This window comes from Heteronotia binoei, chromosome 21 (assembly GCF_032191835.1).
Source record: "Heteronotia binoei isolate CCM8104 ecotype False Entrance Well chromosome 21, APGP_CSIRO_Hbin_v1, whole genome shotgun sequence".
Classification (NCBI taxonomy): Eukaryota; Metazoa; Chordata; class Lepidosauria; order Squamata; family Gekkonidae; genus Heteronotia; species Heteronotia binoei.
This window is the reverse complement of record NC_083243.1, coordinates 127,819,378-127,880,325: the sequence shown is the minus strand read 5'-3', so window position 1 is coordinate 127,880,325 and position 60,948 is coordinate 127,819,378. Positions and strand designations below refer to the sequence as shown.

Here is a 60,948-nt window from a genome sequence, read left to right as displayed (position 1 = left end):
TACTTTTCTATTTCCGCAGGGTGCTTTGTATGCTAAGGATCATTTCAAATGGCAAGCTTTGTGTATCACAAACCTCTCCATGCATTATTCCACCCAACTCATATCTTGCTCAAGTTGGATTGGCTCAGCATTGAGTACATCATTCACACAGCAGGGCATTGTGACAAAATATTACTGTGGGTGTGGTTGAGGGCTCAAGTTAAGGAGATGGTAGTTCATACTGAAGCTATGAGAACAAATTTTGAGATCATAATTAAATTTGGTTTCAAGCCACAAAAACTTCATATGTTCCTTTAAAAAAAGGTGTTTCTAAACCTTGGCAGTGACTCAAAAGGTAAAGAAGTACTGTATTTTATAAGATGTAAGCAGTGAGCCTTGGTGGTAGGGTGACTTTCCACCTTGACTGGTTCACCTGTGTTCACAATTTTGCTACAAGATCCAGCTTAGCTACCAACCAAAGAGGAAACAGAACCATCTACAGTAGTTTTCTTTACTGATCAACCCCAGCCCACCAGCAAGCTCCTTCTCAAGCCCCTACCACAGTGGTGTGTTTCACAATACACATTCAAGTTAGAGGCAGTGCACATGAATTATATTCTTAACCCCACAACAAAAATGTGCTTCCATATTCTCTACCAATTCTGCTTTAGGCATTATTTCTCGCTGCAATATTATCAAGCAGCTTTGTGCACCACGGACTGTTATAAAAATTACCTCTAATGGGAGGGGGCTGGCTTGGGGGAGGGAAGATATATATATAATTTGTGGAGGAGAGGTCACTGTTGTGGAGACACTGTTGAAGGCTCTTAGATGCCCAACTCTGAATTGTCCATGTAAATACTGTACTTCAGAAAGAGCTAGAGTTGCCAGGTCCTTCTCTTCTCCCCCCCTCCCCGCCCGCCAATGGCAAGACATGGGGGGGGGGGGGGTGTTAAAGTTGCAAGAGCCAGACTGGGTGTTATGAGTGAGCCTAGAATAGACACACACGCACCCTCCCATGAACATCTCTAGGGGAGAGAAATCTTTACAAGGTTTTTGGCTAACAGAGCATACAGTCTTTATTAAAGATGATCATCCTGATGCCTGCAGTAACAGATCATGCAACCACCCCAAACAAGATACTGAGTCTTTAAGTTATAAGATAAAGCAGGTAAGCGGGTCTAGCTTGTTGAAGAGAAAGCACCAATTCTATTCCCAATCATAATTATTTCTCTAACCTTTGTTCAGAATATATTTACATTCCAAAAAGAAAAATCATGAAACCGTTCCGAGAGATGATGTAGCATCAGCCCTTGACTAAAATGAATAGAGGTCAAAAAGAACAGATCCACAGTGAGGGGAGCAAAGCAGGAACGTAAAATTTCTAAAGTTTGGCAAACCAACATAGGCTCATAAGACACGTAATTTTTCTTAAATTGGGGAGCTCCTAGTGATTTGAGGATGGAGCTTGGAGAGTACAGGGACTGCAGTGGGGACGGGGGACGATGCCACAAGAGGCCACCCTCTAAAGCAGACATTTTCTCCACGGGAACTGATCTCTAGTCTGAAGATGAGCGGTAATTTCGGGAGATCCCCAAGTCCCACCTGAAAGCCACCATCCCTAGAAAGAACGCAGATGTCTCTAAACTTCTTGCCTAGCCTGCGGCTTCCCGGGGAGTAAAGTGCCTATTATGACGTCATTGGCGTCATTATTGAAGTAATTTGACCAAGGACAATAGGATGGGGAGGGGGGGAAAGCGAGAATGAGAAACAAAAGGTTTAGGAGACTGGCTGGAAAACATGAAAGGGAGAAGAAGGGAGCTTCTCAGAGGGAAGTGGAAGAACTCGCTCTCTAGGAGGCACAGCAGCGTGAGGCGCAAAGTGCCAAGGCGGGCTGCGGGTACTAGGCCAGAGGCGTCCTCGTTGCCATGGCGCTCACTCACTTGGTGATTGGTGGAGCCGCTTGGGCCGCAGGGAAGGCTGGGAACCGGCCAGCAGCTGCGGCTTTCAAAGCGGCGGCCTCAGGTACAGCAAACGGTTGTTTTCCCCTCTCTCTTTTCCTTGAGCCGTTGATGGGGGCAGGGCCGCTGTGAGTGGGCCGGGCAAGTGAGGCGAGCCGAGCGGGAGGGACATGCCCTTTGGTTCGGGGAAGGGGTGAGGGTCGAGTGGAGCAAGGCTTAATTTTTTTATTTTTTTTAAAGCGGGGCGCGGGGAGGTAGCCTTGAGAAACGGTTTCGGCTCATCTTCTGGTTCTTCTTCGCAGATCTTTGTCGCCACCATGCCCATTTCCGTGCCCCCGAAGAGCAGGCGGGAAGCAGCTTGTTCCATTCCACCCTCCCCTGCTAGCTCCGAAGATGAGGGGGCCGGGAAGTCTTCTACTTCCTCCCTGCTCTCCCCAAGTTTCCATCAAAGTTTCCCAAGATTACACCTCAAGGAGCAAGAGGAAGATACAACATCAGCTAGCAGGGGAATGAGCATCTCTCAAAGAAGTAAACATCATAGGTAATGTGGCTGCCCCGCCCTCTTAATCGCAGCTCTAACTTTCAGGCTACCCTAAACTAGCTGGAGGCTGTCGGGGAACAACTGAAATGAAGGGGCTCAGAGTTTATTAGATTTCTAGATGGAAAGTATTCTAGACCGTAGATATAGTACAACTGGAGTGGTGAGCCAGAAGTAGCACAGGTTATGAGAATGTTTGACCTGTCTTAGACAGGTAGCAGCAAGATCTGTGAATCTGGCCTTTTTTTCTTTTACCCATTGTATGCTGTATTGAGAGCAGCAGGTGTATTAGGTAGAATGACATTGCTTAAAGAGCAATATATGTAGATTTGTAGAACATAATTTCCCCAAATTTTGGCTCCACCAATCTACACTTGTGGACTTGCTTTGTAACCTAGGAGACTCCAATTAAATCTACTGATCAGGCCTGATTACCTCTTCATGTTCTGTACATAAGTATAAAAGCCTGAATACTTAAATACACATACCTCTTACAGTGTGCAAAACGGGTCCCCAACTTTTTTGAGCCGGTGGGTATTCTGGCAAGCATGGTGAGCTCTGGTACAAAATGGCTGCCATAGGAGACAGAGGCCACTACAGCTTACCTTCAGTCACACAGTAAAGATCCTTGCACTATGATGGCAGCTGCTGCCCAAACAACATTTTTTTAAAAAAACCTGTACAGCCAATAAAATCCTCAATGATCCATCAGAATCCTTGTTTTGCAGAAGCCCCACCTGGCCCTGCCACTTTCTAAAAACACTTGGTGTTCACCAGGAAGGGTGTCAGTGGGTGTTATGTCACCCACAGGCACCACATTGGGGCTCCCAAACACTGGCTGAATTTTACCAATGTATACACCATGTTTGTCAAGGCAATCTAAATGAATATCATACATTTAATTCTACGCCTGAACTCAGAATGTAGACCTAACAATGCTTAGACAGTGTCTTCATGTACAGATAGGGAAGATGTAGAAAGTTGGGGTGACCCTCAGGCTTGTTGAAAAAAATGAGATGGTAAAATGAAATGCTGAAATATTTTTTATGAAACTTCCTCACAAGATCTTAACGGTTATTTTTCATTGCCTAGGCCAGGGGTGGCCAATGGTAGCTCTCCAGATTTTTTTTTTGGCCTACAATTCCCATCAGCCCCAGCCAGCATGGCCAATGGCTGGGGCTGATGGGAGTTGTAGGCAAAAAAAACATCTGGAGACCTACCGTTGGCCGGCCTAGGCAACTGCAGACATCATTGATGTGGATTGTGATTGCCTAGGTAATCCAAAATGGTTGCCACAGTTTCATTTTAACACTAGACATGAGTGTGGGAAAGAAAGAATGAGTGGGCAAGAAAGGCAAGATAGAAGATCAGTATGGAAAATGAAAATAAGAGAAAGGAAATGCCACTTGAACTGCCAGGTGAAGGGAAAGAAGTACGGGAGGGAAAGTGGGGAAGCTGAGAAAGGTAGGTGGGAAGGAAAACAGGGCAAGGGGAGAATGTGTGGGGGCTGTAAGGGGGAGGAAATATGAGGACAGTCATGGGTCCCTGCTTATTTACCGCCGAGGCTTCTAACTTTACCCCAAAATCTGGGAAAACTTATTGACTCGAGTATAAGCCGAGGGTGGGAAGCGCAGCAGTTACTGGTAAATTACAAAATTAAAATACTGTGATTGGCGGTGCTTGTTGTCACCATCTCCCCACGGCTGTAGTGAAAAAGCTGGGCGGGCGGCTGGTTAAGCTTGAATCAGCCGCCTATATTACTGAATAGAGTGATCAGCTGCCCGCCCAGCGGCGTCACTAGGGTGGGGCCAAGGGGGCCATTGGCTCCCCCCCAGAGCTTCCGTGAGTCACTGCACAGTGCTTCAGAAGAAGTGAGCAATGACTCACAATAATTTGTAAAAGTAGATTCTTTACATGTTAGGCTGTCAATCTGCCAGTATTCTAAACTGATAATCAGTGACTTTATTCTGTGTGAGAATGTAGGTTTATAACTCAAAAATAACAGTAATACTTGTAAACTTAGTGATTGATATTATTAATAATATTTAATTTGTATCCCGCCCTCCCCGCCAAAGCAGGCTCAGAGTACCTCAATGTGGGTACCTACCTAATCTTAGATTCAGGTAGGTACCCATATTGCAATAGAACAAAGCAGTAGAGCAAAGTTTGAGTCCAGTGGCACCTCTAAGACCAACAAAGTTTAATTCTGAGTATAAGCTATTGTGTAATGCATGATCTGATGAAGTTTATTGGTGTTAAAAGGTGCCACTGGACTCAAACTTCGTTCTAGTATTTATCTTGAACATTATTCAGGTACTTTGGAAATAGTGGTCAATAAACTGCCAGTTAATATACAGGCTTGCATTTATTTAATTAATGCATAAGTTTACACTGTTTTCTTAAAATTTTTAAATTGTAGATTTAAAAAAAAAAAAATAAACCCCTACTGCTGAATGCAGTGGCTGTTCCAAAGAGAGCCTAATGACTTTCAGTTACTATTTGATGTTTAACTACTAGGCCATGGCACCCACCAACCATTTTTAGAAGTGGGCAAAGCCAATAGGGCTTTTGCTCAGCAGGTGTTCTGACTGGCCACAGGAAATTGCCTGGGCAGGTTTTTTAAAATGCTGGTTTGGCAGCAGCTGCTACCACAGAAGATGATCTTCACCAGGCCCAGCGTGTCCATTGAGCCATAGTAGGCAGCTTCCTGGAGCACCAAGCTGGGGAGAGGGTCTTCCCTCCCACCTGTACTTCTAAGCAGAGTGAAATAGTCCGCTTAGAAGCAACAGCGGTGTCAGTGTGCATGCTGCTGCTGCCCACTGTCACTGCCTCTCACGTCACAGATGCAAGAGGCAGAACAATGGTGGGCAGCAGCGACATGCACACTGACACGAATCCTGCTGCAGTTGCGCTTGTTGGTGCCAGCATTGGGGTGGCACTGGTGACTTGCCTGGGGCGCCAGCCTTGAGCTGGCAACCTAGTGCCACCGCTGATCTTCACTTTGTGACTGAAGGTAAGTGTCGGCAGCCATTTTGTGTCTGGCTGTGGCAGGCATTTTGTGACTGTGCCTGCCATGCTATATCAGAATTTTAAAGGTGTCTGCGTGTTCAAAAAAGTTGGAGGTACTTGTACTAGGACAATTCTAAGTGTTGTGTGCTGGAGAAGAATCTTGAGAGTCCCTTGGTCTGCAAGAAGATCAAATCAGTCAATCCTAAGGGAAATCAACCCTGGGTGTTCCCTGGAAGGTCAGATGCTGAAGCTCAAATACATTGGCCATGAAATGAGAAGGGAGCACTCACTGGAGAAGATCCCGAAGCTGGGAAAGACAAGGTAGAAGGAGAAGGGGATAGCAAAAGATGAGATGGCTGGACGGTGTTACTGATGTAACTAACACAAATTTGTGCAGACTTCAGAGGATGGTGGAAGACAGAAGGGCCTGGCGTGACTTTGTCCATGGGGTCGCAAAGAGTCGGACTCGACTGTGCGACCGAACAACAAGTGTTGTGTGCAGATAATTTTCTATAGGAAGCAAGTTATTTTATACTTATATACATGGATTTTGGAATTATATGCTCATTATAGTACATAGTATATTATTTTTAAAATTCTGGCCGCACATGTGCGTCATCTTGGTTGAAAATTCTATACCACTGTCTTCAAGCAGAGCACTGACAAATAGGAAAACTGGTACTTAGTTGTTGACAATCTTTTTTTAACCAAAAGCAGCATGAGTCAGTGGGATAGCACAAGGTGAGGAGTTGCTTAATCACTTGAGCTATTTTTCCACTCAGTCTTTGCTCCCTAGTTGCTTTTCAGCTTCTATAGAGAAAGGTATAAATGCTTGGGTATTTCTTTCTATTGAACAAAAGCATTTTGATATTTGGAGAGGGAGCATTTATGGGTGCACACATAGCTTGAAGGGAAAGGTTTAAACATGCCTCCACAGTTCTGCCAACCTCAGCTCCTGGCTCCTGCATCTGCTTTTCATTTAAAACAAAAGTTAAGAGGAAATGTCATGGAACTTGTCAGTCATTGTATAGTTTGGCCCTTAAATTCCAAGGGGGTAAGAAAATGGTTTGACAACTTGTAGGATCTACTGCCAGGTAGGCTGAGGAGAAAAATTATGTTCACACAAGGATTTGGAACAAGGCCAGATAGCAAAAACTCATCTTCATATTGTTGAATTATATCTTAATTCCTTTAGTTAAATGATAATAATTTCCTGGAAAGGGCTGGAAAATAGTTGAGATTCCTATACACTATCATCACTTTTGAATATTAGACCTGCATAGAGCTGAAAAAAAGTCATTGTCAATGTATCTGATTCTCAACATGGCCAAGGTTGTGGATAGCTAAATCTGGAAACTGGAGCAATGGGTGGACAAGAACAATCTTTCTGTGAACCTGGAAAAAGACCCCTCAGGTTTTCAGAAGAGTCTGAAAACTTTTTTTAAAAAAACATTGGGGGTTTAACTCCCCCAAATTAATAGAAACAACACTTGTAGCTTTAAGAAATAGATACCCTCGTTCAGGGCCGGCTCACCGACTAGGCAAACCTAGGGCACTGGGCGGGCAGAGGTGCAAAATTGAGTTCCCCCCTTCCCAGTACTCATGACAACCAGCTAAATTTGCCTCTCTCCCCCATTGCTAGCCCCCTTTCTTCCCTTTCACAGCGCTTCCCCCCGAAGCTCGCCGCCGCCCTCCCCCCCCCCCAGCGCCGTAGCTCATAGCTGCTACCTTTCCCCAAGTGCCAAAGCTCGTTGCCACCACCGCCCTCCTCCCCCAAGCACTGCTGCACTTCCCCCCCCCCCCCCCATGCTCACCACGATGAGGCTGGGCTCTACTAGCTTCAAGGCAGCTGGCCTCTCTGCGTTTTTTTGAATAGAAAGCTGGAGGAAGCTTTGTTCCCCCCTCACTTCCGGAAAGGAGGGGGGAGAAGCCTCTTCCAGTGTTCCATTAAAAAAAAACGTGGAGATGCTGGCTGCCTTGAAGCCAGTAGGGTCCTCTCTAGCATCGTCCTGGCTGAGCTGTTTGCGGGGGGAGGAAAGTGGAAAAAGGCTAATTTTCCTGCTTGTGTGTGTTTCGGGGGGGGGGGGTGGTATTCAGGTGGGGAGCCGGGTTGATCTGCAGCAGAAGGACAAAGTTTTATTCACAGTATAAGCTTTTGCAGGCTGCTTCAGTTCAATTAAAATGGAAGTTACCAGTCCATACGTATAAGGAAGAGGGTGAGCAGAAAATTAGCATACAACATAATGACGATGTTTAACAGGACTAATCAGGAATAACATGCTTAGTTCTTATGGTTACCATGTGACTGGAGTTCATTCTGGGGGGCAGGGATAGTGAAGGAAATATATCAAAATTGGAAGCTGATGGGCAGATGTGCCCTTCTTAATTGTGGGATGCTGAGAGTAATAAACTGAGATCCTGTTATCAAGCTCCTTCTGTCTCCTCTCAAGCTTAATGGAGAGTTTCAGTTAAAGACTCTCAGGGGCTTTAAATGCTTTCAAACTATGATTTTTTTTAAAAAAAATGTATACTTTTAATTTTGTTAGCTGTCTTGGTGGCCTTTGTGGAGGACAGATGGTTGAGATCTGAACTTTATAAAAATAAATTTTCAGCCACTGAGGTCTTAGGGAGGCCCACACCTGGTCAGGAGGTAAGGAATCATTCATGTCAGTTGGCTGCTTCACGTTCCAGTTATTCATAGAAGGCTCTGTGAAGCAGATACAGAACTGCCCCTCCCCAGTCCAGGCTGACCACAGAGGCACCTAGGAAGACCTGCAGCCATGAGGGAACTCCAGAGCAGCCATGCCAGTCCTTGTGGTTCATCTGGGGCAACAGCTTCTCCCCAGAGAGAAGCGAGAAGGGTCGGGAATGTGACCACCTCCATGAAGCTTTGCTAAACATGTGGAAGGGAAGGATGTTCTAAGTGGGAAGCACAGGGCAGACAGAAAGATACCACCCACACCACAAACGCAGCCCTTCGGCTGCTGTGAAAAACTGGCCAGAGACAAGAAACCAAATGAGCTGTTGAAGGTGGGGGAGATCATTAGGTGACCCTGTTCAGCTCAGGTCAGGGAGCAATTTCAAGTTTTGTGCTTTTCATTTTCCCCACAATTCATCTGTTTTTGTAAATTCGTTTGGGGGAGGGGCAGAAGTTTGTCTTGCCTAGGGCACCAGATTGGCTAGGGCCGACATTGCCCTCATTGGCCATTGCTGAGCAACTACGACATTATTGGCAGTCTTCAAGCATTCGTTTTTGTCAGTAGAGGTGGGGCTGAGGGAGGATTCATTGCAGACAGGTCCACCAGCAACCACAGGGCAATTTGCTACCACTTGACTTGAATGATTCACCTGGGCCTGAATACTGACTGCTGTTCAACTGCAGACATCCCACAAAACCAGTGTGATATAGTGGTGTTTCAGACTAGGATCTGGGAGACCCACGTTCAAATGACCACTTTGCCGTGGAAGTGCACTGGGAAGTGACCTTGTGCCAGTTACACATCAGCCTAACTTATCTTACAAGGTTGTGAGGATAAAACGAAGGAGGGGAGAATGGTGTAAGCTGCTTTGAGTCTCCATTGTGGAGGACGGTGGAATGTAAAGTAAATAAATAACAAATATAGCTGAAGATGGGGGAGCAGATAAAAACTGGGTGGGCTGGCAGGTGGAAGGGAAGCAAGAAAAAAGAGATTGTGAGGGCTGCTGAAGATGGCGGGAAAATGAGATGACACCCACAAGCCCTTGCAGGCAGTCACTTCTTTTCTGAATAGGCTAACGATGCATCTATTGGCTAATGAAGCACCCATGGCTTTTTCAGTCTGTTCTGTAATGCTGCTTTATACAGAATCAGACCATAGGTCCTTTCTGTTCTAGCAAGAAAACTATTCTGCATATTCAGAGCTCCAGTGATAGAATTTCCACAGCATTATTGTGTTTACTGATTTTGGTAACTACAGTTGATCAGGTAATCTTCTCTGTAGCCATTATTCTATTTCTGATGGTGTGGTTAAGATCTAAGTTTTTTATTGGGAAATTGACAGTGTGTCCACTTCTTTTTGTCATTGCTCCTTTCTGAAGTAGTTTCCAAACTCCTTGTGTCTTGGGCCAGAAGTGTTTTGAATACTATAATGAATTATTGAAAGCTAAGAACCAGAGCTTTGTTTGTAGCAGAAACTCTTTTGCAAATTAGGACACACACCCCTGATGTAGCCAATCCTCCTGGAGCCTACAGTAGGCCCTGTACTAAGAGCCCTGTGAACTCTTGGAGGATTGGCTACATCAGGGGTATGTGGCCTAATATGCAAAGGAGTTCCTGCTACAAAAAAGACCCTGCTAAGAACAATCAATACAGTTATAGTTAATGTTTTAGAAAAATGTTTCTTGAGATATTTTAAAACTAGAAGCGTTGTATTACCAATTTAGGAGTGTTCTCAGTGCTGTCAGTTTTTGTCACATGGTTGGTAGTTTTATACCCCAGCACCTCCAGTAGACCATTCACTTTAAAAAAATCTGTATTTTTAGGTCAGTCTATGTTCCAGGCTCAGCAGAACTTTATCTTAAACCTGCAATAATATAAAATGAAACCATGCTAGAATGTACAAGGGTGTACTGCTGCCTAGTTGCTGGTGCCTGCTTTCAAAAACCATTCCCAAGTTTCAAAAAGATTGGACCAGAGTGTTCAATTCTATGGTCCTCATAAGGAGCTGCCCCCATCCTTCATTATTTCCAATGGAGGCCATGATCAGAGAGCAGAAACCTGTGAGCAGCTTGTTGAAAATTTGTGTGTCAGCACCCCCAGCACAGTTTAGAGGGAGCTATGGTTAATTATAACTTAAGTTTTCTGCTATTTGTTTAGCTGTTCAAATCAAAATAGGAAAGGAGAAGAAAAATAATGTGTTTCAGCATGCTAGGACAGATGTGTAGGCAGGCTCTACAATAACAGAACGTTGCAAGCATGTTTTAACAATAGGTGGGGAGGGAAAAATCCAAACCAGATTTGGGAATGAACAAAAGACCCCTGAGTAATTATTGCAAAGTTGTCGTACAAAATATATTATAAAAGGATGGGAGCAAAGGTACAATTCTAAACAAAGTTGCACCCTTCTAAGACTTTTGACTTAGTCTTGAAATGGTATAGGATTGGTCAGCAAGAATTGAGGGGGAAGACATCTTGGCAAATTTCAAACTAAAAAAAAGGTAAAGGTAGTCCCCTGTGCAAAAAACTAAAAAGTAACTTTCATTACCACTGAGGGCAGGCTTTTAAAAAGAATACAGAATTCAGTTTACATATTCAAGCAAAATTCCAAATGACAAGTTTGCCAAAATGTGCTGCCTAGAAGCCACACAATTTATTTGATGTTTCCTTTTTTAAAAAAAGTACTGGTGTATTGATAGGGTACTCAAAAATGGGCTGGGATCTTTGTAGTGTTCAAAATCTGAGATATTGCAAATATAAAAGATAATATAAATAAAGTCTGTGCAAATATATAGCAGTTGATTCTGACTACACTGCAGTGCTTTGAAAACACTGGAAATGTAGAATATATTTATAAAACAACTCAGGTGACCAGAAAATAAGAAAGTAAAATTAAAATGGTGGGTTTTAGAGAAAAAGAAGCAGCCAAAATATGCACAGAAAATTGTGTAATCTGTCCCAAAAATTTAAAAATACTGTACCAGGAAAACCTACTTTCGGTGGTCTGTTTAAATTATATATACTGATTTACATATTTGCAACAATTTTCACATTTTTCACATTTTCCCCACTTAGAATAAATTCATTGTTACTGCATATTGCAAGTTTATTTTTTATCTGCATTATTTATAGTCCATATTTCTTAGTAAAATGGCTTTAATTAACCTTTAAGTTTTGTTTGCAAATCATATCCCTATAAACTGTCTAATTATTTATTTGCTATTCCATAGTGTCGAGCACATTAGAAATAGAACACAACAAAATGAGTCACCTGTGGCGGATACTCTCTCACCTTGGGAAGAATGGTTCCTTTGCAAAGAAAAAGAGTTACGTGCTCGTTTGCAAGCACAAGCTTTGGAGGTGAATACTTCAGATTATTTTATTTACATTTTACAGCAGATGATTAGGCACCAAAATATATGTTTTCTTTATTAAGTCTGAAAAACAGATTATATTGTTTTTTACATTTTACTGGTTTTATATGTATTTTTATGTAGCTACAGTATGGGGATTCATTCATTTGGTTGTATGTGGGTAATATATATATATATATCTTCTTAATATTATGTTTAATTGAAAGTACAGTTCATTTTGTTTATCCAGCTCTTTAGCAACGATCCAAGTTTAAAGGATTGGGCATATGTATTTTTATTAATGGTTGCCTGTATTAAGGGTTCACATGGGATGGGACATATACTGCACATAGACAAGCTAAGGAATGTGTAAGGGATTGTTAACTGTAAGACATCTGGATATGTTGTATAGAAGTTAGTTTATGGAATACAGTTAGGCTCCCATACCTTTTCTTTCATTTACTCAGCTCCTGAGAGTAGAGACTCCTCTCCTCTCCCATGCTATTTAAGGTCATGTTTATGCATTGCTTTTAATGTCCTGATTCTACTACTTCAGAAAGGTGTTGTAAGGCTTCCATCAAACATAATTTTAAATTAACATGAAAAAACATCTATGCTATTTTTTCTTTCTGTCTAAGGAAACCTGTCCTAGAGCTATCTCAGTGGGCAGTCCCTTCCAGTCTGAGGTTGTAGTTGCTATCAGGCCTCAGATTCAGCAGGAGCTCACAGCAGCACAGCTCCTGAACCTTTCTGAGGTTCTCCCTCCTCCTCTCCACCTTGTCCATTGAATAGTAGGTGCAGCTGCATAACAATCCCTGGATGAGCTCCACTACCTATTTTTCTACAAAACGACCCCTGGTTGCTATTAAAATAAAGATGCAATCTAAGTGGGAGGAACCAGTGGTTCCTAAGGTTTTTTGTATGGTGACCCACTTTTTAAAAAGAGCATTCATAAATCAATAAAACTGTAAAAGTCCAGGAACCATTTTAAGGGATACACAACCCGCTTTTGGGTTGGGACCTACAGGTTTGGAAACACTGCCTTAAGTAGCAGTGATTACTTTGCAAATGACTTGTTCATTGAATTGCAAATCTACTGCCTGGTTTTGGACCTTGATGATTGTTTAGCACATTTTTATGCTGCCTTTCGAGGAAACTTGCCTGAGGCAGCTTACAAAATAAAACATAATAAAAATAGAACAATATACATTAGTAATTAAAATACAGCATTACATACCCAGCTGCACCGCAAAAACATAGATCACGGAGCAGCTTAAAATAAGAACTTCACAGTAAAAGTGCACACAAAGATGAAGATGATATTGGATTTATATCCCACCCTCCACTCTGAATCTCAGAGTCTCAGAGCGGCTCACAGTCTCCTTTATCTTCCTCCCTCACAACAGACACCCTGTGAGGTGGGTGGGGCTGAGAGTATTCTTACAGCAGCTGCCCTTTCAAGGACAACCTCTGCCAGAGCTATGGCTGACCCAAGGCCATTCCAGCAGCTGCAAGTGGAGGAGTGGGGAATCAAACCCAGTTCTCCAGATAAGAGTCTGTACACTTAACCACTACACCAAACTGGCTCTGAAAGAACCCAGATGGCAATATAAAATGTACATTCCAGTGCTCCATGGAAGTGTTTTGGGAATGTGCCTAAGACTCTTCAGATGGTAGGAAGCCTATAAACGTTCAGAAGTCACAGGTGTTTCTTTGCTTTACAACAGACACAAATCAGAAGACCAAAATTTCTGCATGCAGATTGACTCCCTTCCTCTGGGTTGTCTTTTCCCTTTCCTCCAAGCAGTGTGTTTATTCAGAGACAATTGTGACCAGTGTTGTTGATGCCTTTCAGGGTGGGTAGGTAAAAATTTCATTTACAAGGAGTCAGAAATGTCTGGAAGTTGCCAGAGTTTATGTCTTTTATATATAGTTCGATTTTTTAAAATAAGTATTTCAAATTTTAAATACTTTTGATTTTGAAATGTATCTGAGTCTGTGCTTACTGTCTTAATCAGCTTTTATTTTGGTTTTTGACTCTGTAGTGTTCAGAAATCAGTTAGTATATATATATTTCCATTTAATAGGAGCTAAATATGCAAATGGAGAAAAGAAAGGAAAAGCAGGAACGTGAAAGGAAAAAAAAAGTTGCTGAACTGAAACACAAGGAGTGGGTCCAGAAAAAAAATGAAGAGGTGAAAAGGGTGAAGACTTCATTTTCTATATTTGAATTTTATTCTGCTTTTTTCATAGCTAGTGATTTTCTTTTACGCAAGGGAGCTGCAACAAAAAGAGAGCTGAAAAACACACTGTGGGAGTGATGATGGGCATTTAGGGGTGGATTCGAGGCATCCCAAATCGAGTCGGCTCAAAAAGAGCCAGCCTGAACCCTCCACATGCTCCCCGGTGAGGTGGCCCCATCCTGTCTGTGAGGTGGCTTGGTGCAATCAGACCGGGGGGGGGGGGGACCTCAGAGGCCAAATTGCTCTTTTTCTTCCCCAACAAGTCAAGCGCTCAAACACTTTGGATAGTTTTTTTTTAAAAAGCCAGAAACAGCTTGGGGTGACTTGCTGGTTTCACACCACCAAGGCGCCTTGCTTGTGCACTTCCCCATCCAGACACCAAAGAGGTGACTGGCTTGTGGCTGAAAAATTTGCTACCACTTTGACAGTGGTAGCTTTTTGAGCCTCTGCGGCTGCCAGAGGACAGGGTAAGTATGGGATGGGGCCAGGTGGCAGATGTTCGCATTTGCAAGGATTTTTGGGGTCAGTTTCTGAGGTGTCTTTGAGTCGCCCCTAACAGCCTGTCTGATATGGCAGGGTGATAACAGACAGGCAGTTAGGGGCGACTCAAAGACACCTCAGAAACTGACCCCAAAAATCCTTGCAAATGCGAACGTCTGCCACCTGGCCTCATCCCATACTCACCCTGTCCTCATGCTACATGTTTTGGATAGATTTCTCCTTGTGGCATCCTTTTTGGATTGTGTGTCAGACAAAAATCAGGCAATAGAACTGATGATTTGGAATTGCTTACCAGAGTGGGTGCAGAAGGCATATAAAATTGCTTTATTTGAAAGATCATTTGGTGGAGGTAAACTGTTTTTGCAGAGCTGGGTGTGCTGTTTTTATTATGCTGACTGACTGTAAAGTTGTGTTTATATGTTTGTAACTTCAACTGCTTTCACACAGAGACAATTTTCTCTGTAGCCCTCATTTCTGTTGGGAATGCGGAAGCATTCAAAATGCCAACAGTGTCCACGCAGCAGTTTCTTCTGTACTTGCCTTGTTGCAGTACTCCACAGCCACTTGTTTTCCCCACACACCAGAAAGTTTTTTCTTTTTCTTTTTTAAAAAGAGAAATGATATAACTTATCACAATCTGCTAGTTCCCACACTTTATTTTTTAAAAGGGTGTAGCCCTTTTCATGGCAGAGTTATAAGGTGCAGTTATAAGGTACCGTTCCCCTTACCACTCCATAATGATAAGGGCTGGCATAGGGATCACCAGCTTTTTCTTTAATTAGAGTTGTTTCTGAGGAATGAAAAATATCCCAAGCTAATCCTCTCCCTGGCATGTAAACAAGTTTTGTTCTGTCCTGAAAACAACATGAACTAGTAAGAGCACCAGAAATGAAGCTGTTAGCAAGCAGTTCTGAAAAAAAATCCTATTTATTTATTTATTTTACAAAGCCTAGATCAAATGTTTTGCAATCTTTTTCAGGATCTTCTAGGGAGTGCACAAGGTGCTTGCAGAAGTCCACGAGTTACTAGTAGCTAACAAACAATGCTCCCTCTAAGCTGTGGAGTCTTGTGAGCAAAAATTCAATTTTGTGAGATACTGGCATTAAAGTTGTGAGCGAGTGACTTGGCTACTGCATAAATTAGTTTGCTCTGGGGCCATCCTTCCTGAGCTGAGCCAAAACTGTGAGCCAGAGGCTAAAAAACTGTGAGCTAGCTCACACGATCTCAGCTTAGAAGGAACTCCTCGCAATGTACCTTTTTGAAACCCTTGGGCTACAGACTTGTGTTAAAAAAAACAAAAGCTGAGAATTAGTAGATGAGTGAGAAAAACCTTTTTTAAAAAACAATTCCAGATTCAGTATATAGCCGGAAGAAGTCTGAGAAATTGAGAAATTTAGGGGAATGTCAGGGGAAAACCTTCCTCTTTTTTCCATTTTGGAATGAGTGGAATAAAAGACAGAATTTCATACAAAATGTGTTTCATGAAACACATTTTGTGTGTGTTACATATTGTCAAGAAGCTTCCAGCTTATGGTGACGGTATGAATATCTCCTGTCATTAACAGTTTTACTCAGGTCTTGCAAACTGAAGGACATGTCTTCCTTTATAGAGTCAATCTGTCTCATGTTGGGTCTTCTTCATTTCCTACTGCCTTCCTACAGCATTATAAATGGGCATTCCAATATATACCACAGAAATATATGCATCATTTTCAACAAATTTTTTTGTTTAAATGTATATAATTTTGGCAATGATTGTAAACAGTTTGCTAACAATTAATTTTTTATGCAACAACAGCTATTTAATGATAATACATTAGTAAAGAGTTTACTGTTTTCAGAGTTATAGAGTTTAGCTTAATATTCAAACATGCTGTAGTTTCTGAGAGAGTTTCTTAATTTACTATAGAATTCATAGTAGTATAGGGTGTAGCAGTATGGGCCTCTTTGTCAAGTACAGGGAGTATTTACCATTCTTCCTATAGAAAACAGAAGACATTTATATTTTGAAATTCCATATATATGCCAAATACTCTAATTATGTATACATTATAAACCAGGGGTGTCAAACATGCGACCCACTGGCCAAACTGCCCCCCCCCCCGAGGGCTTCAATCAGGCCCGTGGGGCTCGCTTCTCCCCGCTCCTGTCCTTACCCTGCAAAGCTCAGATGCTGCTGACCATGTCCCAGCTCCTTCTGCATTCTCTTTGCAGAGGCTAAAGCAGGAACAATGTGGCAAAGAAAATGTGGAATGGATTTCCCATTCTGGCCCATTGGCAGAGCAGACTGGAATGAGAAATCCACTCCATGTTTTCCATGCAACTTTGTTTCAGTGGAGAGGTTTAACTTCCTAGCATTCCTATGGCCAGCTGAAACTTTGAAACTTCCTGGAATTGTGTGCTTGCAAATCAAGCGTCCATGCTCTGGGTCAGCTCTGTCTCTTCTCAGTGGAGTGAGAATCAGTGCCTAGTGAGTATTCTTAACTTGGGAACCCACAGCCAAAGGGAGATATTACACAGGAGAGCCATTGCTAATCTGAGTAGACCAGCTTGCAATGCCTTGCCATTTCATATTTCCCCAGGCTGACAACATTTTATTTATTTTTCGTCTTCTGCTGTGTGATCCTTGTGCTTTTTCTTGATGTTTTATTTTAAAAATTGCATTGTAAAATCCCACTACGGTATTCCCCTGCCTTTCCATTTTAAACAAATTATTGCAAGAGTTTAAAGCATGTTTGTATGTTGTTAAAAATAATATTTTTAATTGTGTTTGCCTGTGTCCTTTATAAATATATCTCCTCTATCTGGCATTACATTTTAGGACATGCATGGCTCGGCCCCACAAAGTCCCATTTCTGTCAGATCCGGCCCTTTTTACAAATGAGTTTGACACCCCTGTTACAGTGTATTTTCTGTTGTTCTAACACTAAAGGTTATGATTTGATAGCTAAGTGTTGTATATATCTGTTTTCATCAAAATTTCAAAACAGGGTTTTCTCCATACCTTAAAAAATTCTTATGTAGTTGTCAGTCCAGACCAGAGTCCACTCTGTGTAGTATCAATGGTTTATGCCTGTGTTGTAGTCTGTACAAGCATGGAGCAATATGATGCATGCATCACTCCAGATCTCTTTAAGCATGGATATACATAACATCTGCAACTGAATACTGCAGCTTGCACCACTACGTTCACTGCTACAGTTTATAGGCACTGTTTGCAGAGATGAATATTTGTCAGAGAAGCAGCCCTTCAGGTATTGACCTAGCCCTTTATGCTTTGTGTGTTTTTGATTGGATTAAAAGCAAGAATGGGTATGCCTGCAGACTATGTTTGCATGCATTATCCTATGTAATGTGCTTGGGGGTGTAGCAATCAGAACTATTCTTTCATCCTAAGAAAACCTGGTATTTTTAGAATTAATTAATGTATAGCAGGATTGTACTGATGTCATTAATGCTAGCAAAGGGTATGTAAATTTGCATGTGATTTAAAGAAAAGATCTTATCTCTTCCAAAGACAGGATCAAAGGATATTTTTCTGAAAAGCAGACTGAAAGCACTAATTGTGTAGATTCCTAGCCTATTTATATAGGTCAGAAACTTGCTGAGATCACAAATTATTCATTTATAGCTCCAGCAGCCTATCTTTAATTATACCAAGGAAACTATTTTTCTGTTTACTGTTTATCATTTTTTGAACAAATACATTTAACTATTATATATGGAATTAATCATAACAATCGTACGCAAACTTTGATCTCCTATTTTAATAAAAGCCCTTTGAAACAAGCATGAGAAATGAGAAGAACTTTGGTAGGGCTTGACACACTTATTTGTATTCCAGCTTGAGTTTGGGTTCTATTTGACTGATTTAAGGATAAGGCCCCTTTCCAAGAAAATGGGAAACCAAGCATTGTAGGTGGTCTCTTTCATGAAGCAGTCGATACTTCAGGATACCAGAATGCCCTATTGCCTGTTTGGCATGACAAACTTGGCAGCATTCTCATCCTTAGCTCTTAAAGACACAGTATTTGTGCACTGCTAGAAAGGGTGGTGCTATCTGTCTGCCGTGGCTCATTGGAAGAACCTCTGCTTGGCATGCAAAAGGTTCCAGGTTCAGTCCCTGGCATCTTCAGTTAAAAGGACTAGTCAGTAAGTGATGTGAAAGACCTCTACCTGAAATCCTGGAGACCCGCTGCCAGTCTGAGTAGACAAAACAATACTGTCCTTGATGGACCAATTTGTCTAATTCAGTATGAGGCAGCTTCATGCGTGTGCTGATTTGCAATGCCACTTGTGTGAGAATTTAGTTCTGCTAATTTTTTTATAGAGTTGGTGGGAGGGACTGTATTCCCTCTCCCCTTTGCCCCTCAAGTTACTGCTGATGAATTCTTGCAATTTAGTCCTTGTAATTGCTTCTAAAATACTTGATAGCCTTCTGTGTTTAGCCAGTGATTTATAGGAGTATTCTGCTATTACTGTTTTTACTGTTGCCTTGCATGTAGCTTCTTGCAACATTTTTTAACAGACTCCTGATTTGACTTGATGGTTCAACACAGTGGCTGTGATTTTTCTGTATTCTGAAAAAAACTTGTTTTCACTTAAATGATTGACATCTATTTTATATAGGAAAGGAGAGCAAGGGAACATAAGCTTAGTGAAGAGATGGCAGAAAAAACAGCCAAGGAACTTGAAAAAGCACAATCAAAGGAAAAAGCAAAAGAAGTGTATGAAGAGTGGCTAAAGAAAAAGAGATCAGAAGAAGTGATGAAGAAGAAGGAAGAGAAGGTATATTTTATCCTCTTCTCAAATTATTTATATATTTATTGAAAACATATCCTATGGATCCAGGAAAATCGTCAGAAAGGAAAAGAAAATGTCTGGGTTCACAGAATCACTTGTTAAGTGTACACTGATAAAAATTAAGACTGACAATCAAATAACTTTAGTTTCATTAATTGTCATTTTAAATGTTTATCAATGTTTCCCTTTTACAGTAACACAGAAGTGAACCAAAATCAAACTAAGAAAATAAAAATGTCTTTTCATGTCTTAATGTGTTTCTTAATATATTGAGAATACAAGTGTGCTCTTATCAGTTAGGTAGCCTGTGAAAAAATTAATCTTTTTTTTAAGCAACTCTTCCATTGTTTAATGCCACTAACATCAGTCATTTCTCACATTACATTTTTAGTTTGGAATGGATATCCAAATGCAAAAATATAAGAATGTTGTTCACTGCTTCAGAGTGTTTAAAAGAAACACACACTGAATACATATACAGTGGATGAGGTTACTGTGTATTTTGTACTTATCCATCAATACATATGGAACAATAGCTTATATTAAAAATGGAATACAATTGGGTGGGTTAATTAGTCCAGCTGTGAACTCTTTGGTCTTCTGTGCAGGTGCACATTGGGACTGTGCATGTTCAGGCCTGCCGATGGAGAAGATTTTCTAGCTTTTTAGGAATAGAGAGGGCACCCCTCCCCTTGGTGCCTGCCCAGTGTTCCCTCCAAAGCCATGCGAAGGACAAGAGTTGCCCCCCCCCCCCCCATTTTGTTTGCTGCCGAGCTGAGAACACTTTTAGCTTCACTCCTGTTTTTTAGTCTATCTAATTTCTTCGTTGAATCACCAATTTCAGCTGGGTCTGATCGCGTTTTGTCTTTGTGCCTCCATTGTGGCTCAGAAATCTTTATTTAAGAAGTGCCTTCAGTGTGGCATAAAAATGCCCAGATGACCATGCTGTCTGTGTAATCTGTCTTGGGGAGGCTTGTGATGTGCCCTCCTGCTGCCTCTATCAGCAGTTTCCCCTAAGTCCAGCTAGAAAACCAGACTGTGACAATACAATAAGAACATAAGAGAAGCCATGTTGGATCAGGCCAATGGCCCATCCAGTCCAACACTCTATGTCACACAGTGCCCAATATATGTGTGTGTGCATATATATACACATATATACACACACACACATACATACATATACTGTGGCTAATAGCCACTGATAGACCTCTGCTCCATATTTTTATGCAAGCCCCTCTTAAAGCTGACTATGCTTGTAGCCGCCACCACCTCCTGTGGCAGTGAATTCCCCATGTTAATCACCCTTTGGGTGAAGAAGTACTTCCTTTTATCCGTTTTAACCTGACTGCTCAGCAATTTCATCGAATGCCCACGAGTTCTTGTATTGTGAGAATGGGAGAAAAGTACTTCTTTCTCTACTTTCTCCATCCCATGCATTATCTTATAAACCTCTATCATGTCACCCCGCTGTCGACGTTTCTCCAAGTTAAACAGCCCCAAGCATTTTAACCTTTCTTCATAGGGAAAATGTTCCAACCTTTTAATCATTCTAGTTGCCGTTTTCTGGACTTTTTCCAATGCTATAATATCCTTTTTGAGGTGCGGTGACCAGAATTACACACAGTATTCCAAATGAGACCGCACCATCGATTTATACAGGGGCATTATGATACTGGCTGATTTGTTTTCAATTCCCTTCCTAATAATTCCCAGCATGGCGTTGGCCTTTTTTATAGCAATCGCACACTGTCTTGACATTTTCAGTGAGTTATCTACCACGACCCCAAGATCTCTCTCTTGGTCATTCTCTGCCAGTTCGCACCCCATCAACTTGAATTTGTAGCTGGGATTCTTGGCCCCAATGTGCATTACTTTGCACTTGGCCACATTGAACCTCATCTGCCACATTGACGCCCACTCCCCCAGCCTCAACAGATCCCTTTGGAGTGCCTCACAATCCTCTCTGGTTCTCACCACCCTGAACAATTTAGTGTCATCTGCAAACTTGGCCACTTCACTGCTTACTCCCAACTTCAGATCATTAATGAACAAGTTAAAGAGCATGGGACCCAGTACTGAGCCCTGCAGCACCCCACTGCTTACCGTCCTCCGCTGTGAAGACTGCCCATTTATACTCACTCTCTGCTTCTTATTAATTAGCCAGTTTTTGATCCACAAGAGGACCTGTCCTTTTACTCCATGACTCTTGAGCTTACTAAGGAGCCTTTGATGAGGAACTTTATCAAAAGCTTTCTGGAAGTCAAGGTAAACAACATCTATTGGGTCCCCTTTGTCCACATGTTTGTTCACCCCCTCAAAGAACTGTAACAGGTTAGTGAGGCAAGATCTTCCCTTACAGAACCCATGCTAGTATAAACAAATTTATTAGTAACATATGGTAGCAGAATTATATCTACAACTTATAAAGAGCTTAAAATAAAAAAAAATCGTTCTACCCCATATCTTACTTTCCTCCCACCCCTCCCTCCGTTACTTGACCCCCGCCAGTGTTATTTTTTAAAAAAAAACAAATATTAAAGGTACCTTTAAACTATAAAAATCTTAATCATCAAAAATTGTCCAATGTCCTTTTATTTTCCACTCTTTCTCTACATATCTTCTGAATTTCTTCCACTCCGCATTAAAAAGTTCTAAATCATAGTCTCTTAGTTTTCTTGTTAATTTGTCCATTTCACTCCATGACATAACTTTTGTAATCCAGTCCCATTTTTCTGGTATTTTTTCTTGCTTCCATAACTGCGCATACAATGTCCTAGCAGCTGAGAGCAAGTACCATATTAAAGTTCTATCTTCTTTTGGAAATTTTTCCATTTGTAATCCCAGCAGAAAAGTCTCTGCCTCTTTGTTGAATTCATATCCCAGAATCTTAGAGATCTCTTGCTGAATCATCTGCCAAAACATTTTAGCCCTTTCACAAGTCCACCACATATGGTAGAAAGAACCTTCATGCTTTTTACATTTCCAACACCTATCTGGCATCTTGTTATTCATCTTTGCTATTTTTTTTGGAGTCATATACCATCTATACATCATCTTAAAACAGTTTTCTTTAATACTATGACATGTTGCGAGTTTCATAGAGTTCTTCCACAGATACTCCCAAGATTCCATCTTTATTTCTTTATTTACATTAATTGCCCATTTTATCATTTGAGATTTCACTACTTCATCTTCTGTAGACCATTGTAAAAGTAATTTGTATACTTTTGAGATTAATTTCTCATTGTCTCCAAGCAGAACTCTTTCCATTTCTGTTTGTTCTTTCCTTATTCCTTCGGCTTTAATATCATTCTCCATCAAGCTTTTTATTTGTTGCATTTGAAACCAATCATATTTATAACTCAGTTCTTCTGCAGTTTTCAGTTCTATTTTCCCACTTTGTATTTTTAGTAACTGGTTATATGATAGCTGTTTTTCATTAACTGTTTTAGCTGTTAACTTTATCACTTCAGCTGGCACTATCCACAAAGGTCTCCTCTCATCACCATATTTCTTATACTTTATCCACACATTTAATAGATTACTTCTTATATAATGGTGAGAGAAAAGACCATCCATCTTCTTTTTTCCGTAATACAAATATGCATGCCAGCCGAATTTTTTTCCATGGCCTTCCAACACTAAAAGTTTTTTATTTAACAGCGTTATCCATTCTTTCATCCATACTAAACAAATTGCTTCATGATACAGTTTCAAATCTGGTAATTGGAATCCACCTCTCTCTCTTGCATCTGTCAAGACTTTCATTTTAATTCTTGGTTTCTTCCCGGCCCACACAAATTCCGAAATTTTCCTTCGCCATTTATCAAACTGTTTAGCATCTTTCACAATAGGGATGGTTTGAAACAAATACATAATCCTTGGTAAAATATTCATTTTTATTGCAGCTATTCTACCCAACAAGGACAAGTTGAGCTTGTTCCACTTTAACATATCTTCTTCTATTTTACGCCATAGTTTTTCATAATTGTTCCTGAACAAATCAATATTTTTCATTGTTATCTCTACCCCTAGGTATTTAACCTTAGAGGCAACTTCACAACCCGTTAGTCTTTGTAATTCTTGTTGTCTATTTATCTGCATATTCTTGCACAAAATTTTTGATTTTTCTTTATTTATATAAAGTCCCGCCAACTCCCCAAACTCTTGTATTCTCGTTAATAACAAAGGTGTAGCTTGTATGGGATTTTCATTTATAAACATTATATCATCAGCAAATGCTCTGTACTTATAGGTATAGCCTTTTATTTGTAATCCTTCTAGATCTTTTTCTTCTTGAATCTGCATCAGTAAAATTTCAAGAGTCATTATGAACAGCAATGGCGAAAGCGGGCAGCCTTGTCTAGTACCTTTGCTGATTTTCATTTCATCTGTAAGATCTGCATTAACGCACAACCTTGCCCTTTGTTCAGAATATATTGCCTTTATCATTCTTATAAAACTTTCTCCAAGCTCCATTTTTTCCATCACTACAAACATAAAGTCCCAGTTTAAATTGTCAAATGCTTTCTCTGCATCCGCAAAGAATAATGCTACTTCTTTTTCTGGGTGTCTTTCATAATATTCTACAATATTTACAACAGTTCTAATATTGTCTCTTATTTGTCTTTTAGGAAGAAAACCAGCTTGATCTTCCTTTATAAAATTTATCAGATATTGCTTAAGTCGTTCTGCCAGAATTCTTGTAAATATTTTATAATCATTGTTCAAAAGCGAAATTGGTCTATAATTTTTCACACTTGTGACGTCTCTTTCTTCTTTGGGTATCAAAGAAATAACAGCTTCTTTCCATGTATTTGGTACATTCCCTTTAGTTCTTATTACATTCATCAGCTTCTGTAATTTTGGTATTAATTCATCCTTAAAAATTTTAAAGTATTTAGCTGTGTAGCCATCTGGCCCGGGAGCTTTATCATTTTTCATCGCGTTGATTGCTGCTTCAATTTCTACTTTTTCAATTGGGTCATTCAAAACTTTTCTCATATTTTCAGTTAAGGGCTCAATTTTTATTTTTTGTAGATATTTGTCTATCTTTTCTCTCTTTACTTCAGCACCTTTAAACAACTTGGCATAATACTTAAAAAATTCTCTTTTTATTCCCTCTTGAGTAACTACCTCTCTTTCATCTGTCACAATTCTACTAATTATTTTATTTTCCCTCTTTTTCTTTAGTTGCCACGCCAAATATTTCCCCGTCTTATTTGCTCCTTCAAACGATTTCTGCTGAAGCCTTTTCAGATTCCGTTCCACTTCTTTGCTTAACAAATGTCTTAGTTGAATTTGTAATATTGAAATTTCCCTTAGAATTTTCTTTTTTCCTGGTCTTTTCCTCAACTCTCCTTCTTTTTTCTTTATTTCATTTTGAATGTCCAATAGTTGTTTTTCTTTTTCCCTTTTATCTTTATTGTTCAAAGTAATCAACAACCCTCTCATTACTGCTTTATAAGCGTCCCAGACCATCTGGAAGTCAATATCTTCTTTGTCATTTACTTGGAAAAATTCCTTAGTTTCTTTTCCTAGAAAAGTCACTGTTTCTTTACTCTGTAGCAAATCTTCATTCAGTCTCCATCTTCTCAGTTTTTTGGACAATTTTGTAATCCACATTATTGGGTTATGGTCAGCTCCAATTTTAGGTAGGATCTCTATCTTCCTTGTTATAAGGCCTAAATCTCTGGTTCCCCACAGCATGTCAATTCTAGAAAAAGTCTTATGTCTTGCAGAAAAAAAAGTATAGTCTCTCACTTCAGGATTAAACTTTCTCCATATATCTTCCAAATTTTCTTGTTTAACTAATTCAAAAAAAGACTTTGGCAATTTCCCTTCTTTCCCATCATTTTTTTTCCCTCCGGATCTATCCAGTGAATTCTGAACTGTTCCATTACAATCTCCCATTAAGAGTATTTGATCATAAGTCAACTCATCTAACTGTTGTGTAATGTCTTTAAAAAAAGCATCTTTTGCACCGTTAGGTGCATATAGTCCCAATAACAGCGTTTTTTTCCCATTTGATGTTATCTCCACTGCTGCAAATCTTCCATCTTTATCTTTAAACACCAATTTTGGCTCCAAATCTTGGTGTTTTTTTTTTCCTTACAGAACCCATGCTGAGTCTTCCTCAATAACCCATGTTCATCAATGTGCCTACTCATTCTGTCCTTGATAATGGTTTCTACCAACTTTCCCGGTATTGAAGTCAGCCTGACTGGCCTGTAATTTCCCGGATCTCCTCTGGAACCCTTTTTAAAGATGGGGGTGACATTTGCTACCTTCCAGTCCTCAGGAACGGAGGCAGATTTCAATGAAAGATTATATATTTTTGTCAGGAGATCCACAAGTTCAACTTTGAGTTCTTTCAGAACTCTTGGATGTATGCCATCCGGACCTGGTGACTTATTAGTTTTTAATTTGTCAGTCAGTTGTAGGACCTCCTCTCTTGTCACCTCAATTTGACTCAGGTCTTTCAACACCCCAAAATTAGTGGTTCTGGAGTGGCAAATACTTCTCATCTTCCACAGTGAAGACTGAGGCAAAAAATGCATTCAGCTTCTCAGCCATTTCTCTATCCTCCTTCAGTAATCCTTTTACCCCTTGGTCATCCAAGGACCCCACTGCCTTCCTGGCTGGTTTCCTGCTTCTAATATATTTTAGAAATTTTTATTATCGGTCTTTCTGTTTTTTTCAATATGCTCCTCATAGTCCCTTTTTGCCTGCCTGATCAGTCTTGCATTTGATTTGCCACAGCCTGTGTTCCCTTTTATTAATCTCACTTGGACTAGCTTTCCACCGCTTAAAGGAGTCCTTCTTACCTTTTACAGCTTCCATTACTTTGTTTCATGCAGGCCTTTTCTTATACCTATGTGTGCCTTTCCTAACTTGTGGTATATATTTTACCTGAGCTTCAAGGATTGTAGTTTTAAATAGCCTCCAAGCTTCCCCAAGGGTTTTGACTGTATTTATCTTTTCTTTCACATGCCTCCTCATCTCAGAGAATTTACCCCTTTTAAAGTTAAACATGGTTGTGCTGGTCTTTTGGGGTCTTTTGGGGCAATTTCCTTTTTATACAAATGGTGAATTCAATAACGTTATGGTCACTGCTCCCAAGCGGTGTGATCACTTTTACATCTCTCACCAAGTCTTGGGCATTACTTAGGACCAAATCCAGGATCGCCCCACCCCTGGTAGGTTCTGTGACCATCTGCTCCATAGCACAGTCACTGAGAGCATCTAGAAACTCAATCTCTTTCTCTCGACCTGAACACATATTGACCCAATCAATCTGCGGGTAATTACAATCAGCTATTACGACACAGTTTTTACATTTAGCTGCTATCTTTAATCCTTCCATCATATTATAATCATCCTCTATCTTTTGATTTGGTGGGTGATAAACTCCCATAGTTAAATTTCCTTTTGGGCCCTCTATTTCAACCCAAAGCATTTCTAGAAGGGAATCTAATTCTTTGACCTCAGTCTTACTGAACTGTATACCCTCTCTGACATACAGAGCTACCCCACCTCCAACCCTTCCCTCCCTATCCTTCCAATATAACTTATATCCAGGAATCACCGTGTCCCGCTGATTCTCCTCATTCCACCAAGTTTCTGAAATTCCCACAATGTCTATGTTTTCCCCCAACACTAAACACTAAACATTCCAACTCACCAATTTTACTTCGAACACTTCTAGCATTTGTATACAAACATCTATAATTTCCCAGGCAAGTTAGACCTGCAGCCTTCCTCCTGCTGCCTCAAGACTTTGGCAGGCACTCCATACTGTTTGTCACCATCTCAGTGGACAACTCTGATCCATTACTCGGTAGAAAAGTAACAGCTAACCCTTCATCTCTTTGAGATGAGTCCTCCTGAACCAGAGACATTTCATCTCCTGTTGGCTTTCTGATAGGTGAGCAGCAAAGTCATCTGCCTCGCGTGAACCTGTTCCAAGGGCCAAATTGTTGTTACTTGTCCCAATCTCAAGAACCATTTGTGGCCCAATGAAGCTCTTTGGAGCAAGCAACAAAGAAGGTGCACTTGAAGATCAAACACTCCAGTAAGACTTTGGTTCTGAACTGCTCTAAGCACCCCAGTAGACTATCCAGGACTCCAGTCTGTGATTTGCCAGAACCAATACTTGTGGAAGCTACTCCTTCACCAATTCCCTGTATGCCTTTGCCTCATTTTGGGAACCCCCTTGGTTTCCCTATACAGGTGGAGAAGCTGTCTCTAGTTCCTCAATCATTGGTTCCAACACAGCAAGACAAACCATTGGCGCCTTCCCGGCCTTTTCCTCCGCAACCCTGGTGGGGTGGACCCTGGCAATTCTCTTACAAATGGAGCTCTTGGCCTGTCTATGTACTGTGCCCATAGCAATGGGATGACCTGCTCCCCTCAGATCCAATTTCCTCACACAAGTGTGCATCAGCTTCTTCTCTGGGTCCATATTTTTGCCTGGGATCTCCAACTACCAATCAACAGCATGTATTCAGTTCCAAACAGGAGGGGGGTTACTGTCCTGACCCAGGCTCAGAATTAGCTATCAATCCCTCTCCTGATGCAGCAGTGTGAGGTACCATGCCAGTGTCATCAACTGAGAATCAGGATCTCTTCTCCAAACATGATTAGGATGGCTAAGTCCCTTAGACTTGAGGTTATCTCCTCCAACCTGAAGCCCAAGTATAAGATTCTCTCAGTGCTTTACTCTGACACTCCTACCTTCATTGCCTTTCCTGTCCTGGAAGATTTTCTCTACGTGGCTAAGAATTTGTGGGGAGAACTGTCCTCTATTCTGTCTACATCCTGCAGAATGGAAATCTTTATAAAGTTAGACAGACAGATTGGGATTTCCTTTTTACCTATCCTTCCCTTTCCTCTTTGGTCACAGAGGAGTTTCAAGCCAAACACTGTCATGGTTCCCACTCTGCTCCTGTGAATAAAAAGCCTGCGGGATTCAGGCTAAGGGCTGGAAGGTCTATTTGGCCAGTATGCTGAATTTTAGAATCATGAGTTATCAGGCAATAATGGCTGCATATCAGTTCTTTCTTTGGAATTGGGTGGCTCCATGCTTTGACTCACTTCCTGAGGAGCATCACTCAGTGGTCAGGCTCTTGCATGCTGAAGTGACATGTCTGTTCAAGCAGCAAATGAATGCAGAAAAGCATGTAGCAGACTATTCTGTAAGACATATGGCATCTGGCACTGCCTTCTGGCACTTTGTGTGGCTGTGTTCTATTGCTCTGCCTCCATACACATGCTAAAATAGAAGACTTGCCCTTTGAAGGATAACAGTTATTCTCGGTCAGGATGGATGATACCTTGGAGTAAATCAAAAGAACAAGCAGATGGCAAGTTCCTTGGGTATGACATCTGGTCATTGCAACCCATTAGACAATGCTTCCCTTTGAGAGATTGCACCTACCATCAGCCGAGGTATCAGAAGAAGACCCTCCTCTTCTTATGTTGGACATGGCTGCCATTTCTTGGCCCAGTCACATCGCAGGCATTGACCTTCCAGAGCCAGGCTGAAGCCTCCCTAATAGTGCTCTCTTAAGGAGCAGGGCGAGAAGGTACTGTTTTGACTGTACTACAGAAGGACAGACTTGCTCCATTTCTTAGTGAGTGGCAGAAGATCACATCTTATGCCTGGGTTTGGCTATTATTAAAGGAAGTTACAAGTTGGAGTTTTTACAGAAGCCTCCTTTGGGCTGTCTCCTTCACCTGTTTGCCATGGTGTTAGAAGTTGCTTGAAAGGGTTCTGTTTAGTCAGTTCCTAGTTCTGTAGTTGCCGGGGGCTTTTACTCCCACTGTTTTTCTATCTCTTAAGAATCGTGGCAGTCTACACTTCATCCTCGACCTCCATAACCTAAACAAGTTTTTGCCTATTAGAAAGTTCTAGTTTGAGCCTCTTTCTCAAGTGTTGCAATTGTTAAAATTAAATTGGTGGTTTGTAGTTTTGGATTTAAAAGATGCTTATTATCGGTGCGTGTGTGTGCAGAGTGAGGAATAGAGAACCGAACAATAGTAAGCTCCGGAAGGAAGGTGAGTCACACACCAGCACCTAGTATTAAAACAGTGTATTTACAGGATATATACAAAGCTACTAGTGCGGTGACAAACATAGATCTGAGCGACAAAGTGCTCCGCCAGCATCCACCTCTCGAGTGAGAGAACTACATACAGGCAATGCAGTCCTTATATATATACATCAGCCAATCAAGGCAGTCCATATACTTGCTGACTCCAGCAGGTACTTTCCCTTAGTCATTGTCCAGCCAGAACCGGCTTGCTGACAAGGTTACGCTGACCTGACCTGTCAGATAGATCCACCTGCTTCTTCCTTGCTGCTGTCAGGCTATGGAAGGAGGACTCCGCACACTGACACACCTCCTAGTCCGACGTACATAGCACATTCAGGTATATCACAACTTTACACCTTTTACAATGCTTACAATGTTCATTCACATGCAGATACATTGTTCACCAGTCAGCAGTATTTTCATCATACATACATCATACATTTTACACTTTGTCGTCTTTCCCCCAAACCCAGGTACTTATTTACACCTCAGTCCTGGTCTGGCATTGAGTTCTGGCACTTTGTCATAGACTCACTTTGCCGTGCTCTATGCTCTGAGCACCAAGCCTGCCATTCTGCTGCTCTCTTCTTTAACATCTCCCGAAATCCTTCAGGCTCAGGCACACTGACCAGCTTTATTTCTGGACACCTATATCTCACAGGAGGAATGCCTTTCGTTGCTCTGGAGGACACCCGTGGCCCCTCACTTGTACTGGGCTCACTCACACTGGGTTCACTCCCTCTGGGCTCACTCGTTGCCACCTCCTGAGCTGGAGATTCTGGCAATACCACCTCCTGACCTGGAGGTTCTAACGATACCACCTCGTGACCTGGAGATTCTGGCTCATGCTTTATCTCTCTATGCTCTGCCGCAGAGCTGCTGTTTGCACACGGCAGCAAAACAGTTTCACTTCCAGTGCCGTGCAGTTTTGCCCAGCTGCTCTGTTCATTAAAACTTGCAGAACGGCTATAGGTGATTTTAGCCCTCTTATCACAAAACCGATAAGATTTAGTTCCTGGCTTGTAGCCCAGGAAAGTCAGGCAAATCGCCCGGTCACCTCCCTTTCTTCTGTTCTTTAAGGGAATATTAACCCATGCCCGGGTACCAAACACCTTCAGAAATTTTAGGTTAGGCAGCTCTCCATACAACCTTCGATAAGGTATGTCACATGTAGCCCTAGTCCATACCCTGTTATATGTATAAGCTGCAGAATGCATGGCTTCTGCCCAATACACAAATGGTAGACTGGCATCTTCTAACATTGCATACATATACCCCTGAAGGATGGCGCCATGCCTCTCTGCTAGATCATTTTCCTGTGGGGTTGCTGGGTTTGCTAGCCTCTGAGCAATCCCTCTGCTTTCTAGCCAGTGTTTAAAGTTATTCGAGGTAAACTCTCCCCCACGGTCTGATTGAATAGCCTTTATCTTTAAGTCTAGCTGCCTTTCCACAGCCTTTGCCCACTGTGTAAAGCATTTAAACACGTCCGACTTATGTTCCATTGCAAACACCCATGAGAACCTCGAGTGGTCATCGGTTACCACTAAGCAGAACCGTTTCCCCGAATGGCTTTTGGGAAAAGGCCCCAGGACATCTAGATGGAGCAGTTCTAGAGCCTGTTTTGTCTCCCTAGTGCTTTGCTTTGCCACAGCACAAGCCTTGCTTTTTGTCTTCTTACAGAACTGGCAGTCTAAAAAGCATTTACACGGTTTGACTTTTAGATCTAGCATCATTTGCAGGGTTTTCTTTAGGGCATGAAAGCCACAGTGCCTCAGCCTGCGGTGAATTAGATGAATATATCTGTCATGCACTGGCACGTTGGTGACCTGAGCTGCATGGACAGACGCACCTCTAAGCACATAAACATTCTCAGCCCTGATGCCAGTAGCCAGCAACTTCCCCCCACCTCCAAGAATTTTACAACATTCCTTTGTAAACAGTACTTCAAAGCCATCATCAATTAAAGCACTGACACTAAGTAAGTTTGATCTTAGAGTGGGAACACACAGTACATTTTGGAGCTTACACCTTAATGAGGGAAAATCAACACCCCCCACGCATTCCACAGCAGCTGACGACCCATCAGCTAGCCGCACGTGGGAGAGATTGGACCTTTTAATTTCTCTCAGCAGGCTTTTCTCATAGCAGAGATGACTTGTAGCACCGGAGTCTAAAATCCACTGCGACCCGGCACTCGCTGCTGATGACGTAACCAGCTGGGCTTCCTCCTCACAGCTGCTTGTGGTAATCTGTCTCCGCTGCCCCTGACGACGTCTCCTCCCAGCCTCGGGACAGGCACGCAAGAGGTGCGATGCAGATCCACATTTGTAGCAACGCTTCACAGCCAATGCTCTCGGCTCTGTCTCAGGCTTTGGCTGCTTGCCAGCAGCACAAACTGGCTCCTGCTTGGACACTTTCCCAGACGCTCCTGCAGACACATGCTCACCAGCCGACACTCCTGGATGGATTACAGCTGCCACTCGCTCCTGGTAATCATAAAGATGTGCACACACATACTCCATCGTTAGTGCAGCCACATCCACCGTCTCCAACGAGGTAATAAGTGGAGAGAACTCCGGCGGTAGAGATGATAACAGTGTGTAAACCCTGTCATCATCAGCAATGATCTTACCCTGGGTCTCCAGTTCAACAAAACAGTCTGTTAAGTTCTTGATGTGCTGCCTCACACACCCTCCAGCCGGCATCAGCGTGCGGAACATCTTGCGTGTCAAGGCCATTAGGGAGCCTGCAGTAGTTCTAACGTACACACCACTGAGTGCATCCCACGCAGCCTTCGCAGAGTCCTTGCCACGCACATAGATAAGCTGGTCATCTCCAACAGCCAGCACTATATTTGCAAGTGCTTTTTCAGCCAACACAGTCTCGGCTGGAGATAATACAGCAGGGGGGTTACTCACGAATAGCCATTGACCCTCACGCTTCAGGAAATGCTCCATCCTCAGGCTCCATACTGCGTAGTTGGCAGACGTAAGCTTCTTCACGGCCACGGCAAGCTGTTGCTGAGCCATCTCACCGACTCCTCCACACAGCTGGCTGCCGTCCTCCCCCTCGCTCTCAGCCAGAGATAGCTGGAACTCCTCTTCTTTGTCCTCCACGGCGTCTCTCGCCTATGTCCGGACAGCTCTCAACACTCCTCTGCGCAGCGGAACCACGCTGGGCCCATAACCCTATCGGTGCGTGTGTGTGCAGAGTGAGGAATAGAGAACCGTACAATAGTAAGCTGCGGAAGGAAGGTGAGCCGCACACCAGCACCTAGTATTAAAACAGTGTATTTACAGGATATATACAAAGCTACTAGTGCGGTGACAAACATAGATCTGAGCGACAAAGTGCTCCGCCAGCATCCACCTCTCGAGTGAGAGAACTACATATAGGCAATGCAGTCCTTATATATATACATCAGCCAATCAAGGCAGTCCATATACTTGCTGACTCCAGCAGGTACTTTCCCTTAGTCATTGTCCAGCCAAAACCGGCTTGCTGACAAGGTTACTCTGACCTGACCTGTCAGATAGATCCACCTGCTTCTTCCTTGCTGCTGTCAGGCTATGGAAGGAGGACTCCACACACCGACATTTCCATATCTCAGTTCACTCGAACTACAGGAAATCTCTCTGCTTCCAGTGCAGTGATGAATTTTATCAGCGGTGCTTTTCTGTTCATGGGTGATCCATGATGCATAGTCCCTGGGAGATGCATTTCAGGTTGTCTAAACAGGTGGTCTCTTTCATGCTCCCCTCCTTCTCATAGGGAGACTGCTGGGTGGAGTTCGGGTTCAGGACACCCACTGCATTCTGATTGCCTCATATTGGCCCCAGCAGGTCTGATTTGCAGAACTGCTCTTCCTGTCCAAAGGGGTGGGTGCTACATTATTTTGGAGCCCACAGTAGACCTCCTCACCCATGGGCCCCTCAGTCATCAAGTTGTAACCCAACTGCACCTGGCAGCATGAGTTCTGAGCCCTCCTGTTTAATACATTCTTCTGTGGGTTGTTTGAGGTACTCATTCATTCCCATAAATTGTCAACACATAACTCCTGCATTTGAAAATGGGACCACTTTTCTGACTTGGCAAAGAGGAGCAGCTCCTTTGTCCAGCCCCTTGCCCTTAATTTTGGAGTTCCTCCTGTCTCTCAAGGACTCAGGTTTAGCTTCCTCCTTCATGAAGGTTCACCTGACCCTGATTTCGGCCTTGCACGATATTGTGGATGTGGTGTCAGGTTTTTTCCGTCTCACCTCTAAGCAGTTTCTCAAGGGTCTCTATAATATATGCCCTCCAAAACCTCATGTGGTACCTCAGTGGTCTCTGTCTTTGGTTTTGTCTCATTCGATGTTGGCTCCCTTTGAACTGCTTCACAACTATTCCCTTTCCTGGCTCTCCCTTAAAGTATGTTTCTTAGTTTCCGTCGCCTTTGCTAGGAGGGTGACGAAGTTGGATGCTCTCAGGGATGTTCCCCCATTAGTTCTGTGTTTCTGGGGGAAGGTAGAAAATACTTTCTAAACCTGGGAAAACAGGGTCTGAGAAAATAATAGTGAAAATAATTTTACTAAATAAATTAGAAGAATTAATTGATAACCACTATTCTGTACTGGGATCTGGTATTATTATGGTGATCATAAAACATACTCAGTATTTTTAAAATCCTAAAGGAATGATCCAGGCAAAATTTTAGGCTATAATATCCCATTGGTTTCAGTTAGGTAAGTTAAACATGTTTAAATCTGTGCCATTGAAATCAGTGGGACTAACTAAGATTGCATTGTGCTCAGAGTGATCTGGTATAGAAGTTTAGAATGGGCTAATAAGATGCTGGGAGAGGGGAGATCTTTTCAGAAATTTTGATGTGGTTGACTTGTCTCCTGATAGGAAAAAGAAAGACAGCTGGAAGCTGAATTGCAGGAGAAAAAAGAAAAATCGGAGAAGATGTTCAAAGAATGGCTGCAAAATACTAGAAACAAGCCCCGCCCAACATCAGCTAGCTATGCCTATGCCAATGGGAAACTTACCGGTTTGTTTCTGCACTAGACTGACTGATACAGTATATTTATTTTAAAGGAATTTTAAATGTTCATGGGTTTTATAAGAAATTGTGTATATGTTAATACAGACAGACTGGGAAAGACAGGTGTAGCCCCATATTAAGAGGTGTATTTATGATTGTCCATAATTTTATTTCATTGGAGAACTTTTATTTTTGAATGTATTTATTAATCTTGATTAACAGAGTTCAGTATAGTCTTCCACACTGAGGGCTTGGCTGCAGAAGGATTAGAATTTTCCATTGATGGGTGTATTTGAGGATAAAACTAATTAGCAACTCCAGGTAGCTTCTTTGAAATGTGAGCAATAGGTGTTCTCTAGTCCTTCCTAGCCATGCATTTTACAATTTAAATTTCCCCTTGAAATGGTGGTAAACTCCATGAGAGGGAAAAGGCATTTAAGAACACAAGAAGAATCAATCTTAATTAGACCAGTGGTCCACTGGCAGTGAATTCTAGAACTTAAATTACTGAGTAAAAAAATGTGTTGCCCATCAGCTTCACTGGATGCTCCTGAGTTCTAGTATTATGTAATAGGGAGCAGTAATTGTATAAGCCTCTATCATATAAGTATTTTTTGTAAAATGAAGAGCTCTATAGGAAAGGTGCTCTAATAATCTTGGTTGTCCTTTTCCCAGTTCTACAATGTCCTTTTTCAGATACAGTGACCAGAACTGTACACAGTATTTCAGATATCAGTGCATTTTAGCTCTATAGAAGGGCATTACAATACTGACCATTTTATTTTAAATCCCTCTCCTCATCCCTGGCACAGGGTTTGACTTTTCACCACTGCTGCACAGAGTTGATCTTTTCATTGAGCTATGCACTGAAATCTCAACATGTCTTTCTCTTTCTGTCTCCATAACTTCAGACTGTATAAAGTTGGGATTTTTTGTTCCAGTATGCACCACCTTGGACTTAGTTACATAGAACTTTATGCCATGTTGCTGCCCCCTCAGTCATTTCAGAGGGATCCTAATGTAGCTCTTCACAATCTGTTGTGGTTTTCATCATCCTGAATAATTTCATATCATCTGCAAACTTGGCCACTGCACTCTGCACCCCCAATTCTATATAATTTATGAAAAAACCTAAATAGTACTGATCCCGATACTGCTCCTTATGAGGCTCCACTGCTTGCTTCCTTTTATTGTGAGACCTGTATGTTTATTCCTACTATCTGTCTCTTGTTAATAAATCAATTTTTAATCTTTAAGAAGACCCATTCTCTTTTCCTATGACTGCAAACATTACTTAGGAGTTTTTGGTAAAGTACCTTGTCAAAAGTCTTTTGGAAATCCAAGTATATAAAATCCACTAAAGCACTATTACCCACAAACTTTAAAGAACTCCAAAATGGTACAGGGCTTGACTTTTCACCGCTGCTGCACACTGAGTTGACATTCTCCCTCTGAGGCAGAAGAAATCTCTGTGGGTAATTCCTTCGCTCTTTCAAGGAGGCAGGAAAACCTTTTCCTCTTCCTGTTGGCGCCTTTGGAATGACCTTTGCCCTCAGTTCTGTTCCTGCCTCAGAGGGAGCAGCAGCAGATTCTATAGGCTCTGTTCTGCCTATTTTTTCCTTTTCTCTTCCTAACTTCTATTTCTTCACATTTCTTGTTAATTTTCCTCTTAATACTTACCTTATTCTTCCTCCTCCTTCCTTTCCTCTGCTGAGGAGCCAAAGTTTGCCTTTTGAGTGCTCCCACCTTTTTTTCGCACTCCTTTAATGGCGGCGCAGGGGCACTCCCAACAATTTTTCTTCAGAGGTGGAGGTGGGCACCGCATTGGCGGCCGCAGTGAATTTTTCGGGCAGGGCTGAGCAACCTTCGCAGTTGGATCGTGCTGTCCGCTTCAGCGGCGCGGTGGTGGCAGACCCAGATTGCGCCACAGAAGATCTTCCCGGCCCTTCAGGGTGACTCGGGGTTGCCGGCGGCCATCTTGGGGGTGCGGAGCATAGCTCCTATAGCCTTTCCATGCCCAAAAGTGAGAGAGAGGAGCCAGACGATTGATTCCAGACCGTAGAAACCAGGCAGGCTGCGGTAATGTACCCAACTATGGGGAAACCAGTCTGGCGTCCGGGCTCATGTTTGAACTAAGACAGATCAATTTGCTGTTTTTTACTCCACTCTGGGCTTCAATGTGCAGAGCTTTCAGCATGCACCTTTAATTTCTAAGCACCCTAATCTCTCATGACCCACCAAAGCTGCCAGAAAGGTTGCTACCAGTAACAAGAGAACTAGGGAGTCTGGGGATGAGTCTGGCTCCTCAGACTCTGATAGGGAGGGGCGTAAGGAGGGTGAGTTTGACTCAGACGAAGAGTCTGAAGGTGTCAAAATTCCAGAACAATCCAATACGTTTTTTAATCCTGAAGATTACCATTTCTTATTGTCAAAGGCCATAGCAGCCTTAGAAATTCATGAATCCCCCTTGGATGAGGAAGAGGATTCTAAGAAGGCTAAACATAAATTTAAGTCAAAATTCACAGGGAATTCTGATTTTTTTCCACCTAATGTGCTAGTGGAAAAGGTTTTCCCATTTCCAGAATATTTTGGAAGGCAACTCAGGATAGAATGGGACAAACCATCTGTAAATAAGCAGTTTATTCCTTTAGTTTAAAAACTTTATGCTTTACTTTAGTATGCTAATGAGTTGTTACAGGTACCTCCAGTGGATGCTCATAGCCCTTCAGTCTCCGGGCCTGTTATCTGAAGATGGTCACGGCAAAATACTTGATGCCCTGGACAAGAAGGTGGAAATAGCCTTAAAAAGACATGAAGCCATCGCCATGATAGTCAGAGCTGCAGCTATTACTTCCATCTCGTCTAGAGCATCTATCATCTGATACGTTGTTTAATGCAGATGTTTCCCAAAAATAATCGTCGCATGTTAGATGGGGCCACCCGTATACTCAAGGCAGCTTTGTTTTCAGCTGATGCAACATTAGACATTTTGACCTTTGCCTCCAAGGCAATGGCTTCACATACCGTAGCCAGAAGGTTTTGGCTTAGAGCCTGGCCAGCAGACCTGTTGTCCAAGCCGCTACTCTCCGGATACCCATTCCATGGCCCTAGACAAGATTTTGGTCGAAACACAGGACAAAAAGAAGGCCATGCCAAGAAGCATCAAGTGTACGGATAAGAGGGGGAATCAGTCCTTTCATACTCAACACTCCTTGTCACGCTTTCTATCTGAGTAGAAAAATAAGAACACTTGGGAGTCCTCTATGAACTTAAGAAAGAACACCTCAGGCCCGAGATTCAATAAGCAATGCTTCAACAAGTTTGACCACATGATCATGACAACAAACCCAAACAGGACTGACTACGCACTGCTTCCAGTAGGGGCACGTCTGTCTCATTTCTACCCAACTTGGCAGACATTTTACACAGACTCTTGGTCCTTAGACATATTAGTAGAGAGGTACACCATCGAGTTTCACAGACTTCCACCCAAGAGATTCATTCAGTCCCCTCTGGCCAAGAATCCTCACAAATGCAGCATAATCAAGCTATTCAACATCTCATAGACATTCGTGCCATAGAACCAGTTCCCCACTGCGAAAGAGGTCAGAAGATCTTCTCAATCCTGTTTGTGGTTCCCAAAAAGAACAGGGACGAGATCCATCTTGGACCTCAAATTCCTAAACAGATTCGTCAAATTACGTCACTTTCGCATGGAAACTCTGAGGGCCATAACGGAGACTCTTCAACCAGGGGATTTCATGACGTCAATCGACTTGACAGAGGACTACTTACATATCCCAATCCATCCAGCACATCGGAGAGTTCTACGATTTACGGTAGGGAAGAGACATTTCCAGTACAGGGCTCTTCCCTTAGGTTTGTCAACAGCCCCCTGGGTTTTTTCCAAGATTCTCATAAACCCTTTGTTTACTTGAGGAAACGGGGCACTCATGTTCATCCTTATCTCGATGATCTGCTGGTCAGATTGTCCACTCTTTACAAATTGATCCTGGACACCCAGACAACACTTCAATGTCTTCAGGACTATGGTTTCCTGGTGAACATGGCCAAGAGTTCGCTTGTACCATCGCAGAGGTTAGAACATCTGGGAGCCATCATAGATTCAACCAGCAGTTCCCTTTTTCTTTCACCAGACAAGGTCAAGAAGGTCCAGGAAGCAGCTACATCAGTAATTCAGAGCGCGCATGCCTCACTTTCATCCCTGGCCAGGCTTCAGGGTCTTCTGATTTCTTGCCTAGACACTGTACAGTGGGCACGTTTCCATTCCAGGGAATTACAGACCTTTCTACGTCCATACCAGCTTGCCATCATGGAGCGGAAACAGCTGTCATTATTAGTTCCAACCAAGGTCAAGCACAGTCTATGTTGGTGGATGATTTCGAACAATCTACTCCAGGGCAAAGTCTTCTATACTCCAGCAGTTCAGGAGATATTCACAGATGCCAATCTGCACGGATGGGGGGCCATTCTGGAAGAGGTTCCAGTGCAGGCTGTATGGTTTTCCCAAGAGCATTCTCTTCCCATCAATGTTTTGGAACTACGTGCTATCAGACATGCGCTGACGACTTTTCATTCCAGGATGTCTTCACAACATGTGTTGATCCGAACAGACTATAGCAGCAAAAACATATATCAACAAGCAGGGGGGGATCGAGATCTCGTGCGTTACATCAGGAAGCCATGACAATCCTATCATGGTCTCAAAAGAATTTACTTTCCATTCGTGCAGAACATATCGGGTCTGTCCAACACCCAGGCGGACTGGTTAAGCAGATAACAGATCAACGAAGGGGAATGGTCTCTCCATCCAGAGCTGTTCCAGCTCATTTGCAGACACTTCGACTCACCAGTAGTGGATCTCTTCGCATCCAACCAGAACCATCAATTACCTCGGTTCTTCACGAGGTTTTACCATCCAGCGGCAGACGCTACTGATGCCCTGATGTCTCTGTGGCTTCAGGTTCTTCTATTTGTGTTTCCATTTCCTCTCATCTCCAAAACTTTATGACGCATATGTCAACTCAGAGCTGAAGTGATTCGAATTGCACCTCATTGGGCATGTCAGTGTTGATTCTCAGCACTAATGGAACTAGCAGTTGGGCAACTCCTACAACTTCCGGTATCACCGGACATGCTCAGGCAAGGTCTAGTTTGGCACCCTCATCCAGACTGGCTATGTTTGACCATGTGGAAATTGAGCAGAAAAATCTCAGCTGTCTCAGCTAGGCTACTCCTGTGAGGTGTTAGACACTTTGCTTTCTTCTACACATCCTTCAATGGTTCGCATTTACAACACAACCTGGAAGGCTTTTGTTCGCTGGGCCAGATGCAAGAAGCTCAACCCTTTGGAACCGTCAGTATCCATGGTTCTTTCCTTTCTATAAAACATATTACAGTCCGGACTCGAGGTGGCTACATTACATAGACAGACAGCAGCACTTCTAATGTCTTTCCACACATAGGGGGTTACAAGTTAACCAGACATCCACATATCCAGCTTTTCTTGCAGGCAGCGGCGCTCAAGACTCCGCCACAACTTCACCACTTTCCTACATGGAAACTCAATGCTGTATTGTCTGTGCTTACAAAATCTCCATTTGAGTCTCTCTGGGAGGTCAGCCTCAAATGGCTTCAGATTAAGACTATGTTTCTAGTACCCGTGACTTTGGCCAGAGGGGTGTCAGATATTAGTGCGCTCTCAATAAACTCCGATCTGTGCATTTTTCATAGGGACAAGGTGGTCCTCAGGACTGATCCCACCTTCATACCCAAGATTTCATCGTTGTTCCATAGATCTCAGGAGATCAACCTTCCATCCTTTTGTCCACAAGCCAGGCATCCTAGGAAGTTCGTGTGGCATAGCTTAAATGTTAGACGGGCCTTAAAGATTTACATAGCACGTACAGTGTCAGTCAGGAAGACTGAATGCATGTTTATCAACATTTCTTCTCCCGGAGTGGGGGAAAGAATGTCTCAGGCTTCAATCAGTTCCATTATCGAGGTGTGCATTGTAGAGGCCTACAAGAGTTCAGGACTTGAAATTCCCAAGGGCATCACGGCTCATTCCCTTCGCAGTGCATCTACCAATGCAGCCTTCCTTAATCGAGCATCCATGGATGAGGTTTGCAGAGCGGCAACATGGTCGTCTATCTCTTCATTTGTTTGTCATTACAAGTTGAACTCTTTAGCTTCGTCTGATGCAGCATTTGGAAGAAAAGTTTTGCAACACATAGTGACAGCGTCGGACGATGATATCCCACCCATCTGAAGGACACTGCTCTGGGAGGTCTCACAGAGATGTCTTCTGCCTCAGAGGGAGAATGACCATTGGTTCTTACCGTGAGGGGTCCTTCTCCTCTGAGGTCAGGAAGACATCTCAGCCCTCCCATCATCGTACTTTCTGTCACTACTCTAAACTGTTGCTATTTTTTCTTCCCATTCAGCTGACCTATATTTTCTGAGCCTTGCAGTTTCTTACTGTTTATAATGTTGTTGTTAGTGTTTTAAAGTTATACAGTTATTAGTTATTCAACACTGCTTTCGGAGTCCCAGAACTGAGGGCAAGGGTCATTTAAAAGGCGCCAACAGAAAGAGGGAAAAGTTTTCCTGCCTCCCTGATAGAGCGAGGGAATTACCCACAGAGATGTCTTCCTGACCTCAGAGGAGAAGGACCCCTCACGGTAAGAACCAATGGTTGTTTTTCATTGAGCTATGCACTGAAATCCCAACATGTTTTTCCCTCCCTATCAATTTTTTAAAAAAATGCAATCCATAAAATTTTACTTGCATGAAATACTGTATTGATTGAATTATATAAACAAAACCATTCACATAAATCAATACAAAATGAGTAGAATGGATCACAAACAAAGTAAACTTTCACATCATCACAAAATATAAAGCATGCCAGTATTCACTCAAATTAGGCTCAGGATCCAAGCCCAGAATTTAAGCTCTAAAATGCTGAACAGAAAGATTACCATATCAGATACTTGCTTGTGCAGTTCATCTTTGCTCCCATCTTGATGTGCCTAATCTTCACAAGTATTAAAATAAATGCAATCATTACCTCAGTGTCTTAAGGGTCCTATTAGATAAGGTAGTAGCAAAAGCACAAGAAGAAAACTCAATCCGCTCAGGATTGGCGCTAAACAGAATAATAAATAATGAAGCTACATAAAAACTGAAGTGGCAAACACCCTGCTTTTAATTATTATTATTATTATGTGCTTTTAGTTACAGTTTCACACCCAATTCCATTGATTTTTCGACTGTAAATGTATTTCCTGCCACCTGTTGAGGGACCCTCCTCTTCATTTGGGGGTGGGGTGGGGTACTTTTTCAGTCATTAAATTAAACTGGCCACTGTGTTAATTTAAGTTAAAGCTTGAAGTTTAAAAGTCATCTTTGGTTATGAATTAAGTTATTCATGCTTAAGTCATCTTTAGTTATGAATTAAGCTATTCATGCTTAAGCCATGTTGGAATCAATGGGCTTTCAGTACATGCAATAATCCTCTTTTCTCACAGAAACATTCTGATGTAGCAAAAATAGCAAGTTTGTTGGTGTCTGGCCTTTATTTCTTTTCTAGAAAGGCTTATAATAAATATAAATTCACCTGTCATTTACATTGTATTTCCTTCTTAGCTTTTTTCTTTTTGAAATGTACTACAGTTGTACAAATGTTAATCTAAAATATTTTGTTGGAGGAGACTGCTGTTCTTTCTAGCATATGAACACTAAACAGCACACCAGACAGAAAACCAGTTGCTCTTTTGGCTTGGTCTGATTATAAATGGGTGCTGCATGTTTCTTTCATGCTTTGTGTTGAGACATTGTTATTTGCTGACAGCTGCCATCACTTGTCTAAGTGATTTATTAAAAATGTTCTTCCCACTTTTGTTCACACAATGGAACATATTCCAGACTTTGTTTTTGACCACCCAGATCAAATGCATGTTGAATTCTTTCTCCAGACAAAGAGTTGCCACAGCAAGGGCAGCACATTCCTGCTGTCATATTTTAGGTATAACACATAAGGAATGCTTCATCTTCTTTGAGGAAGAGTGATAATTAAACAATGATGAAAATATACTGGCTTTCTGCACTGCAGTTTTGGGTAGCAAATATAATAATGCTGTAATTTTGCCACTTATTTTAAAAAACTGAATAATTTTTCTGCAGCTGTGTTAAAACAGCATTTATAAATGATGAGGGGTTTATAATTCATATCAATCCAAGAACTATAAATGTTAACTCTATTAAAATTATTGCTGTTTTGAAATTGGAAGAGTGTGATTTTTTTTCCTAATGAACTGATAACAGGAAGAATTGGCTTCTCATTTCTACAACAGTAAGGGGCAAGGAAGAGAGCCAGTCCTTTGTTGAAGAATCACTCTCTCCTTTCTAGTTCTTCTCCAATTGCTAGCTTGTAGCTGAGCATCTCAAATCTCCTCAAAAGTGAGGCAAACAGCACTTGGTTTTAAAGACATTTTAATTTTAACTTTTCCATTTCATGCAGAACTACATAAACTACATTTTTTTTCCTCCTCAGTGGCAACTGGTTTGTATCACATTAGGCAGCTCGAGGTTTGGTTGACCATTTGTTAGGTTCGTTTGAAAGACCTACCGTTATTTACTGTTGCTTTATAATTAAGCAAGAATAGCTACAGCCAATGTTCCCTCTAAGCTGCAGAGTCTTGTGAGCAGAAATTCTACTTTTTGAGCTACTGGTATTAAAGTTGTGAATTACTGGCATTAAAGTTGTGAGCTACTGCATAAATTATTGTGCTCTGGGGTCATCTTTCCTGAACTAAGGCAAAAATGTGTGAACTGGAGGCTAAAAATCTGTGAGCTAGCTCACGCTAACTCAGCTTAGAGGGAACACTGCCTATAGCCTTTATGTACTATGTCTTGTGGAGGAAAAAACAAACCAACCCTCGTCTTCTTTGATCTCTGAGTTTTTGTCCCAACACCCTCAAATAGAGCATTTATCTACTGACCATAGAGACTTCCTTGATCGCCCTTTTGTTGCATTTGAAATACTGAACATCATAAAGAATTTAAAGAGTAATAAGTCCCCAGGCATGGATTTCTGTTCGTCCGAATTCTATAAAAAATATGCTCATATACTAGCCGAACCTTTGACCGATGCCTGTAATGAAATCCTCCAAACTGGTTCTCTTCCCTCTATGTGGAATGATGCCTCAATTGTTGTGCTGCCTAGAGCCGGTAAGGATCCTACGCTCCCAGCCTCCTATCATCCTATATCGCTGCTGAACTCTGATTACAAGATCTTCACTGCAACACTCACCAGGTGTCTCAACTCAATAACAACTAGTTACATCTATCCAGACCAGGCTGATTTTATGCCTGGCAGGGAGATCACTGACAATGTACACAAGACTTTGCACATCATATCCTCATGCCAGTCTTCCAAGTCAGCAGCAGTTTTGCTCTCTCTCTCGACATCGAGAAAGCATTTGATTCCCTGGAACCATAATACCTGCTATCTTTTCTGGAGCACATGTCCTTTGGAGGATCTTTCCTTAATGCCATTAGGTCTATATATTTAAACCCATCAGCACAAATCAGCATTAATGGCCAAGCATCAGACAATTTCATCCTCCAAAGGGGAATGAGGCAAGGGTGTCCACTGTCTCTGGCTTTATTCGTGTTAGCAATAGTACCTTTGGCGACATTGATAAGAAACAACAGCAACATACAAGGCGTCACTTGCGGTACCCACACCATGAAACTCAGCATGTTCGCAGATGATGTGTTGCTATACATTTCCAATCCTGAATCGTCTATTCCTCCTCTTCAAGACCTTCTATCTTCTTTTTGTCATGTGTCGGGTCTGCAAATCAATCAATCCAAATCAAATATTCTCCCTCTGAACTTACCAGCTACTTCTGAGACATTCCTGAAGCAGCACTACTCCTTCAGTCTTCAATTCTGTACTTAGGTATTCAGCTACCGAATGACCTCTCACAATTGCTTAATCTTAACTTCAGAGCAAAGTTTCAAGAAATTTGTTCAGATTTCATCAAGTGGAATAAATGGATTGTTTCATTTGTATATAGGTTACATCTCCTGAAAGCCTTTGCATCCCTAAAACTACTGTACCTATTTCGCACTCTTCCGATATTTATTCCTTTGATTCTTCTTCACAAGTGGCAAGCGTCATTTAGCTCTTTTTTATGGAATAATAAAAAACCAAGAGTTGGCTTTCATGTCTTACGCCGTCGCAACACCAATGGAGGTCTTAGTGTTTCTGATCTAACACTCTGCTATAGAACAGCATTATTAACCAATATAGTAAAATTAGCTCGATATGGGGATGTTGCTGAGTGGTCCAAACCAAACAGAACTATGTTGTTACCACTCTCTCTTCAAGACTCAGTTTGGGAGGACTCTAATCATAGACCTGCTGGACTTAAAAGAAATCCTATGTTGAACGCTGTGACGGAACCAGCCCAATTCTGCCTTCAGACCCGGTCCTGTCAACTCCCTTTTGAGTTGCCAACTCCTGAAGAGAGTTAAACTTCTTCCCACCACTAGGGCACACTGCCACCACCTGTTCAGTTTAGGGGTTCCTGACTGAGAGGAACAGAACTCCCAATCCCCCTCGCCAGTTCTGAAGCCTGGCCTCAAGGTCCTCTGCCAACCCAGCACCTGGTTATGACAGAGACCAAAGTCCTTCTAAAGACCCCTGGAAGATTGGCAGCCTTGCCAACTGTGTACCTTCCCCCCCCTCCCTGGACTCCCCTCTTTCAGTTGCATGGTCTAAGGCGGTTGGGGAACCGATGTGGTACAGAGGGACTACTTTTTTAAACAGACAAAATATTTATTTAAAATTTATAACTATATGCAGGCATTATAAAATAGTGAACAGAAGAAATAAATTAAACTAGGGAAAAACGCTCCTTTCCCTCCTATACAACTGGCCCCAACCATACCATCCAGAACTGACTCACCAGTCACCAAGACTCAAATCAAACTGCCTTTCCCTCCCAAAATCTATAATATATATCCCCGTTTCCGCCCAGGAACTGGTTTACCTGCCTGCAGCATTCTGGGAGACCAGCCTGACAGACTTCCTGTCACTCTAGGAGGCTTTCTCAGAATTGCTATTCCCAGACAGCAGGAGAGGGGCGAGGAGGAATAGACTAGGCCAAAGCCTTGCCTAGAGTTTAAGACTCCTCTAGCCAACTCACAGACAATCACAGGCCTAAAATGGTGTTTCTCCACAAATGCAATTTATAAAATATGGGACTCCTACCGTAAACATTTGGTACCTGAACTCTCTCGCTTCTCCTCTATCTCCAACCAGGCTTGGTTCCTTCCCGGCCACTCTTCTGCTGTTCTTCACGCCTGGAAAGCAGCACATATTTCCCAACTCAGAGATGTTTCCTGTGCATCGGGCCTCTTCTTGAAATCCATATTGGAAAAGAAAACTGGTCAACCTATACCTTGGTTTTTTTACTTACAGCTGAACCATGCCTTCAATATTTTAAATCTTAGTAAAATCTACTGCACTCCATTCACTGATTTTGAATGCTTACTCCAACACTCATCTTCCAATAACAAAGGCCTTATCTCTGCAATTTACAATATTTTACTCCGCCTGGATAGTTCAAAGCCCATGAGGCACCTGTTGTTGTGGCATCAAGACTGCAATATCTATCTCCAGAGCAGTGGGCTGGAATATATTCATCTCCCCTATGCACCTCGTCGGTGATCAATATTGGCTACAAACATTTAAAATTATCAGTCGGGGTGGTATCTCACCCCTGTGCAGTTAGCCTACTTCTCGAAATCCTCCTCCTCCTCATTGCTGGAAGAAGACTGGCCAGATTGCTACATTTGCACACTGCTGGTGGGAATGTCCAACAATAGTAAAATTCTGGACAGACATCTTAAACATGATTAACCGTATCACAACTTATCAGATTCCTCTTAATCCTGCTCTCATCTTTTTTAAATTTTTGGGACTCACTCTCAGAGCGAGACAAGACCTTATTGTTAGCTTGTTGGTAGCTGCCAAAGCATCGATATCCTCTTTTTGGAAGGCACCCATAGCTCCTACAGTGTTTGAGTGCCAGTAAATATTATTTCATTTAATATAAAAATGCAGCTATGAAGATTATAGGTCTGTGTTGGAGGAGTGATTTGTAGTCTGACATGATGCTGCCATTTTATATGATACTATCATGTAAAAATTCATTGAGATCATAAACCTCTTTAAAGGTTATTTCAAAGAGAGAGGGAGAGAGATTGGATTTATACCACCCAAGAAATCTCAGAGCAGTTTTCCAGTCTCCTTTCCCTTCCTCTCCACACAACAGACACCATGTGAGGTAGATGGGCTGAGAGAGTTTTCCCAGAACTGCTCTTGAGCAGAACAGTTCTGAGAGAGTTAATGATTGACCCAAGGTCATACCAGCAAGTGGAGGAGTGGGGAATCAAACCCAGTTCTTCCAGATGAGTTTGCGCACTCAGCCACTACACCAAACTGGCTCTCTTAGATCATCTAAGAGAGTTGTTATCAGATAACTAGCTTATAGTTAATTTCAGTTAAAATTCAGAACAAGTAACTTCCAATTCTTAACTGTGTCCACTTTCTGAACTTTTCAGGGTATCCAGATGGAAATGCATATCCAGCTCCAGCCTTTTACAACCCCATCCCTTGGAAACCAATCGTTGTGCAGTCTTCTAAGGAAGAGAAGTATGTTTTAGTGAAGAAAAATAAGAGGCCTATGTCGAGTCATGCATATAAATCTCCTCCAGTGTTTTTTCATAAATTCAAGAATAAACTTTATAATGCATCATTTTGCACACATCAGAGATAGCACAGTGCTCTGTTAGATCTTTCACTTTAAGTAAACACAGTATTGTAATTTAAAATGTATTTAAGGCAAAAATCTGTAAGCATAATTGTTTTCTTAATGTTAACAAAGTATAGGGTTTTTTTCTCTTGTTAAATCAGACAACTCAGACAAAAAAAGTGACTTTAATATTTAAATGTAATTTTATATGTATTGTATTGTGGTTCATATCGTAATAAAATGATTCTTTCCGCAAAGTTCTGTGTTTTAGTGCTCCCATACCTGTTGTTGATATAGCTGTTTCTTCAGAAGATTAAAATAATGCAATAGAACAGGAAGTTAAGTTTCTTTTCCTCAGTAAAAATCGAGCAGTTCATTCCACAATGATGTAGAGAACTTTCAATCCCCCCCCCCCCCCCCCGTTTTGGTCTCACTGACATCAGTGCAAATGAGTTGGCTTCATTCTAATTGCACTTGCCTAACGGATCTGAAGAATGTGTTGATAGAAGATTCTGATGCCACCTCTGTTAAATTGTTTGTGAAATCTTCCTTAATTTACAGTTCTCTGAAGAATAAACAATAGTTAATTTAGCAGTGTTACAGCTTCCTTGTATTACATTTGTTGTTCATCTTGGCTTGTCTGGAGAATTTTGAATATTGTTTTTAATATTAAATATGCTTGTTAAAAGTGTAAGTAATTACTAATTTATGCTTTCTTTTACTTACTAGTGGAAGTAATCAAGATTCTGAAAATTTTTATTTGCAATTAACAATGAAACATACATTTTAGTAGCTTCTAAATAGACAAGTGTTTTGTTTTATGTGACTTTTTTATTCTTTATAGAATAAAACAAATTGACAACACGAAAACAGCATCTTTCAACATTAATTTTTATTGCTTTGAAAATATGTGTACTTTGGGGCACTTATGCTCTTCTGTTCATATGTCAGAGGAGTAAACCTTTCATCTTTGCCTATTAGTTTCTTAGGAAATTTTCTTCCAAAGAAAGAGGCTTAGGGGGCATGGATATACTTGTGAATCATGCCAAAATTGAGGGAGAATAAAGAACATACTGGTGCATATATTGAAAGCAAGTATTAATTCCAATTAGAATTATAATTATTTTCCCCAGGATGAACATTCAGATAAATGTAACTTTCTGTACATTACATACAAGTATGTTTGCTGTTTCCATCTCAAACATGACCATCCTTATACCAGCAGCATTTTTATATTCATGGTCATATGACTAAATATGAAAGAATCAACTATCTCTTCAAGAGCACCATGAAAGTGGGAATATATAGGTCTCAAAGTACATCACATGATATATGAACCAACCATACCCCGTTTGAGATTTCATAGAGATCCATCTCCTCCAGATTTATCCTTGTTGTGTATCCATTGCACACTTGCCATCTCCTTGTATTTTCTGTATATTATCAGACTTTGATAACGAGAAATGACTTAATGTCTGAAAGCTCAGCTCAATTGAATATTTTACAGTCTTTATAAGAAGAATGCCTTGGTTTTTTACATTTGTGTAAGAAGAGAGAAGTTCAGTGCAGTTATACAATTATTTATGCTGCCTTCTGCCTGATTATATGCTGACTTTAGTGAGGGTCTTTTGTCACCCACTTAAAGATGGTATCCATATAAGTGTGTCAAAAATATTTTTAACTCCCAACCATAGTCCTAACACTCCTAATCTTTGAATGTCCAGCATGTGTTGGGCTTCTTCATACAACTATGCTCCATGTAGTTCTGATGACATGATTTTTAAAATAATGTTTAGGAGAAAAGACGTGTGTGCATTTTCTTCTGCTTCCTCGGCTTCACTTCCTTGACTACCTTATTGTTTTGTAATTCATGAACTATCATATTTTCCACAACTGTTCAAATACTCTACTGCAGGGGTGGCCAAAGGTAGCTCTCCAGATGGTTTTTTTGCCTACAACTCCCATCAACCCCAGCCATTGGCCATGCTGGCTGGGGCTGATGGGAGTTGTAGGCAAAAAACATCTGGAGAGCTACTGTTGGCCACCCCTGCTCTACTGATATAATGTGGATATACTCACCAGTAGACTATTTAAAAGCTGATAATGGGTATAGTAAACTACCATTGCAAAAGTAGCCATGCGATCTGTTTGTATTGTACAAGTTTTCAGAAGTTCACAGAGAAGCTTCTAAGTAGATAGTGTTTGGTCACCTTTCAGAAATTAATCAATTCTGGAAATATTGTATATGTTAAGCAGGGATAATTGTGCTGGTTCTCTTAGCTCATTATCTGGTCTTTGTATTTGCAGAGTTTCAGTCTCAACCCAAGTTCGGCTGTTTGGGGACAATGAAGACAAGAGCAAGTGGACTTAAGGCTTTTAATTACTAATACCTCTGCTTTCCATACCGTAACTTGCACGAAATAAACAGAAGGCATAGCAAAGCATTACTGTGAGTGGTAGTATTGATGAGGAAATAGATATGGGATATTTTTCATAGAGATTTATTTATTCACATTTTACCGCCCTCCCCACCGAAGCAGGCTCAGGGCGGCTAGCAACAATCAAACAATAAAACAGTGAGCAAACAATTAAAATTAACAATCATTACCAGTTAAACAATTTAAAACAGTTTAAAATAATTTAAAACAATTTTTGGTGCTAGTGTTGGTACCATTACATTCAACAATGTTGGGCATCTACTTGTACTGTAGTTTAACTAAAGGCAAGTCGAAATAGAACTGTTTTACAGGCCTTGCGGAACTGGGCAAGGTCCCGTAAGGCCCTTGCATCTTCTGGGAGTTGGTTCCACCAGTGGGGGGCAACAATTGAGAAGGCTCTTTCTCTTGCTAATTAAAAACCTTCCCCAATCAAACTATGAACCCCTGCTAATTAACCTCCTCTAAATGGTTAATTAATTCTAAAACCCCTCTTTATTTCAATCTCATTAATTAGCTAATAATTTAACCCTAATAAATTTTAGACCCCCACACCCACTAATTTACACTCCCCAACTTAATCAGCCAATAACTATCAGATTTCTCAATAGCTAATTAATTCAATAGCAATCGTGACCCAAATTAATTCCCCCCCCCAAGTTACTCTCCCCAATTAATCAACCACTAATACAATAGGGTCAATTAAATTTAGCAGCTAAAACATAATTCAAAACTCAACGTTAGCAATAAAGACAGTTAAGTTAGGTGGGCATTCACTAAAGTACAACTAAAGTGAAGTGTTAGGAATGAAAGTGCTAATAATTAAAGTGCTTGATGATAAGTAAAGCTAGTATTAAAGTGTGGTCTATGTGCAGGCACCCTTTCTATCCTGGGGCCAAGTTCAGTCCCCACCAATCAGCTGCCTAGCAGGCACAGAGGGGACAGAGATCCTTCCCATGCCTCCCAAACGCCAAAGTTCTCCAAGCAGAAACCAGACACAGCACCACCAAGCCGAGTGCGGCCCAAGCGGCCACCCCACCAGGGCCACAGCCAAATCAGCAACACCAGCAGCGGCCAGAGGACGGCCCGAACACCGCCAGACACAATCCTCGCCCAGGAACAACACAGCCACCGCCGATGATCCAGGGAGCCGCCAGCAGCCAGGTAGCATTGGTCCGACACGTAGGCGAAACTGCCGCTGTGTAGGACTCGCAGCAGAACCTATGGGGGGGGGGCAAGATTTCTTCGACTGGGTGAGGGTCGGTGGAGGGGATTAGCAGTTTTCCTCATCGGCTGGGGGGAGGGGTTTGACAGCTTTTCACGTCCACGCAAGTGCTCCACCACAATGGCCAACGCCGTCAGCTCCACTCCTTGTCACTCTACCCCTCCCTATTGCGTCTGCCCAGCTCAAATCGCCGCCGCTTCCCCTGCTGCCTGGGTAGCCACTCACTCCACCCAACGCCACTAGGCCAGCTCGGCAAGGCCACAAGCATCTCCTTTTGTAGATTTTATCAGCGATAGAAGTCCATACAGAGTCCCAATTTCCTTCCTGCAGTCGACCACAACAGCACATTATTCAATCCACCTTCCAACACTGAAAATACAGGGCATGGTGGGTAGTAGGAATTTTACCAGCAGCAGCCCTAGCACCGGAGCTCCGCGCATGCCGCCATCTACAGATCAATGTTAATGCAAAGTATGTTACTTATATGTAGAAATGAAGAAACATTTATTGGCTGGAACCTATGAACAACACAAAAGTAGATCTGTCTTCTTCTACAGGAGGCTCCATTAGGGAAAGGGGATGATCTTGCTAAGTTCCAGCTTTTCAGTGTAATTTCCCATTCCCTGATGCATTTGGTTCATGGGGTTCCTGTGACTCAGCATCATTTTTTAGATGGGTCAGGAGGTTGCAGAATTTCCAAAATATATTTGACAAAAGTAGAAAGACGCCCATGTACAGTTCTGGCAACTGTACCTCAAGGAGGATATTTCAGTGGAGAAAATAATGCAACCAGAATGACTGACAAAGCAATCCTTTTTTAATATATATAATATTTATATATATATAATTTCGAGTGTTCAAAACAATACATATGTCAAAACAAAATACATCATAACAACATAAACAGAGTAAAATTCTTGTCTATAAATAAACATTAAAATTTAACCTTCAGCAGACATTAATTTCTATGTATTCTATTCAGTAGAGCAAACAAGAAGAGCCCTGATTATTAATGGGTAAGATTTCCTCCTCAAAGAGATATTCGACAGTGGGGGACCAAACAGCCACATATTTTTGACTGTAGGATTCATAGTGTAAAACAGTTTTGTGGCTCATTAGTTTACCCATTACAAAAGAGTCCCATAGGTGAACCTGCCAAATTTTTTTTTATCAAAGGGAGGTTTGGGGATCTCCATTACAAAAAAATCCTGAGCCACACCCATATTGCAGGTTTGGGATCCTTGCCATGGCTTATCTGTCAGCATGTGGTTATACCAATGCCTTGAGCCTCCAAAGGTGGGATGCCTGTTAGGGTTTTGAAATGGGAGAGGTCATCCACAGAATAGACTTTGGGTGTCAGCACCAGATACTGGCCTGTAGTTCCAAGTGCCCTGTCTGTGCTTTTTCCATTGCCGAAGTACCTCACCAACTGCTCAAAGTCCACACAGCAGAGAGCTCTGAGACAGAGTCCTGTGGCACATGCTCTAACTACTGAGTTGCAAAGTGTCCTGGCAAAAGTTTGTAGGATGAGGAGCCCACAATTGGGTGCTGGAGAGGGGGCTTGGCCGCCCAGGGAAGGACGTGATTGGCTGAGCCTATGGTCAGCATCCTGAGCTCCTCTAAGCTTAATGGGTGAGGCTGCAGCAGTGGGAAAGACTTGTTTTTCAAGTTCAGTGGTTGTCTATGGGCTACACCCATGTATTTTGTTTATGTAACTCTGCCTCTGGCAGGGGACATTCCCAGGTTGAAAAAGGCTCAAGGAGTTGTCTAACTGGACATGCCCCAAAACCACCCACAACCACATTGGCACAGGGGCCTCACTTCAGTTGCACTTATGGTCAGCTGCTGCAACCCAGCACCCACAAGTAATGGAGCAACACTGGGGTCCTGTGCCATTAAGTGGCCCTTACGCTTTCTCGGATGTATGCTATTTTTCTGACATAAGCCAATTTAAGGATCAGATGGCTCCCTGAGCACTTTCAGGATTATACACCCCCTCCCCCCTTTTAGGATTTCTCTGTCTGGAATTGGAGCTCTTTCACTATGAGGGAAAATTTTAAAGTCTAGGATTTTTTAGTTTAGAGGGGGGAACTACTAAGGAGAGTATAATTCAGGTTTATAAAGTATATTAAATTTATCAAAATGAAGTTGGTAGGCAATAGGCACAGGATGGCAATACTTATTTACTCAAGTAGTTAAATTATGAAATCCACTGCCAGTGAGTGTAGTGATAACCACAAGCACGGATGACTTTAAAAGGAGGTTAGACATTAGTAGAGAATGGGTACATCAGTGGCTGTTAGCCATGGTGACTAAATGGAACCTCCATATTCAGAGGCAGTAAGCTGCTTTTTTAGAATCTGGGAGAGCTGGAGTTCTTGGTGTTAAATGACAATTTAGATATAGTGCATGTTTCAGAAACATGGTGGAATAGGGAAAATCATCCCTGCATATAAGCTATATAGGTGTGACAGGTAGGCAAATGTTGGAGAACGGAAGATTCTGTTCACTTACTGTGAAGTTTTCCTTCTCGGTGGTCCCAGAGTGGGTCAGTCCTGACCTATGAGAATATAGCTCCTCCTCTCCATAGGCAGGGCCAGCAAAACAACTTCTTCCAGGAGGGGGTGCTATTCCCCTTAACTTTCAGTTATTCTTCAAGCCAGTCGACTTTCAACTAGAAACTAGAAAACAAACTGCAACTGAGGAAAGAAACACCACAGTAATATCTGTCGTCCCCTCCCAGACCAGGAATCAAGGAAGCGTACACAGAATCATCCAACTTCCTTTATTCATAACGGTGGAACTGAACAGTTTGGTACAACCAAACCAGAACGCCTGTAACCAATAACTCCCCATGTGCAATTACATGGTCCACAGTAAACTCAGCAGAAAGACAAATGCCCAAACACCCGGGCCTCCCAGTGTATTGATGCAAAGACTGAGGCAATCCCAAACCGGGCGGGGAGGACTGACGCACTCGGGGACCATCGAGAAGGAAGACTTCACAGTAAGTGAACAGAATCTTCCGTTCTCTAGTGGTCCCAGTAGTGGGTCAGTCCTGACCTATGGGACTTATAACAGCAGTTCCCGAGAGTGGGCCCACTCAGTCCTTTGGATCAAATAGCAGCCTGCAACACCCCGCTACTGAATGCCACCTCAGCTGAAGCGAGCTTATCAATATGGTAGTGCTTTGTAAAGGAATGAACGGAGTGCCAAGTGGCCGCTCTACACACCACCTCCATAGAAGGGAAAGCTCTGTAAACTGCCGAAATGGCTGCTCCCCTTGAGTGAGCTGTGATGCCTGATGGAGGCTCCAATCCCCTGGCCTTATACACCTCGATGATGCAGCCTCACAACCATCTACTAATTGTGGATTTAGAAATGGCTTTACCCAGGGCTCTGGCACTAAAAGAAACAAATAAGGACTCAGAATACCTTAGAGGCTTAGTTCTGTCCAGGTAAAAGCTTAAGGCTCTGCGAACGTCTAAACAGTGCCATAATCTCTCCTTTTCTTGCTGCGGATTGGGACAAAAGGAAGGAAGAATAAGCTCTTCCAATCTATGAAACAGTGAATTAACTTTTGAGACAAAGGCTGGGTCCAGTCTCAAGACCACCTTATCTCGGTGGAAAACACAAAGATCTTTGTGTATAGACAATGCCTTAATCTCAGACACCCTGCGTGCCGAAGTAATCCCCACCAAGAAAATCGTTTTAAAAGTAAGCATCTTTAAACTGTATGAAGCCATAGGCTCAAAAGGCTTGTGACTTAATGCCTCAAGCACTACATTCAAATTCCAAGAAGGGAACCTGTGTGCCTGCGGTGGATTAAGGAGAGACACCCCTCTTAAAAAGCGTTTGATGTGTGAGTGTTTGGACAGCAACTTGCCCTTCCTATCACCTATCACCGCTGAAATGGCCGCTACCTGCCTTCGGAGGGTGTTGGTACTAAGTCCCTTCTCCAACCCCGCCTGAAGAAAGGCTAGCACGTCTGCTATCTTAGCAGCCATTGGGTCTGTACTGTTCTCCTGACACCACAATACAAAGGTCTGCCAAGTGGCATTGTACACTCTATTAGTAGACATTCGTCTAGAGGCCAGCATGGTATCTACAACCCCTTTTTGGTACCCCAACTCAGTCAGTTGCCTCCATTCAACTTCCACGCTGTGAGTCTTATCATCTTCAGTCATGGACACAGCGCCTCTCCCTGTAGCAGAAGATCCTTCCTTAGCAGAACTATCCAGGGTTCGGCTACCCTGAGATGCATCAACTCCTGGAACTAGACCCTTCTCGGCCAAAAAGGTGCTGTAACTATTACCTTCACCCCCAATTCCTGTACCCTGAGCAAGAACCTCTGCAGCACCTGGACTGGGGGAAAGGCATAAAGAAGGGTCTTGGGCCACTCTGCGTGCAACGCATCTGTGCCCATGTCCTTTTGAGGGTGACAGGAAGTTTGGAACTTGATGGTTTAGTTCTGATGCGAACAAGTCCACCTTTGGAAACTCGAACCTCTGGCAAACTTAACGGAAGACTATCTTGTTCAGCGACCACTCTGCTGGATACAGGGTCTGATGGCTGAGCCAATCCGCTAACACGTCCTTTCCTGCAACATGTGTCACCTTCAGGGACTGAAGATTTGTCTCCGCCCAGTCCATCAGCAGAGTTCCTTCTCACTGCAAGAGTTTCGATCACGTCCCCCCTTGCTTGTTCACGAAGGCTTTCACCGTCATATTGTCTGTTTGGATGAGAATATGTTGGCCTTTCACTATGTCTGAAAGGTGGAGCAGAGCTAGTCTGATCACCCTCAGTTCCAGGACATTTATACTGTTGGAGGTCTCCTGACTGGACCAGCGCCCTTGAACCATTTGTCCTTTTGCATGTGCCCCCCAGCCAAAGAAGCTGGCATCCTCCGTCACGACTGTACGAATTGGTTCTCGCAGAGCCTGTCCGTCTTGGAACCGCCATGGTGACAACCACCATTGCAAGGCCACTTTCACCCGTTTTGGCATTCCTACCTGGAGCGGCTTCCTCTGAGCAATGGCTGTCTGGAAGGGACTTAGGAAGGACTGGATGAGTCGTGTATGGGAACGTGCCCATTGCACAAAGTCCTGGCACGAGACTAAGAGTCCCACCAATTTTGCTAGAGTCATCACTTGCGTGGTTTTGGCCTGCAACACTGAATGGATCAGTTGTGTCAGTTTCGCTTGTCTTTCCTGGGAGAGGAAGACTCTGTCTTCTCTGGTGTCAATCTGCACCCCCAGGTGAAGGATGGATTGAGCCGGTATGAGGGAACTCTTCTCCTGATTTATGACAAACCCGTGGGAGGATAGAACATCCATTGTCTCCTTCAGGGCCACCTTCGTCTGCGTAAATGATAGTGCCATGACTAGGTTGTTGTCCAAGTATGGAAACAATGACACTCCCCTGAGATGCAGGGCTGCCACTAGAGTCACCAGTATCTTTGTGAAGACTCTGGGTGAGGACTTTAAGCCGAATGGCAATGCCTTGTATTGGTAGTGGCTGCTGTCATAAGAGAATCTCAGAAAACAGCGGTGCCCCTGCCAAATTGATATGTGTAAATAGGCCTCAAATAGATCTATCGATACCAGAAAGTCCTCTTTTTGTAGGGCTAGGAGGATCGACCACAAGGTTTCATCCAAAACTTCTTCATCTCCACCTTTCTGTTGAGCCATTTCAGGTCTAAGATTGCTCTCAAATCCCCATTCTTTTTTGGGACGATGAAGAAGATCGAGTAGACACCCTGGGTCCTCTCCTCCTCTGGCACCAGTTGTATAGCCCCTATCTCCAGGAGATGGAAGATGGCTGATAGCAAAGCTGATGTTTTTGAGGAGACTTGTTCCTAAGAACTTCCAGGAATCTGTCCCGTGGAACTGTCTTGAATTCTATACTGTAGCCCTTAAACACCGTCTCCACCACCCATCTGTCTATTACTGTCTGTCTCCACACTTCAGCAAAGCATTGGAGACGGCACCCTATAGCCCCTGGGGGACTGTTCTGGGCATAGTCAGGTGGTATTGCCTTTCCTCGGGCCTTTGGAGGACTGCACTTTGGTATTGGAAGATGAAGATCTGGAACCGTGGGGCTTCTGTTGCCATCTTCCCCTATAGGATTTGGAGTAATTTGACTGGAGTCCCTCCTTTGATCCCGAAAGGGCTGAAAGTGTCTCTTATCTCTATCCCGCTTTTTGGATGGAAGAACCTTCTTCTTATCCTTGTCCTCCACCAGGTAGCGCTCTAGGCCTTGGCTGACGAGTAAATCGCCTTTAAAAGGGACTGCTGCTACTTTGGCTCTTGCAGACGGATCTACATCCCAGTTTCGCAACCAAGTGTTTCATCAGGCCATCACGCTCGAGACTATGGCTCTCGCAGATTGTTGCATAGCGTCCAGAGTGGCGTCCGCTGCAAAGACCACAGACAAAGCAATCTTCTTTAGCTCATCTTTAACTTCCTTGGGCAAATCTTGTTCCGCCTTGGCCAATTCTGAAGCCCACGAATAAATGGCTCTGACAGCCAAAGAAGCCGACACTGATGTCTGCAAAGAGGTAGCTGAAGCTTCAAAACCCCTTTGTAGGGCTTGTTCAATCCTTTTATCTGTGGGGTCCTTTGGTGTGCCATCTGCATCCAATGGTAGGATGAAAGGGAAGGCGAGGCTGTTAACTGGGTCATCCACTCTGGGCAGCTTGAGCCGTTTCATGACCTCTGGAATAAGAGTGTAAAACTTGCAAAAAACTGAATGGGTCACCTTTGGTTTGGCTGGGTGTTCCCATTCTGCCTTCATAATGGAGCAGTGGTACCGGCTGTGGCTTAGATCTGGTCTTAGGAATAGTTTTCTCTGACCTCATTGGGAAATCTGTTTCCTCTTCCTCTTTAAGTTTAGAGTCATAATTCAGTTCCAGGGCTATGACAATTTTAGGGAAGAGCCGTGAATAAATGTCAGGGGGAAACAACCTATTCTGAGATGGTTGAATTATCTCCACCTCTTCCTCAGAAAGCTCCCCTTCTTCCTTTGAGGAAGATAGTTCTGAGTCCTCAGAATCTTCCCCTAGCTCAGGCTTGAAAACTTTCCAAATCTATGTGTCTCTTATTTCTCTGTGAAGGGGCAGTCTCAACTTCCTCCTCCACCAGATGCTTAATCTTTTTTGTGCATTTTTTAGGCTTCAGCTTGGGGGTTTGACTAGGATCCTCTTTGCTAGACTGTACTTTTTGTTTAACTATCTGTTGGATCCAGGCAAAGAGATTCGCCTTGGCCTCTTCCAAATAAATTCACTATTGGGCTTTCTGTCTGGCCCTCTTGAAAGGGGGAGTCAGACAAGTCCAAATCACATATAGCTGTGTCCTTGGCCTTGGGGAATTCAGATTGGGTAGCCATTTTGAAGTGCCCAGGATACTGTAAAAAGAGACGACACAAAATGGCCACTTTTCTGCCTAAATTTTTCTTCCCCTTCCACACCCTGTAGGCCCTGTTTAGGCCTTGCTACTGGACTGTGGGACTCCCTTTCATTCTTTGGACCTCCTCTCCGCCTGGTCTTCCTTTATGGAAGTAATCAGCTTCTGGACTAGTGCTGTTGTGTCTTCTGGAAAAAACCCTGGTACTAGGAGCCCTTGAGACTCAGTTATGCTGGCGAGAAGAAGGGGGGGGCAGACTATTCATTAAGTCCTCCCCCAGGCAACCTTGCACAGGCCGCCCTACTTTCCCCCATTCCTGAACTTCCTCCTCCACCAAAACCCCCATTCCATGGGTCTCTGGGACCCTACCTGTTCCTCAGGAGGGAGGAGGAGTTCGTCGCCATCCTGTCCACCCTGTGCGCGCTGCCGGGTCCGGACAGAGGCTCGGGATGTCCATGGGGCCACCGACGCATGTGTTGCTGTCTCCGCCCCGGTCGTCTGCAGTCTCCGCTGCTCGCCACCATGTTCAAGGAGGCATGGGGAAAACTGCAGCCATGTTCCTGGGTCTCCTGGCTTCTGCCAGACTCCAGGAAGCTTCAGGTGCCGAGGGAAGGGGAGAGAATAAGCTGCCCCGTCCCTTTCCTCGTCAGTTCTGCGGTATTATTATTATTATTATTTGCAAAGTTGAGCCGAAGCTCAGCTGGCAGGTCCTGCTCTGGAGGCAGGGCCAAGCAAAATCAAAAGTTAAGGGGAAAAGCACCCCCTCCTGGAAGGAACTTGTTTTGCTGGCCCTGCTTATGGAGAGGAGGAGCTATATTCCCATAGATCAGGACTGACCCACTACTGGGACCACTGGAGAAGTGTTAATTTGTATATCAAAGAGGGCATAGAGTCAAATAAACTAGAAAGCGTTAAGGGAATGGAGTGTCTTAACAGAATCATTATGGATGGAGATAGTAAGTGATGGGACACTATTGCCCATATAAACCCTCGAGGCTGATATGAAGAAGGAAACAGCAGGTAACTAAAGCAGATATATTTTTTATTTATTTTTTATTTATTATATTATATTATATATGTGTGCGTGTAAAGTGCCATCAAGTCCCACTGACTCATATAAACCTTGTAGGGATTTCAAGGCGAGGGACTGACAGGTAGTTTGCCAATGTCACCCAGGCTACCCTGAGTCATCCAGGTCAGGGTAACTAAAGCAGGTAATGTGATACTGAGTGACTTCATCTACCCTCACACTGAATGAGTAATGGCAAGAGAAGTGTAAATTAACAATTAGTCATAAATAATTTAAGGAGTGAATTGTTAAAAGCACAAATAATAAAGACTTCTTTAAATGTATCCAGAGCAGGAACCCAACCAGAGAGGCAGTTGGGCCTTTGGATGACCAAGGAATGAAAGGATTACTAAAGGAAGATGGGGAGATGGCAGAAAAGCTAACTGAATTCTTAGCATGTGTTTTCATTGTGAAAAATGTGGGGCATACAACAACTATAGGAAAAGAGTAAAGAACTGAGTCAAATTGAGGTGATGATGAAGTTCTATAAACAAAATAAGCCATGGCATACCTATGAAAGAGCTTAGCAAACACAAATGTGAAACTGTGATTGGCTCAATAGCTCTGCTGTGCGAGAGAGAGCCTGGCAAAGCAAGCTCTCCCTCCCCCCCCTTCCTTTCCATGGGAGGAGCCTCAGCCAATGGAGAAAATAGAGACTTTGCTCTGAAGCTCCTGGTGATTGAACATGCTGTTATATACAGAAAGAAGCAAGAGAGGGAAAAGGGAACAGATGACAGCCAGTTGTCCAGGGACCTGATAGGAGCCCTCCGGGGGCCTGATTCAGCCCCTGGGCTGCATGTTTGACACCCCTGGTATAGTCTAACCTCTTCACTTGGATTAAGGGAGAAATACAAAAGGAGATCACTCCTCCATTCGTGATGTTTTTACAAGTGTTCAGTGGTGCAGGACCAAATACCAGCACAAATCCAGAAGCAGAAATCTGTCCTGTTCCATTTCCCAGCCTGCTGGGGGAGATAGACAGGAGAAGCTTGCTCCCAGACATTCCAGCTCCCCTCTTCAGTTAAGAATACTGACTCCTACAGGCCTCTATGGCTTCTTGCACAGAGCATAGCTGACTACTGCACCCAGATTCAAGTCTCAAAACAGACTCCTCTGCATCCAGGGAAGAGGGAAAACCCTCCAAGGAGGAAGAGTTGCTGGTTATGGCTATGCAAACTTTATTCTTGTCTCAGGAAGTCTTTCTACAACCTCCCCAAGGTTCTCTGCAAAAAATAAAAATCCCCTGAGGCACTAGACTTGGGGGTTGGGCTAGAGTCTTCTCATATGTTAAGATTCTTTCCTGAGGCCATTCCTTGCCACCAGTCTTTGACAGGATTGTCAAGACGGAATGGGAATCCCCATGAGGTCTATCATCTCCTGTCTCTATTCAATGATTCTGAAGGCAGAGGAGCACTTTAATAATAATAATAAATTTTTATTTATATCCTGCCCTCCCTGCCGAGGCAGGCTCAGGGCGGCTCACAAGACATGGTGCATACTATGATTACAATAAAATACAGTTAAAATACAATTAAATTACAAATTCATAAATTAAGTTAATAAATTAAAACCAGTATAAATTGAAGGTGCTACAGTTCAATACATATATATAAAGATGGCTAGATGTCATTACCAGGATTCCACCTTAAAAGCAAGTTGGAAGAGGACGATTTTACAAGCCCTGCCGAACTGATTGAGGTCCCGCAGGGCTCACACCTTCTCTAGCAGCTGATTCCACCATTGGGGAGCCATTATCA

At 42.5% G+C, this 60,948-nt stretch overlaps 1 protein-coding gene across 6 annotated transcripts; it reads left to right on the top strand.

Annotated features, from left to right (window-relative positions):
* The first annotated feature begins 1,760 nt into the window (after positions 1–1,760).
* Positions 1,761–49,503, top strand: CCDC34 (coiled-coil domain containing 34). Of its 6 annotated transcripts, none has more exons than XM_060261076.1 (8): positions 1,873–2,004; positions 2,243–2,481; positions 11,413–11,542; positions 13,623–13,730; positions 18,909–19,067; positions 34,070–34,211; positions 46,869–46,959; positions 49,367–49,503. In XM_060261076.1, the coding sequence occupies exons 2-8, from the start codon at positions 2,258–2,260 to the stop codon at positions 49,428–49,430; spliced, it is 918 nt and encodes a 305-aa protein (XP_060117059.1). In that variant the 5' UTR covers positions 1,873–2,004; positions 2,243–2,257; the 3' UTR covers positions 49,431–49,503. The 6 variants fall into 6 exon arrangements, with proteins under 6 accessions (XP_060117055.1, XP_060117059.1, XP_060117058.1 ...); XM_060261075.1 differs by having other exon boundaries at positions 13,623–13,739; XM_060261072.1 differs by lacking the exon at positions 49,367–49,503 and having other exon boundaries at positions 1,761–2,004; positions 13,623–13,739; positions 46,869–47,316.
* Positions 49,504–60,948: the final 11,445 nt, after the last annotated feature.

What these genes read in the sequence shown, in the direction of transcription:
- CCDC34 (XM_060261072.1), top strand. Translation starts at nt 2,258, where the DNA reads ATGCCCATTTCCGTGCCCCCGAAGAGCAGGCGGGAAGCAGCTTGTTCC. An exon ending in TGCAAGCACAAGCTTTGGAG is followed by an intron (nt 11,543 to 13,622) that starts GTGAATACTTCA and finishes TCCATTTAATAG; the next exon opens with GAGCTAAATATGCAAATGGA. An exon ending in TGCCAATGGGAAACTTACCG is followed by an intron (nt 34,212 to 46,868) that starts GTTTGTTTCTGC and finishes TGAACTTTTCAG; the next exon opens with GGTATCCAGATGGAAATGCA.